Source organism: Cibotium barometz, chromosome 18 (assembly GCF_041138505.1).
Source record: "Cibotium barometz isolate CiBa-2024 chromosome 18, ASM4113850v1, whole genome shotgun sequence".
Taxonomy (NCBI): Eukaryota; Viridiplantae; Streptophyta; class Polypodiopsida; order Cyatheales; family Cibotiaceae; genus Cibotium; species Cibotium barometz.
This window is the reverse complement of record NC_141063.1, coordinates 25,078,163-25,150,251: the sequence shown is the minus strand read 5'-3', so window position 1 is coordinate 25,150,251 and position 72,089 is coordinate 25,078,163. Positions and strand designations below refer to the sequence as shown.

Below are 72,089 nucleotides of genomic sequence, written 5' to 3'. Positions count from 1 at the left end.
ACTCTATCTTGTCAAGCCATTATGCTATGGGAAGGATCACCCTCTTAATCCTGCTAGAGTTTGAATTCATAGTGGGCACTGTAGAAAGGCTCATAGTATGAGCATGCATGATGTGTATTCCACACATGGAAAGCCACTAGAAGGAGTAGGCTATGCTAATCTTCACTCTATCTTGTCAAGTGGCTTGCCCGAAGAGAGACCCCGAAATCAAGAAGGTATCCCCCTACTATAAAAAGATGGGCAATTTGTAAGATTCCTCCCTCTAGCTTTTGAGATGTAAAGGTGTAAGAACCTCCCCTTTCAGTCTCTATAATCATCCCCTATTTCAAAATGCAAGAAAACATTGTTTTCCTTTGTTTTTGGTCTAGAGAGAGAAAATATTCTTGAGAGAGAATACAGTTTTGAAATATTTTTGGATAAGAACTTTCTCCCAATCAATAGAAAGAGATCCCGCGAAACAGAATCTTAAAAAAAGTTTTCGAATGTGCATTATAAATTAATTGAAAATGACCAAGCTGGGCAAGGACGCTAAGCTCCACACAACATAGATTCATCTCTCTAAGCTTAAAGAGGACGTGACTAAGGTCGACAAGGAACTCAAGGATACACTCCAATCCAAGCAAACACACATCCATAGCTATGTCCTCAAGGAAAAAGATAATGAGCTTGCCTGTTTGTTGTAGAGAGCTAGCTTAGAAAGGGAAGGATCAATGAGGGCCAACAAGAAACCTAGTGAGTATCTCACAGAGAAGCTTGACGTCCTAGTGGAGGCAACAACTAAGCTCCTTGACCTTATGCATCCTCCCCACAATCCATTAGTGTAGCATTAATGGAGCTCCAAAAAAGAAGAAGGCCCCTCACCTGTTCGATGCTTCCCTTGCCAACAATTTATGTTTTTAGAATCCTGAACAAGGTGCTTGACTCCATATTACCCACCATCGCTAGGGGGAGTTGGAACTTCTTATTCTAACGAATATCTATAACTTGTCTGCTCACCTCATAGTGTTGAACGCGAAATTCATGCCACCACATGGTAGAGTCACATTTATCTCTACCAAAAATGACCTACTGCGCACATGATTAGCAACTAGGATTGGGAATCCGACCTAAAAGCTAAACTTGAAGAAGAACGCCTTGGTGGGGCAACCTAACTTCCAAGGAAGAAACACATCATTTTCTTTTCGAAGAGCTAACTTATAATTACTTGGACTCTAGCATGTTTCCCTTGGCATGTGTGTAGGCTATCAGAGTTCACTTCAAACTGAGTTGGTTTGCAGGCTCTCACCACCTCGATGAATGAATGGGCATGTATATCTTGTATGAGTCACCTAGATTGGAGAGCACACATGATATCCATATTATTCGCTGGGGTAAGAAGCTTGTTAGTAAATTCCAGATTGGGGTCTACAAGTGTCTTCAGCAGGGATTTGTTTCCCACTAAGGTACTATTCATGAGCATCAAGCCACCAAACCTTGGAGAGGTTAGACTTGCCAAATATGGTACCATTTTTTTTTCTACATTTGATTAAATAAAAACAGCGCATGGAGCCAAAAACTATGCTGCATAGCTTTTTTTTTGGAAATTCTTATTGAGTAATCGAAAAAAGGCACCCTACATTACTTTCTTTTTTTTTTTGGCACATGATTTCTTTTTTTTTTTTTTGTGGGCTAATGGCGAAAGTAAGCTCGCTCTCTCTCCTCTCTGTCGCTTGCTTTCTCTCAGATGTTGCCTCCCTCTCTCACACAAGCATCACCCTCTGCTTGTCTCTCCCGTCTTCACCCGGTGCCTCCGTTTTCGTGTGTGCCCCTGCCTTCGCCCAACAACCTTGCCCCGCGTGTGCGCCTTGCCTTCGCCCTCCTTCGTAGCGTTGCTCCCTTACCAAGGTAGAGGGATGGCAATAAACAAAATCAATGCATTATGGAAGTGCATGATCTTTCCTATACATACCACTTACAATGACATTAAGGAGATTTTTGTAATGAGAGAGGGTGTAGGAGACTCACAACCAAGACTGGATTAGTTCAATCAGCGTTGGAAGGATTCAAATCAAATTGATGAAGTCTCAAAAGAAGTTTATTAAAATTTATTTTGATTTAACTTTCAATTAAAAACTAAAAAAATACAAATGGTTTCAGGAAAGGAAAGGAAAAGAAAAGATTAATTTTGATTCCAGCACTTCAAAGAATAAAGATAACTACATCATCATAGATGATGATGAGGAGATTATGATTGAAGATAGCGAGGATGGCATTCCTCGGCGCCCAATTTGGAGATGACTTTATCCCCCTATTTGAAAGACAAAACTCAGAATTCATTCATTAATTAATGTAGTAGAAGTTAGTCATGATTCAAGATGAATTTAAAAATTGTAAAACCACTGGATTTTTCGTTGTCAGAAATAAAAAATATTTGTGGTTCTTGTTTGCTCAAATTCTTTTTCTTAGATTTTTTTAAAAGTTTTAGGAGCCATTAATATCTTATACAAAATCCCAGAAAAAAATGTTTACGGAGGCACACAAGCACACAATTGAATTTCGGATAGGGCTAGTTCTCTATTGCCACTTGGCTTGACAGGTCAGATTTTTTCACGCAACGTTGCGCGGAAGTCTACTATCTGCAAAGCAGTTGTATTTGTGTGGTTTGGCCAGTGAAGGCGACTGTGACGAGACAAAGCCAGGTAAGTTTGATTGCTTCCTGCATGTAGCGGTTCCAGTTGTGTTGATGATGCATCAAGATGTCGACCTTGCCTCATACGCCATCATACGATCGTTTTTTAGCTGTTGATCCATCCAAGGATACCATGCACATGATAAGACGCCCAGCTCTTGCCATGGGTTTTGAGGGCGAAGAGTGACAGTGTCCTCTAGGGCATGAACGCTCTCAAAGTGGATCATCTGGTAGGTCCACTTAGCTGATGCCCGTAGCTTGGTGGAGGCGCACTACGTGCAGAAAGTTCTCTCCACATTCAGGTCTGTGGAGAAGAAAGTGGTCCTTCTCCTCGTTGCATGTGGGAGTACGATCAAACTCCACCCCCTAGGATTTTCGGCTTCTTATTATTCATGGATTAATAGGAAAGAAGATCACCTGATGGTTATTAGAGTGTGGTTGAGCTGAGGAAGACTCGCTTACAGATTTGGATGTGTGTGGAAGGTGCAGTTGCATTGAGCAAATATGTCAGACAACCCAGTACAGATTGTGGGTGAGAAGTTGGATAGGAAGAACTTCCAGGCATGAAAGTACAGGATTAAAAGCTTTCTGAAAGAAAAAGAATTTTGGAACCTTGTTACAGGTGCAGAGCCAGAGCCGGAACTACCCCGATAACCTACACAACAACAGGTTGTAGCTCATAAGCACATTGCTAGTGTTTGCTTACACTATTTGTGCTTTTATAGCCTTGATCACGTGCGCTAGCACGTGTAGGCTTGTGTCACATTTGGGGATTTTTTGAGTTTGTTTACACACCTTAGGCCTTATTGGTGGGTGTTCACACGCCTCACACTTTGGGCATTTTGGGTGTTTGTATGGTGCCGGGGTGTAACATTGTGTATATATGCCTTGCAAGTGAGCTATATGCATATCATGATTATCAGAGGTTTAGTTCGGATGAGCAAGCAACATCATCATACTATTCTGATGAGCTGAAGGCTATGGTCATCCTTACATCCTTTTATATGGGAGCTCTTTTTCTAATGTCTTACTTCAACTTTACAACTTGCTCCTTCCATCTTCTATATTTTATAACCTAATTTTCTATCTTCTTTACTTAGATTTCATTAACCAATTTGGGACCCTTTGCACGTACTAGCACTTCTGGGAGGAGTGGTGTGCGTGCAAGTATGGGTATGATCCATATAATTCCGTCGAGGATGATGATGATGTTCGTGATGTGGCTTTGGATGATTATATGGGTAATGATGGAGTGATACCCTGTTATACAAAGAAGCCAAATGTTGCTAAATCCCTCTGGCCCAGCGTCATATGCTTTATATGATTAATCACTTGTGGTGTGCAATTAAGGAAGATGAAAGAACGCACACGGGCATTGATGTGATCCCACAACTATGCCTGAGCCTCCCGTTCTTTCCGAGTAGAGGGTAACAACTCCCCGTCCTCCAACTTTGGCTGTGGAACACCAACCACAATGAAATTAGCCAAGTCATAAGACTCCAAGACAGACTCCATCATTACCTTCCATATGCCGTAGTTGCTCTCGTCCAACTGTTGATCCACCGGGAACGTGGGGAGTGTAGGGATCTTCATGTGTTTCTCAGGCATCTTAAGCAAGTCTGCCATCTCAAGGGTTCACAAGGTCTTGTGAAGGGAGGGTTGGTGGGAAAAAAAAATGAAGAAGAGGCTGCAAATAGTATGCAAGATGCCTGTCCAACGGTGATGGTTGACGGCCGCCTTCTACCCGATCTCCAACTCCTGAACAGCCCAAGCAATCTCCAATCAGCACCACAAATCCGCAAACCCTCGAGGTCCCACTGTTTCCAAGCTTTAAGCCACCTGTGGCTCTGGTTCCATGTCAGAATGCACAGCAGAAATGAAGACAATTGCTGTAGAGAGCAAAACGCAGATGAGAGAGGGAGAGAGATGCTGTGTAACTCTGCTCTATTTACTCAAGAAAATCCTGAATATGATACAATGGAAGTGTGGGGGGCGAGGGCCATTTTATATGGCCCCAGGCTACTGGTCGGCCAGGCTGCCAGCCCATAAACAGCCGACAGCAGCAATAAATGCACACGACCAGCAAAAGACCAGTTGGCCAGCACTGAGGCACAAGTCGGGTAGCATAGAATCAGTCGGCCAGCATCTGATATACAGCCGATAGCCAGAAACAGTCTTCCCACACCTAGCAAAAATGGGAAAATACCACGGAGAATGAGGAAAATTGGGAGAACACCGACCAGCAGCCCTTCACTCATATAAAAGGATTCCAACGTTTTCTTCAACGCATCATCTCGAGTTTTGCTGCTGCTGGTGCAGGCCGCCTACATCAGGTTCATCTTCAGCGTTTACTGCTGCTGGACTGGCCACCTACATCAGGCTCACATCAGTGTTTACATTGCCTACATCAGGGCTGACTTCATCGCCTACACCAGGGCTGACTTCATTGTTTACATCAAGCTGTCTTCAGCTTTTACCTCAGGCTGACATCAGTGTTTTTCAGCAGCCTTACTTCAGGCTCACATCAGCCTTACATCAAGCTTATATCGGCGCTTTCATCAGGCTCACTTCAGCACTGTTATATGTGTTTTATTGGACAGCAGCCCTCTCTGCTCCTTTGACCTCGACATCGGGATGGCAGCCCTCTCTGCTCACTTCTTCAGGATGGCAGCCTACCATCTGCCTCGGATCGTGGCCTTCACCACCCTCTGCATTATCACGGGACAGCAGCCCTCTCTGCTCCTTCGGAGTCTCACACAGAGCTCCTGTACTGGATTTTATTATATATATATATATATATACACCCATTGCATGCTATGTGATTTGCTCTGATCTCTCATATATTAGGTCCTTTGGTCTTTTTTGCCCTCACATCTGTGACGTGAGGTTGTTTTGTGCTAATTCTAATGTAAAAGGCCATAACAATTCCATTACAGGGTGGCACAAAGATTTTGGCCCTACTCATATCCCACATTTAGAGGTGGGGCGGGGGGATCTTAGCCAACACTTTGTTGTGGGGGCAGCTAAATCTGCCTCCATCACTGAAGGCATTACTTTGTCAAACATCCCACCTGGTGGCAAGCAAAACATTGCTTCATCAAATGTCACATCCAATGACAAGCAAAACATTGCTTGGGGTGGTGTGGGAACTCCACCTGCTTGCAGCCAACAATAAGATAACATCTCTACTGTGGTGGATTGAATGAACAAGGTGATCCATTTCATTTCAGTAAGAATTAGTTTCACTCCTTCAAAGGTGACTGAGCAATTTATGGAGGAAATTTCTCAAGACATTGTGAATTATAACGATGCGCACACTGCGGAACACAGATTTCCAATTTTGGGTGCCCAAAATAAAAAACAGGACACCAACCCATTTTCAATATAAGGTGCCCATGAATAGTTCCATGGTACTTGCATCAATATATCAAATGAAATTAATCAACCTTCATGTAATTACACCCGATAGAAGCCTGATAGTCAATCAATCTCATGGATTGAAAAGCGAGTACAGTGGTCGGAATAGCAGTTATGTCACCTCAAATAGCAAGTACAATAGGTACATATCTTCAATCAGCATGTGCAAGCCATGAAACATTAGGTACATGACATAACCAGCAAGTACAACAGGTTCTCAGGCAAGAACAACAGGTGCAGCAGCCCAGGAATCAAGTACAAAAGTCGGGGTAGCAATAATTGCTTCCACTCAGGATGTACAGTCATATGTACAGCAGCCAGTGATGCCTCAAAGTTGGCTCCTTGTTTTTTTTTCCTGGGAGACAAGATCCTTCTATTGTCCACGGAGGGTATGAATGATATCGAGCCAGATGCTCCAGATTGACTCCGCTAGCGGGGTGAGGGTGCCTTCGATGGCTTTGCTGCAGCGAGCTCTCCAGATATGCCATGCAACAATACTGCTGCAAATCTCCCATCTCTGGCTAGAACCTGGAGTCCAGTGGGAGTAGATGGAGTTGGAACTGGCACTAGCACTACTACGGAGATATGAAGGTGAGAGACTTGAAGCGCTCCCTTCTCCTTATATGGCATGACGGCCTCGGCCTCAGTGGCCCAAGCAACTGTGCCTCACGTAACTGCGGGAGGAGGCCCGGTCCATCGTGAAGATGCAGAGAATCCGCTGCCAAACTTGTTTAGCCTTTGGGCAATCACAAAGACAATGATGCTGCTGGGACTCTTGGGGATGGCCACATCTGGAGCATACTGCTAGCCTACCTCCAATGGCCAGTCAAGTGCCAACCGCCAAGCTCCGATGTGCTAGCTGCCATAGAAAGAGAGTGATCTTTCGCGGCCAAAAACTATCCCACATCTCTTCCAAAAAATTGATAGAAAATGAGGCCTGGGGCTGCCAGTGTTGTGCTGCTGCTAGAGTGCCCTCAACCTCTAGCATCTGGATCCTATGGTCGAGCCATGCGGTGTAGGCAAAAAAGGGGGTACCAAGAGTCTCCTCCCTGTTATCCGGATCATGCCATGTCCACTCCCCCATGTTCCACTCGAGGCGTGTGAGAGGATGGCTCTCCCAAATCCACGAATGCCAGAATCTTTCTCTAGCCACCTTGTCCGGTGGAGGGTGTATGTGCCACTCATGTGCATGGAAACCAATCACCTGCATCCTATCCAAGGCTGAAGTCCTCCTTGGGGAGCTCTACTGTCTCAAGTTTGCCATGAGGTCCAATAGAGAAGGTGAGTAGGGTGGAGCTCTCATCCGTGCCATGGACTGCCAAAGGTATATCATGCCTGGTGAACACTCCCAACGAATGCGCGGTTGGGTGTTGGGGGGGGGGGGATCGGGGGCAGCCACTCCATAGGGATGGAAGAGTCGACGTCGAGGCTAAGTCTGTCCCTACCCCGAATCCGAGTGAGGCTCCTCTCCTTGGCTTCTGGGGGCAGTTGTTTGTGTAAACAGAAGGGTAACTGTGCACAGAAAATCTTATCAATCATGAAATCTGAAAATACACATAAGCATGCTAGATAAAACAAGATGACAAATCTGCACAGTACACCACACTAGGGGCCAGAAGATGGGTTGACCCCCCCCCCCCCCCCTCCCCCCCCCCCCCCTTTTTGGTTAGATTACCAAAAAGGAGTCTGCTTCCAATACAACTTTGTGGATGCCTAGGGTTCACCACTGGCTGCACCTGTTTCTACCAAATACAATATGAAAACAAGGAAACATAACATAAATTGAATTTGCTGATAATTCTCAGCACAAGTGAGCATTCCTGGCATCAAGCACATGCAGGACAACTATGGACAGCCCATAGCACTCCCACATCAGCCCGGGACAACTCAACATCATCGTCTTCTTCCTGTCTGGCTCATAGAGCAAGTCGACCAGCCCTCAAAGGCTGTTTTCAGCAGTCAACCAACCCTCAGTAGCCTTAGAAGAAAACGACCAGCAGTGGTACACAAGCCCGCAAGCCCCCGATCCGAAGAAAAACTGTCTAGATGACTCGACAAGCTCTTTCTCTCTGTTTTTATGGTCTGTCCAGCCTCTGTTCAAGCTGTAAATCAGCCGGCCAGCAGTGGAGAACATGCAGAAAGGGTTGGGCAGCACCTCCCATGCACCTGTTAGGTTTTGTCGCGGTAGAAGGCTATAAACAGCATGTAGAAGCAGTTGACCAGCTCCCATGCACCTGGTAGGTTTTGTCGCGGTAGAAGGCTATAAACAGCATGTAGAAGCAGTTGACCAGCTCCCATGCACCCAGAAAAGCAGGCGCCTATCCCAGAACTGGAGTTTTCTCCCATAATGGGGCATCCGTGCTAAGTCTTGCTCAATGTGTACTCACTCATAAGTTGTCCGGTCACTTATAAGTGGGTGTGAACCTGCACCAATAATTATTACCATGTGAACTCATAAAGCTGTAAATTGAGTTTTTGGAGATACTTACCACCTGCAAAACACATGTAGACCACTTGTCAGTCCCAAACAAGTGTGCACATACATGTCCACACGGTGCCCAGGCGTCCCCGGTCCCATGGACAACGCAAGTAGAAATCTAAGGCATTGTCCAGGCAAACAAGACAAGTCATCCAAAGATAAAATCAAAGTCATGAACACACGAGTGCAGCTAGATTGGAAGAAACACCCATCTGCTCAGTTGTATCTGACAAAATGTCTAGGGCTCATGATCCTTTCGGAACCTTCCCAGAACATAAACAAAAGATCTCCAAGAAAGCTCGTCCTAGAGAATTTCATCATGTCAGGCTCCATGGGCCATACATGTACACCATGGCAGGCCCCACAAAACACACATGTACTATCATGTTAGGCTACAATTACCTTCTGCAAAACACACGTAGACCACCTGTCAGTCCCAAACAGGTGTGCACATACATGTCCATAGGGTGCCCAGGCGTCCTCGGGCCCATGAACAACGCAAGCAAAAATCTCACGCATTGTCCAAGCAAACAATACAGGTCATCCAAAGATAAAATCAAAGTCATGCATACACATGAGTGCAGCTAGATTGGAAGAAACACCCATCTACTCAGTTGTATCTAATAAAATGTCCCGGACTCATGATCCTTCTAGAATCTTTCTAGAACATAAATACAAAAGATCTCCAGGATAGCTTGTTCCAGGGAATTACATCATGTCAGACTCCATGAGCCATACATGTACACCATGTCAGGCCCCACCAGCCACACACGTACTATCATGTCAGGCTACACCAACCATACATGTACTGTCATGTCAGGCTCCATATGCCACACAAACACACCATGTCAGGCTACACCAGCCATAATTCTATTGAAAGTGGTGGGAGCATTTGTAAGTCGAAATGGCAAAACCAAATACTCATATAATCCAAATGATGTTCAAAAAGCCGTTTTGTGCACATCTTGAGGTACCACTCGAATCTGATGGTAGCCACTCTTAAGATCAATACGACTCAAACAAGCAGCTCCCTCAAGTTTATCAAGAATATCATCGATTCGAGGAATCGGAAACCTGCTCTTGATAGTAATCTTGTTAAGGGTCCTATAATCAACACATATTCTGTATGTCCCATCCTTTTTTTGCACAAGTAAAACTGGAGAACAATAAGGCGAAGAACTTGGCCTTATCAACCCCTTCTCAAGCAAATCATTTACTTAAGTTATGATTTCCTCCTGTTGGGCAGTACTCACCCTATAAGGAGGTCGGTTAGGAGGAGAGCTCCCAGGGATTATGTCAATACAATGATCAACTGGCCTCTTTGGGGGTAACTCTCCTGGTAGTGAATCAGCAGAGCAATCAGCATATCCACTTAAGAAATCAATCTTATCTTGATCTACGAGAGTTACAGCATCATGCTCAACATTATCACGTACAAAGACCAAGTAAGAACAAGTTGATTTCTTTATTACCTTTGAAATAGATATATGGCTTACAATGGGTATGGTACTCCTAGTAGTACCCGCATCAATACAAACTTCCCTACCCTTATGAGTAAACATAACTTTCTTTTCTTTGTGCAAAATTATGGGATACAAATGATAATGCTAGGGCATCCCAAGTATCACATCACATCTCATAAGTGGAGCCACGAGGAAGTCTTCATGATCCAAATATTCCTGTATCTGTATGCGAAGCTTCCCAATGATGGGAGTGACCTTAACTTTTTTGCCTTCAAAGGCAATATCTGCATGAAAGTCCATGTCCAATTCCTCGAGCTTTAACCCAAGAGCAGTAACCATCTGTATGGATATGAAGTTATCTATTGAGGCATTATCAAAAAGGAATAAAGTTGTTTGGTCCTTTAACTTGTCCCAAGCTTTGCATAAGATTCTGCTCTTTGGTTCATGTGCAGTGTTACCCTGAACATTGGGTATAACATTCACACTCGGTTTGGCATCTTGCACATTATTCTTTTTGAGATTCTGGGGGCATTGAGCTTTCATGTGATCTTTGCTCCCACATGTGAAGCACTTCCCTCTCTCATGCAATAAAAAATATGCTATCTAGACAGCTTAGGATCATCCTTTTTACCCCTCGGCTTCTTTTCTGAGTCCCCTTTTGCATCCTTGGACTCATTAGGCATAAACTTAGGTGGCTGTCCACCCTTTTTTTTCTCATTTTCAGCTCTGAATTTTCCCTTGTATGAGCTGAATTCTTGTCTTTTTGACGCTCCCTTACCATGCAACTCCTCAGAAATAGTGGCCGAGTATATGAGCTCCTGTAAGGTGTTGTGGGGATACATTGCAAGGCTCTTTTGAATGATTCGTTGTAGCCCTAACTCAAACTTTCTTTTCTTCTCTTCCTCACACTAATCATCATCAAAGGTGTGACTTTGAGAAGAATCTACCAAAACTTTGAAACATAAGAGGAAACGGATTCGCCTTCATCCTGTGTTAGCCAATCCCATTCCTTTCGTACATCCTTATCGAAGTGAGGAGGAAGGAACTGATCATAAAATTGCTCTTTGCCCACTTACATCATTGGTGTGGGTTGCATGCCCTCTCACATCACTGGTGTGGGCTGTATTCCCTCTCACAACATCATTAGAGTTCCCTTCACGGGATAGCCTGCGAGGCTGCCGTGTGAAGACCCACTTGTCTTCATCATCGGAAACAACATCGCCATGGCTTTTTAAATAAGCAACAACCAACTCTCGAGGTTTGTCGATTCCCATCTGTTGGGCAATTGCATCAAAAGTGACCACATCAGCCTTGACATGAGACTTTGATTCAATGACCCTCTGTACATCAGGATCTCTTTGCAAAGCACGGAGCTCTTCAAGCTCATTCATCAAGGCATCAATATCCTATTGATCCTCAGCCCTGGTAGACAATGGTAGATCGTTATCCACCAAAGCCCCAACATGATCCCTGTCTCTATCTTCCTCCCGCATACTGCGAGTACGGGTGATAGAGTCCTTCACAGAATGATTTGACTGCATAATATATCTTCCAGACCCGGAGTCGCTCTCTACTAGTTCCCCAAGTATGATACCGAATAGACTGCAAGGGTGCAACAGTGCCCCTACACAGACAGGAGGGCAACAAAGTCTTTCCACACGCTCACTGCCGCTTAAACCAAAAGTAGCCTCTTTGGAGGCACGACAATAAGATGAGAGCTACCTCAGAATCCCAACCTTCTCTCATGGATAATGACTCCTTACAGCCATATCCAACATCATATTAGGCACAATTGTGTAGAAAGCCAGGCTCTGATACCAATGTAAACGGAAGGGCAACTGTACATGGAAAATCTTATCAATCATGAAATCTGAAAATACACATAAGCATGCCAGATAAAACACGATGACAAATCTGCACAATACACCACACTAGGGGCTAGAAGATGGGCTGACCCCCCTCCCCCCCCTTCCCTTTATGGTTAGATTACCAAAAAGGAGTTTGCTTCCAATACAACTTTGCAAGTGCCCAGGGTTCACCAGTGGCTGCACCTATTTCTTCCAAATACAATATGAAAACAAGAAAATATAACATAAACTGAATTTTGCTGATAATTCTCAGTGAGCATTTCCGGCATCAAGCACATGCAGGACAACTATGGACAACCCATAGCACTCCCACATCAGCACGGGACAACTCAACATCATTGTCTTCTGCCTGTTTGGCTTATAGAGCAAGTCAACCAGCCCTCAAAGGCTGTTTTCAGCAGTCAACCAGCCCTCAATAGCCTCAAAAGAAAACGACCAGCAGCAGTACACAAGCCCGCAAGCCCCTGATCCGAAGAAAAACTGTCTAGATGTCTCGACCAGCTCTTTCTCTCTGTTTTTATGGTTTGTCCAGCCTTTGTTCAAGCTGTAAATCAGCCGGCTAGCAGTGGAGAACATGCAGAAAGGGTCGGGCAGCACCTCCCATGCACTTGTTAGGTTTTTGTCGCGGCGGTAGAAGGCTGTAAACAGCCTGTAGAAGCAGTCGATTAGCTCCCATGCACCTGGAAAAGCAGGCACCTACCCCAGAACTGGAGTTTTCTCCCATAATAGGGCTTCCATGCTGAAAATAGCCCACACGTGTGCTTTTCTGGTCCAAAAAGGGGGCGCCTACTTGAAGGAGGTCCAAATATTGTCTAGTGCCCAGCTTTTGGCCGCCACATGTATTAAATAAGTCCTGCTCAACGTGTACTCACTTATAAGTTGTGTGGTCACTTATAAGTGAGTGTGAACCTCCCACATAGCACTCCGCACTCCCACATCAGCTCAGGACAACTAAACATCATTGTCTTCTGCCTGTTTGGCTTATAGAGCAAGTCAAGCAACCCTCAATATCCTCAGAAGAAAACGACCAGCACCAGTACACAAGCCCGCAAGCCCCTGATCCGAAGAAAAACTGTCTAGATGCCTCGACCAGCTCTTTCTCTCTGTTTTTATGGTTTGTCTAGCCTTTGTTCAAGCTGTAAATCAGCCGGCTAGCAGTGGAGAACATGCAGAAACGGTTGGGCAGCACCTCAAATGCACTTATTAGGTTTTTGTCGCGGTAGAAGGCTGTAAACAGCCTGTAGAAGCAGTCGACTAGTTCCCATGCACCCGAAAAAGCAGGCACCTACCCCATAACTGGAGTTTTCTCCCATAATAGGGCTTCTATGCTGAAAATAGCCCACGTGTGTGCTTTTCTGGTCCAAAAAGGGGGCGCCTACTTGAAGGAGGTCCAAATATTGTCTAGTGTCCAGCTTTTGGCCGCCACGTGTATTAAATAAGTCCTGCTCAACGTGTACTCACTTATAAGTTGTACGGTCACTTATAAGTGAGTGTGAACCTCCACCAATAATTTTTAGCATGTGAACTCATAAAGTTGTAAACTGAGTTTTTGGGGATACTTACAACCTTCCAAAGATCATGTAGACCACTTGTCAGTCCCAAAGAGGTGTGCACTTACATGTCCACAGGGTGCCCAAGTGTCCCCGGTCCCATGGACAACGTAGGCTGAAATCTCAGGCATTGTCCAGGCAAACAAGACAAGTTATCCAAAGATAAAATCAAAGTCATGCACGCACATGAGTGCAACTAGATTGGAAGAAACACCCATTTGCTTAGTTGTATCTGATATAATGTCCAGGGCTCATGATCCTTCCGGAACCTTGCCAGAACATAAATACAAAAGATCTCGAAGATAGCTAGTCCCAAAGAATTTCATCATGTCAAGCATGTATACCATGTCAAGCCCCACAAGCCACACATGTACTATCATGTCAGGCTACACCAGCCATACATGTACTATCATGTCAGGCTCCATATGCCACACAGACACACCATGTCAGGCTACACCAGCCATACATGTATGTCACGTCAGGCTCCACATGCCATACATGAACATGAGAAAAATAGAAGCTGTAAGGAATTTTGTGACAGTTTGAACATAAGTCAATCTCCAAGTGACCTAGCGAGACCCATGCTCAAAGCTCCCCACGATACATGCGGGGGAGCCCCTAGCATGAGACCATTGGGCAAACAAACCAGGGGGTTCCAGATTAGAGGCTATTGGAGAGGCTCCTTAGATGCAACAGGAGCAGACTGTCGAAGGGCCGGGTTGAGATGATTCCAAGTGCGCAAGAGACTGGCTGCAAATCTGTCCTCAAATGTAGGGCTAAAGCCATGAGCCCGCATCTCCATGAAGATCCATCTTGTACTCTAGGACCAAGGCCTCCCAAAATCGGGGTGCGGACAGATATCCTTGCTAGGAGGAAGTCCTTCCAAGGCTCGCCGCCTAGAAGAAGGCCATGAACTATCAAGTTGCCCAAAAGGGCATGGCTTTGAATGGAGGGGTCGATGATGCCCAAGCCCCCCTTGTGTTGGGGTTGAATGATCACTCTCTAGTCCACCTTGGCTTGGGAAGGCCTTAAATTGCTGCCAGCCCATAGAAAGTTGCAGATCAATCGTTGAACGACCAATGCGAGCACATGAGAAGGCCCCAACAGGAGGTGATGTTCCACATGGTGGCGAGAAGAACGTGGTTTGCTACCACGACCTGGCTAGCTTGGCTGAACTCGAGTAAGGCACAACTGGAGGGGGATCACCACTTCTCATAGTGATAGAAGTGTCAAATGATTGTACTCCTTGGCCAAACCTTTCAATGTAACATCATCATCCATTGGTGCATTGATAGGTGCCAATGCATGTGCACATGCTTTGATCCCTTGCACATAATCATGCACACTCCTATTGTTCCGTGTTACACTGTGTATCTTTGGTTTCAACTGGATATTCCTTGCCTTTGTGTTCGTGTCATACATCTTTTGATTGCATCCTGGATATGACATAACATACCATTTGTCACACAAATCGAGAAGTAATGCAACACCTTAAAAGCTCTTTCCGACCAATTCCTATGTGCTGCAAGTTGTGTTGGAGTTGCATTAACTGCGGGAACCCTTGGCTCTATCTCTTCACCTGTCACCAAATTCCAAAGCCCTTTGCCTTTCAGAAACTTTGTCATGCGGTACTTCCAAATTTGGAAGTTGTTCTTGTCAAGCTTTTCATCAACAATCTTATCTGGACTATCACTCATCTTGACCAAACACAATGCTTCAATAAACACACTTAACTCATCAATGTAACCAATGTGGTACAATGTCAACCGCGAATACATATACATGCATAAATCCTATCATTGTAGTGTTAACACTACTTGTACGTTCACTTTCTCAATGCAAAAGCATTCCGGAAATCATTGTCAAACCATGTACATGTGCACATTGCACTCCCATATGCTCATTTGCTCCATACATACACATATAGTTACATTAGGCATCAAGTAGAAACCTAAAAATTGTCGTGCTAAATTCTATAAGCTCCAAATCAATCCCCTCTTGCAACAACTGTAAATTAGCTTCTCAAGAGCTTTCCACTACTATGTAGTAATAGCAAATGCTTTTACCAATCACAATTCATACATTCTAGTTTGTCAAGTTTAGCCTGCAACATCAAGCTTCGACCAAGCTTGTGGGCAAACTTCACATACATCAACACTTCAACTAAATGTTGTAGGAGGGATCCCAAATCTGCACCCTTATCTTGTTCCAATCCATCTCACACATTGTAGAGAAGCTCCATATCTAGCTTCATTCTCATTCACCAAAATCAACACATTTTGCAAGTGATAAGTTCACACATAACATAACCTAGTACTAATGTCCACACACACTTGGCCAGTAGGGCATGGCCATTATTGTCCACACTGCTAGACTACTATCCACACATCTAATGCTATCCTCATCAGTTGTTGATGAGTTTGCATTCTCAACAACTTTGGAGTGAGAGCTCTAATCTTAGATGTAGCAATAGTCATCTCTACTGGCTTTGTGAAACGGTGTACTAAACTAGCCTGCTGCCTTTGCTCTGGGTCGGGCCCGGGTGGAGAAGAAAGAGGAAGGAGGGCGAGGAAGTACAAAGGAGGAGACTGGGGCGGCACACAACCTAGCAGATTGCTTAGGGGGGTGAAGGATTGCTGGCAGCAAGGAGGACAGAAGCGTAGCAATGACGGGGGCTGAGGTGAGGGAGGGAGGTGAAACGAAAGGGGAAAGTGGGGACTGAGACGGGTGCATGCGGGCCACTGGGGCAACATCACGATGGAGGGAGTAAGCAAGAGATGAGAGTGGGAGAGGAAAGGTGCGTGTTTGGGGGGGGGGGGGGGGGGGGGGGGGGGGAAGCTCGAGTAGCTCAATCCAATAAACTTTGCCCGTGGATGAACTTTAATGCTTATGGCTCGTTGTTTTTTTAGCTAATGGACCCATAAAAACTTGGGAGATCTACATGCTTTGATCCACGAGGTGAGGTCTTTTGAGACATGGGAGCACCATAGGCAGTGGATATATTGAGTGCCACCCCTATTGGCTAGATAGAGGGCTTGAACGAGATGCTGAGTCCTCTTTTTTTTTTGGTCTCATAGGCCCTTTGTGTTGGACATGTCATCTCCAACATTTAATCTCCATTTTACTCCATTTTATGCCACTCTTTATCCAAATATTTATTTGATGTAATTAGGGATTTTTTCCATATTTTTCAGCTATTTTAGGCATTTTTATCAGTCGTGGACATTTGTCCTCCAGTCCTGCAGGCCGACTGGCTCTACAGATGTGTATGAGCATAGACATTGTTCATTCATAATTCAATCAATACTTTTCAGTTTCTGGCTCAAGTGTTGGATCTCTCTTGGCTGTCTACTCTCTCTTGTGTGATCTCTATTTACTTCCGCTTCATATTCACATATTCTCACATGGTATTAGAGATCTTGTCCTTCCACAGATCAGCAAGAAGAGTTTTCAGCCTGCGTTTTTCCTCCTCTACTCGCTGGGTGGTTGCGTTTTGGAGATCTCCTTCAAGCACACATCAATGCTTGTACTGGCACTGATTCTAGGTTGTTTTCAATCTCTTTCCTTCATCTCTTTACTCTTGGTTCCGGTCTTATTTTGTGGAGATCCAAGAAGCAGAATACATTTTCATTATCTTCCATTGAGGTTGAGTACCATGCTTATTTGGATACCTGCTGTGAGCTATTATGGTTGTTCCATATGTTGAGCAATCTTCATGTACTTTTGGATTCTCCAATCCGTATTCTTATGGACAGCGAAAGTGCCTTGGCGTTGGCTCGAACTTCATCCTTCCATGGCAAGACCAAACATATTGAGGTCCACTTTCACTTCGTTCATGAGCTGGTCGCCGACGACATCATTACACTGGAGTATGTCCTTCTCAGGACAACTTTGCTGATCTCTTCACCCAACCTCTTCCTCGAGATACTATCGATCAGCTCCTTACCCGTATGGGAGCCGGACCCCCATGCTGGAGCTAAGAGGAGGTGTTGGACATGTCATCTCGAGCATTTAATCTCCATTTTACTCCATTTTCCGCCACTCTTTATCCAGATATTCATCTGATGTTATTAGGGATTTTCCCCATATTTTTCAGCTTTTTTAGGCATTTTATCAATCGTGGACATTTGTCCTCTAGTCCTACAGGCTGACTGGCTCTATAGATATGTATATAAGCATAGACATCGTTCATTCATAATTCAATCAATACTTTTCAGTTTTTGGCCTAAGTGTTTGATCTCTCTTGGCTGTCTCCTCTCTCTTGTGTGATCTCTATTTGCTTCCGCTTCATATTCACATATTCTCACACTTTGGTCGCTTATAGACGTTAATATAATTTTCATTCTTTCTTCTCTTACAAGAGCACACAAGTTGAAGAAAAATTCCCAACAATATGACTTCTTAAAATCAAATCATACAAAACCCGTTACAATAGTTTTGGCCTGTCTTATATAGGTTTTAGGGCCTGATTTCTTTGCCAAGATCACACTAGTAATAATCATATAACTTTAAGGTTACTTAATCTTAGTGAGCGGAAGAACCTCAAACATTAAAAACCCTAAGGGCTCACGAATCTGGGAATTTGTATCAAATGAATGGCGCACACCTTATTTGTCCAATGTCTGGAAGGGCACAGATTTCCCACATGTGCCAAGGTGTGGATTGATTACGTGATAGATAAATGAAGCAAAAACTTAAATCAAATATAAAAAAAGGGCATTAGTGAAATATTATTGTGGTGGTTGTCCTCCTTTTTGAATGGCTTCTTGTTCTTGCAAGTTTTGTTTTACTTACTAAAATTCTGTATCTGGAAAGAAAGTTTGTGCTGTACAAATTTGGGTAAGAGGTAAGATAGTGACAAGCCTCTCAAATAGTGATCAAATTTACAGAATGCATGTGCTTTACAATTGAAGTTTGCAACTTGTGTACCTATGTTCATATCTATGTCAATAATCCTAAATGCATTTGCTTTTGCTCCATATTTATGTCTATAATCAAGCAAGTAAAGTAATCTATTCTTTGTGAGACTTCTTTTGTTTTTCAGTCAGTTTTAAGCATGGGAGCCTACACCTTTTGTCAGCATGAAGCTGCTACATCTTATTGCAGAAATATTCTCTCGAACTCTTGGTCACCATTATTGAGCATATGGATGACATCTTCACAAAGGAGCAAGCTTGGGATCATGCATACAGTGAATGTAACTACAGCGCGGAGAGGTGAAGTTTGGAACCCTTTCTCTTGCTTTACATATAGATTTTCATTTCTTTTGTTCTAACCATGTGCTTGAATTGAGAGGGTAATAGCTTTTGAAGGATAACCTCTTGCATTATGTCTACCAGTAAGTAGTCCTGTGAATGCTTGGTGCCCATTAGCAGCACACCTGCTGATGCACACTTCAACCAACAATGTCAAAGTTGGACAGTCCTAAGGTAAATGGTGCCACTGCTCTATGATGCTGTGAAGGTTCTCAAGTGTACCATGGAGCTACAGTTACACTGATGCGGTAGGTTTCTTTCTGGCATCTGCTGAAGTGAAGTTGAAGTTGAAATGACCCTTGCTGGGTGTGTGTTCTAGCCAGGAGTATGAGACTGGAGCCCTTGACCACAGTGCTGTATGACTATTGTGGAGTGGGTTATCTTTGTATAGACTTCACGGGTGACACGTAGAACCATGCCCAGTTGTTATGCACAAAGGCCATGCTTCCCTAAGCCCAAATTCCTTTCAATAAGGTTTCACAGGGTTGGCATTTACTAAAAGACTTGGCCTTGTTAGCCTAGCGTGTCTTTATATCAGCAAAGGATGCATCCGGCATTTAGAAAGGTGATTGGTGCTTCTATGCAAAGTGCATGTCCAAGGTTGATTTTCCTCACATGGTCTGAGCATAGATTGTCTCCCTCCCCACAAGTACAGCTTGGAAGCACCCACAGTTTGTCTCACCACTCAAGGGGCTTACTAGAGTCATCATTCATGACCCGTAGGAAGTCACATGGACAATACATTGATACACCCACTGTAGCCACTGGATAACAGCATCCATATTCTGGGAGGCTCATATCTTTTATCTGATGGATGATAAGCTTAATCAGGCACCAACATGCTTATATATCCATATGTCTCATATACTCTTATGATTTGAGGACCCCAGAGGTGTAAAAGGGCACCTTTTCCTTTCATTGCATTCGTGAACCTTTCTTTGGTAGACTGCCTCTATAACTTATTGTGAATTTTAATTTTTAGTTTCTATTTGCATGTAACTTTCTGCCAGCATTTCTTGTTGCATTTTTCTGTAGATGTTACATCTGTCACCACTTGTTCAGGGGGGAGAATGCAGATACTTGGGAGGGCTAATTTTATGGAGCCAAAGTGGTTGTTGCCAGTTCAAGAGGAAGGCTTAGTGTCAAAAAAGGATGCCATACCCAGCAGCTTGAGGGATTGTATCGATGCAGGTTCAAGCAGATCATACTTCCAGGTTGTTATGACAACCAGCAAAGACTATAGCTCAGGCATTTCTGATTTCAATGCTGGTGTTTTGTTGGCAATCATTGGAGAACATGGAAGATGCTTTGTCCACAGAATATCTCCTTTGGTTTCTAGTGAGGTAGCCTTCACCTGTGATCAAACCAAGGAATTGTGGCCGGGGGTACCAACTCATCATCGTTTCCAGAGAGGTTCAAAGGATGTAGTCACATTTTCTGGACCAGATTTGGGGAGGCTAGAAGCTGTATGGGTTGCTCCCGAGGGAGGTTAGTAATCCATTAACTTGTGTCATCACAATATTGCACCTTATTTCTGAATTCTCTAGTGTTAGACATTCAGCTTATGGGTATGTCATGAAGTTTCTAAAATCACAATGATGCATGGAAATTTCAGCACTTGCGTTTGGTGCTGTCCAAGGAGATTTTATTTCCCTTCTGCATGTCAGGTCTTATATTTGTAAATTGAGAAGAGTCTGTTATTTGTTTCTTTGCCTACCTTTGGTAGCCTCAAGTGTAATCGTGTTTTTTGGCTGTCAAAATAGTGTGACTCAAGAAGTAAGTAGTGGATTTTAAGAAATAGGTGACTAGTGTTTTTTTTCCCCATGAAAGATCCCTCTATTAATTGAAATAAAGATGTCCGCTTGTAAGCGAACTACAGCTCTCCAAGGAGGTCAAGAGTACAATGCTAAAAAGGGAGAAGAGGAGGAGGGGGGGATGAGCCTTTCTTGGGGCAGAAAACAAAAGGTGCCACCGCCCCTGCACATGGGAGAGGGCCTAGGAAGAGGCTATGGTACATGTGCCAACTAGGCAGCGAATGGTCCACCTGTGGATCATCATGCCTAGGCGAAGAGGCTGCTGGCTCTGCTTGAGTCCCCCTTGGTTCGTGAGGTTTTTGGATCTGGTTTGGAAGGGGAGTAGTGACAGTCTGTCTGGAATGGAGGCGCTCCAGGTGGAAGCAGATGTGCGTTTCCAAGAAAGACCACTCGACGCTGACATTGGCCTGACTCCGGGCAATTGCAGAATGATTGCCCGTGCAATGTATGTACTTGAAATCCCCCCAAAGATAACGTAGAGGAAGATGAAGGGGTGTGTCGCCTGCGTCTTCATTATCATACAAGCCATCTGGCTCCTTTAACTGGAGCAATTGAGCTCCACTCTTGTTGCTCAGGCTTGGTTGATGCCGTTCGTGAGGCATAGGTCACAGACTTGGAGAATTGTCCTGGATAGTGGTATCCATTGACACACTCCCAGGGAAACACTTAGTAGGAAGGCCTCAACATCGCAGTGGGGTGAGAGTGATGAATGACCACACAGACACAAAGAGGTGCTATCACCTCAACGTAGGAGCTCGTCTTGACCAGGAGGCACTTGAAGAAGGGTCTCTAGGGGCCTCAGGGAGAGAGCTGGAGGTGATGATTGTCTTCATGGAGTCGAAGAAGCGGTGGATTGATCGGTGTCTGCTAGGTTTGCTGTGTTGGGAGCTGTTGGTGGCCAAAAGGTGTGAGGAGCCAAGCTGGCTGGTCAGGAATCTGGGGGAGCTTTTGTGTGTGTGTGTGTGTGTGTGTGTGTGTGTGGGGGGGGGGGGGGGGGGGGGGGGGGGGTTGGGGGCCGGGGGAACTCCCCTACCGGGAAGCCAATTGAGGGAGGCTGGGGCAGAGGGCAGTGTGGTAGGCCCTTTTATGGTGACTTTACACATGTGTCCTATGATAAATGTGAGTAACGGTTTTTTTTCTTGGGGGGTGGGGGGGGGCTCTTGCTCTATGCGTGGTGTGTTGCATTTCTCTGTATTATGTACAAGAAAGAAGTAATACAAATGAATCTCTAATAACATGTCTGTCTAAACAAGATCTCCTAAACATAGTTCAAACAAAATTAGAGAAAACCAAAATAAAAGAGGTGCAGGCAAGCTCACCACCCAATTGTAGATCAATATTTCGATCCACCCCCGAGCCAAGGGCTAAGGTCATTGCCTGTCCATAGGGTCCCTCGGCAAGACTATCTACAATCTACCATGTCCACGTTAGGAATAGAAACTCTGGACCAGACACAGACCCATCAAAAGTGCACCGCACGACTGAGTGGAAACGTATAAGGAGGGGAAGTATGTTATGTACCTAGAGCTAATCCTTAGATTAGCGGGCCTCATCCAATTGGGTTAGGGGACCTTGGGATTAGGAGATAGCAGGCAGATACAATTGGCTTGCTATCTATAGCAGGTTAGCTAGTTATAGCCGCAATTATCACTATATAGTGATGCCTTAGGGTTTTTATCGTGTAGTCAACAAAATTTAAAAATTTTGTCTAGGCAAGAAAACCGGAGAACTTGTGCTGTAAACTAGGCTCTAGCAAGTGTCTCCAAAGTCGAGTTCTCCTCTGCCCCTATTTTTCCACTTAATTTTATACTTAGGGATCAACTTATTTTTGTCTTTCCCTGAAATTCATCACTGCCTTCGGTTCATGTGGAACATAGGACAAGTCCTCAACCTCAACAAGCTCCCAAGGAGTCACAATGCTATCCTCAGCTCCTAGCATCTCTTTCAGTCTACCGACATGAAAGATTGGATAAACTTTCACATTTTGCGGCAGTTCTAGCTTATAGGCTGCCTCTATTACGATGTTTTTAAGGATCCAAAAAGATCCACAGTATCTAGGGGATAACTTCCCAATCTTCCCCATCGGTAGTGTCTTTGAACCCTTAGGTATTCACAAATACACCAGCATTCCTTTGGATAACTCCCTCGGTGAACGCTGTCTATCAGCATAAAACCATGCTCTATTTTGAGCACTCCTCATAGAGTCTGTAATTTTGGCTAGCATCTGATGCATTTTTGCTAAGAAATCCCTAGCCACAGCATTCTGAATACCCTTAAGTCCCATAGCCATTGAAGTTCTAGGTTAATGTCACGAGCTTGGACATCTTCCATTGTGCAAAGGGGTCAAATGGCAAGGTTGTGGACGTCCAATTTTACATGATTGTACAAGTTTTGAGAATGGGGGTGTTGGAGAATGCACAAGCGGATGCATAAACAAAATTAGAGAGGGAGCAGAGAGAGCTTGTGGACAAGATCACCTTTTATAATAGCTTGAAGCTTTACAATGGCAATAGCCAGCAAGAGAATGTTGAACTTGTGCAAGGGAATGGATAAAATACAAGTGAATATGAGAGGCCCTTATATAGTGAGGCTAGAAGCTGGCCGACTTCATGATGAAGGTGGCCGACTGGCCCAAGACAAATAATCCATGTGAAAATAGATAAAATGCCCAATAAATAGGCAGAGTCCCATAACACTGAGATAACATTCCCTCTATAGCTCAGAGTGGGCAAGAGTCTGAAGAAGATAAGTTGATGAAGATGCAACCATGGACCCCCTAGCACCGCGAATATTGGAATCACCTCGGAGAGAGCACCCACCAACCTGTTTCCTCGAAACAAGATGCCACCACGAACAGCAAGGAACTTTGCTTGGCTACGAATTCCCACACAAGTGTGCAGTGAACTCCAAAAATAGATGATGAGCTGCTTGACACACCGGGCCCATAATCCCCAACAGTGGACGGAAAACATATTACGTCCCAAAAGCCTCGAACAATGAACTCGGAACAAATCCAGCCCATAGTCTTTGCTACACCAAAGATAACCATGTCTTGCCAGATGTCTAATGCTTGGAACTCCGAATCACGGTCCTCATGCACCAGTAAGTGGAGCTGTAATCAGCCCCCTCTCCCGCCCACAAGCCTCCTCTGGTTGGAAGCACATGGGGGAAACTGCATGTATACTAGAGAAGTACACCATCTAGGTCCCCCTAAAACGGGAGCGCTCTGGGAGTCCTAGAAATGGTACTAGAAGAATCTGTATCACTGTCGTGTGTCGTGTCTTTGCCCTTTCTCTGAGATGAAGTCTTTCCCTTGGTCTTGTCCTTCTTCTTGGATAAACAATCCTTGGATAGATACAGTGACTCCGACCTTTCTTCTGAATTGAGGAAAGTGCCTAGTCAGAACTGTTGACTAACACCTTCAACTTACCCTATGAGACGAGGATGGACTCTTCCTCTAATAGTAGGGAGCTAAGATCATCAAAATCCAACTGAGTGGATGTGACCTGGCACCACAAAGATTGAGAAATCACATCATAGTCCGGGGGAAGCTTGGTGAGGATAAGTGCAAATAGCTGAGCAGAGGAAAAAGCAACACCCACAGCCAGTAACTGGTCATGGATAACCTTGGCCTTCATGAGGAATGACTGCATGGAACTGCCTTTAGGGAATAACAAATTGTAGAGCTGCCCTTGCAAGGTAACTGTCCTCATCGACGAATCTCGAGCAAAGAGATCCTCCAATTTAGACCATACCTGTGAGAGTTTGAACGGCCGGCGAGACCTCCTCTATGGTCTGCACAAGCACTGAATGCACCTTCGAGGCCCGATTCTCCCAGTCTTGATCCTAAGTCCACCTCCTAGAGTTCTAAGGATGCTCGGGCTTCCTCTTAGTGCCCTGAACAATATCCCACAAACCCTCGTGGATGAACCAGATCCGCATTTGAAGCTTCCAATGGGCATAGTTGGGTCCTTTCAACTTGTCATCCTTGTTCATACAGGGGGAGCCATATCCACCGCAACAAGAAACACAAAACTCAGCTCTCCAAGACTTCTCTCAAGTGCTTTCCAACGAAGCAAGGCTCCAGAACCAGTCAGCCCCCTCTCAAATCTGAGAGAGATAGAGGCTGGACAGCAAAAAAATAGTCCAAGAAACCATCGGGAACCTCCTACCGGAAGGGTAGGGACTCGTGGAGGAAGAAGATGTACATCCACTTGTCTAGCAACTCCACATGTAAGAAACTCACCACAAATGATGTTGAAAGCAGACAATGCAGCCAATAATTCCAACGCTTGCGCCTAAAGAGAAAACACAGCCTGTAGGGTTGGCCGACACCAGCAAGAGGGCTGGCTGGACCAGAAAACGCAGCAAGGCAGCAAATGCAGCAACTGAATATGCTGATCTGCCAGCCGGAGAAGCTATGGAAGCAAAACGCACAGCAAAATAGAAGTCGGGGAGCAGTTTGCAGAAGGATGGAGCAGCCTGAACCCAAGCGAATGATACCATGTTGGAGAATGCACGGGCAGAAGCATAAACAAAACGAGAGAGAGAGTAGAGAGAGCTTGTGGACAAGATTACCTTTTATAATAGCTTGAAGCTTTACAATGGTAATAGCCAACAAGAGAATGTTGAACTTGTGCAAGGGAATGGATGAAATACAAGTGAATATGAGAGGCCCTTATATAGTGAGGCTAGAAGCTGGCCGACTACGTGATGAAGCTGGCCGACTGGCCCAAGACAAATAATCCATGTGAAAATAGATAAAATGCCCAATAAATAGGCAGAGTCCCATAACACTGAGATGCACAATTCTAATAGGGGGATCATCCAATACTTTGATGCACATGAAAGATGGATTCCTAGAATCTAGGAGAGTTGCTATTTTTGGTAGACCCTGTGTCGATTCCGTTTGCGACAAAACCTTCATATTTTTACAAAGATTGAGACTTACTAAAGCACCTTTGTCAAATTCTTTACCAGTTGAGATATTTTTAGCATAGAAGGTTATGGAAGAATCACCTCACAAATAAGGACACGTGGCATCTAGAATGGGACACGTGGCATCTAGAATAGGACAAGTGTCTCTACACTTGTCATTTCACCTTACACTTGTCATTTGGAGCTTACTCTTTCCATTCTAGAGCATTGAAACCTCAAAACTAGAAATTGGAGCACTCTCTTTTCATTTTGGGAGGCTTCTTTTGTGTTCCATAGCTGCATACTAGCTTTCCATGGTACTTGCTTCTCTCATTCTTGTTTATGGAGACTCTTACCTCATGAACACCATGTTGCCATGTGTAGCTACCTTGCTACTACTCTCTAGCACACTTCTACAAGCTATTTTTATGAAAGCGAGCCCTCAATCAGGGTTAGGGTTTGCTGTTTTTACCTACATATCCTCTCCAAAATGCATTAGAAATGGACAGCTTGAAGACCTTGGCATGGGGATGGTGTTTGATGCATCTCTTCTTCGTATGGCGTGACAAAATCTCTTATTTTCAGAGCTAAAATGTTTTGGACTGGTTATTGGCTATTGGAAAGGTATAATCTTTTCATTTTATGCATGATGGTTCAAGCCTGCATCCATGGAGCTCTAGCTCTGTGAATCTAGTCTCTGCAAAAAATGTGAGAGAGAAGAAGAAGAACTCAAAAATAGCTAAAATAAACCTAGCTTGGCATACCATGTTTAACCACCCAACCATTATATATACCACTGACCCTGGGCATCCAGTGTGTACCTTACCAGCCACACACCATACTCATGCGCCCCCTGTGTCCCCACTGGTAATCCATGATACTGTCAGGTATGAAAAGTTCGATTCGGTACGGTATGTTCAAATATGGTCTTGGAATGCACCGCTAAATTTTGAAAATAAAAATACGATGGAGGTACGGTCCATTTAAAGAAATGACGAGAAAAATGGTCAAAAAACGATAAAAAAAAACAGCCACAAAAACGAGAAAAAATGATTAAAAAAACGGATACTTGGATTTGACCGAACCGAAACCGAACTGCCTGAATCGAACGAAACCGTTCGTATCGAACTGGACCGCCGGCCGCGAACCGGCGGGTGCCACTGTCTTTGGTCTACAACTGTCACCCATGAACGTTACCCGTTCACACGTATTATTATAAGCGATGATGTGCAAAAGTATGACGCCGTTGGTTTTCCCACGCAACGTCCGTGTGTCCCATGCATTACTAGCGTGTAAACCCCGCGTATCAGTGTGTACGCGTCCCAAGTGTAAGGGGTCATAACATTTTTTCCCCCTTTTAGGAATCATCATCCTCGATGACAAATTGAGGATAACGCTTTTTACGAAACTAAAACTCCATTACCCAAACTGCATCTGTTAAGGGATGTCCTTTCCATTTTACAAGGAACTCCCGAGGAATACGATTATCCAATCATCTTACTCTTCGTTCCAAGATCTGTTTTGATCTTCTTGATTAGGTTCTTGTAAAGCAATCATACCATCAACTAAATCATCTCTGTTGTGAAGATGACGCTTCAATCGACTCACATGAAATACTGGGTGGACACAACAGTCTTGTTGTAAGTCTAACTTATAAGCCACATCTCCGACTTGTTTCAAAATCGTCCATGGTCCACAATATCTAGGTGACAACTAAGTAGATTTACCCGCACGAAGTGTCTCGCTCCTTTGAGGAACAAGTAGAAACACTTTCTCCTCCTCTTGAAAAGAACGAGCTATCGGCTTGGGATTAGTACACCTAACCGCTCTATCCGTAGCCCGATGGATATAATCACGAGCACTATCTAATTTTTTTTTCAGAAAGAGACTTCTATTAAGTATGAGAAAAACATACAACAATCACAGCTATAAGCTTGAAGAGAATAGAATCACCCCAATATGTAAGGTGATTTCAACCACTGAGGAGCATCATGATGCCATGTAAGACCTGTGGTACTAGAGGAAAAGAAGATGCCATGGTCCCATTCCCGCATAAATATCACATGCTTCGCCTGCGCAGAACGAGAGGGCCCCTGAATGCGAGCCCAAGTAGCCATAAGAAAGTGGATGATATCACCCCATATAGTACTAATGCACTGAGACCCAAAAATCTGGACACCCTCAATAGCCTCCGTGCATCTAGCTCTCCAGATCTGCCATGCTGTAATACTGGCAATAATCTCCCAACTGGTGTCAATCCTCTGTCTAGGGGGTGTATAATCAGAGTGAGGAACATCCTGCAATAAACCATGCTGGGCAATATCTCTACGAATGAAAAAAACAGAATCTGTACCTCTGCCCTCATAAAAAAGTTGCGGACTGGACGGGAGAGCCAAGCAACTGCCCCCCAAGTCACATGCATGGCTCGGCCACTCAATTTGCCCATAAGTTGGGCTACAGGACCCCAAATCTGCTGTGCAATGTTGCACCCCCATAGACAATGTTGTACGGACTCAGAATTTGCCGCTTATCTAGGACAGGAAGGCGCTACACCGAAAACTGATCTCCACTGATTGGTGGGGAGACCACCATGTAAGAATAACCAAAAGAAATGAGAGATCTGGCTCCTTCTGTATGAGTGCCAAAGTCTATGCCAATATCTGCGCTGTATCACTGGAGAAATATCATAGCTCTCCCAATGAGGCCTGAGAGTAGGGATCCTATGCATCTGTCGAGTGAGGAGAAGCCTGGCATTCCGAACAGTGAAACTAAAAAAAGGAAGGCTTTTCAAAGGATCGAAGGCATCAATCCACTCCCACTCTCCTGGATCCTACTGAAGATATCTGATGGGACTGCCACCATATAGCCACAAACACCAAGAGCCATGAGTCACTATCTGAGGAGAAGGGTCAATGAACCAGTGCTTCCCCGAGCGACCAACAATCCTCACTGGACTAAGCCTAGTGTTTGGTATGATCTCCTTCATACTACATCTCCTCAATCTCCCACCAGGCATGATAGAATACATGAGGAAATTTGTATCCCCCTGGCCTGGTAGAGCAATAACCTACAGAGGTATGCCTATCCTCGAAAAAACTCCCAGCCAACTCGGATGATAGTCTCTGTGAAAGGTCCCAGAAAGCCACTCATGTGGAATAGCTGCATCAATCTGATCAATACGAATGCGAGAGTCCCTAAAATGCTGAGCGGATGCAACTCTCCGATCCTCCGGAAGACTCTTAAAGGTCTTCCAAGCAAGATCTGTGTATGCGCATCTCTCCCATCTTGACCATTGCATATAACGAGATGCACCAAGTGGCCGACCAGCCTCATCCCTAATGAACTCGTTCCACATAATAGGTTGTCGGTCAGCCTCGTCCAAAGACCTAGGAAGCCTTTGTCGCAAAAAATATCTCATGCTTCTCCATGCTTAGACAGTGGTTGCAATAAGAGGGGAAGATGGTGCCCTAATATCAGCCTCTGTGAACAAAAAAATTGTGTTGGGCATCCAGTCTCTCCCGACCCTAGGTGTACATCTGGAAATCTGAGGCAAGAAAAAATCCTTCCAAGGCGGCTCAATACTTGGTAGGAAACCTGTGACCACAAGTTTGCAAAGCAACGCCCTGCATTGAACATCCGGATCGATAATATTCAAGCCCCCTCCTCTTTTGGGCTGAATAATTGTGAGCCAAGCAACCCTGGTACGAGTGTCTGAGGTGCCATCCAAGCCCGACCAGAGAAAATTGCAGATCAATCTCCGCAATTGGCCAATGCACGCACGAGAGAAGCACCAACAAGAGGCAATAAACCAAGTTGAGGCAAGCAAAACCTGATTAGCCACCAAAGCTCTGGAGGCTAAATCTAATCTCCTAGAGCTCCAATGGAGGAGCTTCTTCCGGATACTCATAAGTACCGGAGCAAACTGCTGTGCAGGAGAAATATCAATCCCAACTTGGCATCCCAAATATCTAGCAGTACATCCCAATCAACTCTCGGTGAATCACTAACCCAAAAACCAATAGATTTGTGCCAATTAATGAGTGCTCCTGCTGCCAAACAGAACTCCTCTAGTGCTACCGGAAGGAGCATAAGCATATATGTGAAGCCTCCAAAAACAGGGCTGCGTCATCAGCTAACTTAGAGTCAACCAACTCCTCATGACTACGAAGAGGCAACCTCAATCTTGAAATACCAGCAGTGGAGCGGAGAAAGATGCTCATGGCCTCTGCAACTATGATATATAATAAAGGGGCTAATGGGCAGCCCTGTTGTACTAAGCGAGAAATCTGAAACTGCTCTCCTCTATCACCGCAAGCAAGAACTCTATTGTGGGCAACACGATACATGCATGAAACTCCCTTGATCCATGTCGGAGAGAAGCCCATATGACTAAGAGTACCCTCAAGAAAGTCCCAATCCACTCTATCATATGCCTTCTCAAAATCCAAGAGCAGAATGGCTAAGGGCTGATTGCTCACTTTAGCCCATTCGACGGCCTCCCAAAACGAGAAAATGTTATCAAAGATGCTCCTGCTGTGTAAGAATCCATTCTGGGTATCATGAATAACATCCTGCAAAATTGGCTGCAATCTGATGCTCACTGCTTAGCAAGAATCTTATAGGCAGTCCCAAGTAAGGTGATAGGTCTCCACTGGCCAATCAATGTCTTATCCCCGCTCTTACGAATAAGATAAATAAGCCCCTCAGTGAGAGAAGAAGGTATAGAACCTGTGTCCCACATCTCCTGCAAAGCCGATGTGGCCATCCTCCCTAGACACTTACCATGAGGTAAGGCATGAAGAGCATGACTGAACTCCTGCATAGAAAAAGGGGCATCCAGAGTGGCACACATCTCCTCGGTGATCAAATGTGGCAATGCATTTCCAAACCTGCCCTATGTCTCAGATCAGAATACGGCTCAGCACTAAGAAGCTGGCAGTAGAAATCGGTGGCAATCTGTCTAACCATGAAAGGATCTGAGTGAAGAGTGCCATGTGAATCCTGCAACTGTCTGACACTATCTCTAGCATGAGATGGGCCGTGAGAAGCAAAGAAATGTTTGAAGAATCTGCAACCCGTTGAGCATGAGGATGTTTCTCGTGCTCTTTCTGCAAGGCAGCCAATCTACGTCTAATAGCCCTTTCTAAGTCCAAGGCCTCTTGCCTCTTAGACAGGGCACATGTGTGATAAAAGTATGTCCACCTCTTTTATCCGTTGGCATCTCAACCATGTTAAAATCCCCACCAATAATCCAATGGTCGGCAAGAGGCATCAATGTAGTGAGAGATTTCCAAAAGGCAATCCTCTCACCTCTATGGTTAGGAGCATAGAGGTTGAGAATACCAATGCGTGTAGAACCCTGCATAAGAAGGATCCACTTCGCTCTCGCAGGCAAAATGACACCATGTCCAATGATGCAAGGCAAGATCAAAGCTGAAACAGAGATACAAACACCACCCTTGGTACCAACAGCCGGTGACCAAAAGGTGTGTCCTGAGAGAAGCTTGCCTGATCTACCACACTGACTAGCATCCAGTTTATGCTCTTGCAAGAGCAATATATCCATAGGTCCACCTGTGACTGCACAATGAAGCTGGGTTTTTACAATTTGTTTCCGTCGATGCGGAAAAAAACCCCCAAGACCGTGAATGTTCCAAGAGACAATCCTCATAAAGACTCAGAGTAGGAACGACTAGATCTCGTGGTTGACAAAGGACCCCCTTTAGAGGCGGAAGTACGTCTCGCATAGGTAAGGGAGGGAAAATCTGATGATGTAAACCTTACCTCTCTCTCCTACTCCGGGGAAAAGCCAGGGCTAGTCCTCAGAACTGGAGAGGTACCATGACAATGCGAATGTGCAACATCATCCTCAAGGGTGCAATCATCCTGTAACTGTAATGCAGCATCCTCTTGTGAGGGATCCAGATCATGTGCCTGCAAGGCCTCATCCTCCAAAAAAGGATCAACATCCTGTGAGGCAAGAGCTGCATAGGGGTTAGGGTGCTCCACAGGGAGTGTGGGTGAAGGGGCAGGTACGGGGGTCCGAGGGTGCCTGCCATCCCTAACCACAACCCAACGCTGTGTGGTTTGTTGTGGCAAAAGAGCAGCTGGAGTCTCGGCATCTGTAGAAGGCCTCTGATGGGCAGGACCACGCCGCCTCCTAGCATGGCCCCTCGATCTCGGACAATCTCTAGCAATGTGACCCTGTTTTGACGACAAATCCGACACTGGTCAGGTCTGCCTACAATCTCCATCCTCTGGCGGAAATGAGATCCGTCAAGTCTCTGAAGCATAACATGATCATCAGTAATCGATGGATCAGGAACAAGCACAAGGACCCGGGGTACACCATCAAGAGTGGCGGTAACGGCTGCGGAAGGTGAGGCGGGAGAGCTCGGGAGGATTGTTACCTCTAGAACTTGGCCAAAGGATGCCCCTATGGAAGCTAAAAGCTTCCAATAGGACACCGAGGAAGAGCAGGGAACTGTAATGAGACCGGGGTAAGGCGCTGATCCTCCACCACTGGATCAAAGCCCACCTAGTACTGAAAGAAGAAAATCTTCCTAGGACCAAGAGGAAAGGGGCTGCTAGCCAGATGGATCGTCCACAGATTGATGGTCAGACCGAGAGAGTCAACCAAGTCTTGGAGGATATGTTGAGAGCTTATGTCGAGGAACGACAGAGCGATTGGGAAAAGTATTTACCTTTATTGGATTGGGAAAAGTATTTACCTTTATTGGAGTTTGCGTATAATTCACACATGCATTCCTCTACAAAATTTTCTCCATTTGAATAGCATCAATGGATATAATCCATTGATGCTAGGTACAATTCGATCAGAAGACACCCAGTGAAGCTGAATTTAACTCCCATCTGGATGGGAGTTAAATTCAACTTCACTGGGTGTCTTCTGAGGTAATCGAATTGTACCTAGCATCAATGGATTATATCCATAATTTAATTCAAATGGAGAAAAGTTTGTAGAGGAATGCATGTGTGAACTATACGCAAACTCCAATGAAGGTAAATACTTTTCCCAATCGCTCTGTCGTTCCTCGACATAAGCTCTCAACGTATCCTCCAAGACTTGGTTGACTCTCTCGGTCTGACCATCAGTCTGTGGATGATCACCGCTACTCAAACTAAAAACACGTTGCCAAAAACTACCTGTAGACCGTGGATCTTTTTTTTTTTTTTTTTCCGAGAAAAGATCCTTTCATTAGTTATAAAAAAAACCCACTAGGCTACAAAACCCCCTCTCCTCCTCATAAGAAGGCAGAGCAGAGATCCAATCAAGGCAGCTAGAGAGACTCTCCCTAGGTGCAGAAAAATACAAATAAAAATACAAATTACTGAGAGGCTATATCATACAATAGGAGGGGGAAAAATCCAAACAGGTGGCCTGTAGTGCCAGCAGGGGGTATCCGTGTGTAGAGTATAGAAAGGGCCGCTGCGCCAAGTGGTGTGGAAGGCCTGGCGCCGCAAGATCGCTCGATCCGAGTCGCCCCGGATGCAGTCATACTGTCCTCGCAGGGTGTGAATCAACTCCTGCCAGATAGCCCGAACAGTCTCTGGTGGTGGCTCCAGTCTCCCCTTAAAGGCCCTGAAACAACGGGCTCTCCAGGTGAACCATATGGTGAGGTTGCTGAGGAGCTCCCATCGTATATCCCTCTCCTATGTCCAGCCGGCTGTTGAGAAATCCGGTGAAGGAACAAGGCGAGACTGGCCCCCAATGAATCTGATGGCCTGGCTGTCCTGCTCCGTCTCGTATCCCAGAGCTGGCCTGGACGAAGTCGACCAAGCAGCGGCTCCCCACGTATACATGCCCTGTGGAGAGAGGGGGGCCAAAATGCGCAGCATCCTCAGCCAAATATGCTGCCGGCCTGTGGACACTCCCATAGGCAATGTCTCTGTGTCTCCAATGGGTGGCCATATCCGATGCAGGCCGGCGGAAGGCCACTGTAGACAAGCCAGGTGCCAACTGCAGAGCCCTTGTGGGCAACCAGCCACTGGAAAGCCAAGATCCTGCGTGCGTGTCTGCTAGCCCAGAGCCTGGTCCAAAAATCCTCCAGGAACTCCTGTGAGAGTCCCTGAAGCCGCCAGTGCTCCGATGCAGCTGGAAAGACCGTCCTCCTCGTAGTCAAAATATGCCTCCCCAAACGAACAGTGTACTGGAAAAAGGTGATCTCTGTGGCCTTGTGGGACGCATAAGGATCATGCCACTCGTACTTGCCAGGGTCCCACTGGAGCCAGGCCAAGTGGCACGCAGCATATGCCCATATGCGCCAATCAGAGTCCACATCTGCAGGGTTTGGATCAATATGCCACTTCCGAGAAGCGGCGGTGGCCACTACCCGTATCCTCTGAAAGATGCACTCTGCAACCAAAGGCGACTCCGCCTCCACTCTCTAAAGTCTAGCCTCATCCTGTATCTCATAGTAGAGGCATCTACCATCCTCAATGCAAGCTCTGACAGCAATCAGGATCTCCAATTGTGTAAAGGCTCCCATCCACCGTGGGGCCGCTGGCTCGAAAGGCGTGAACCACTCCTCAGTGAGTGCCTCCTGAATGTCATCCCGCATAATCAGCCCCCCTCTGAAGTGACTCAGCCTCTCCGCCTGGATCTCCTCCGGGAGAGTGCAAAAGGCCTGCCAATCTCCAAAACTGCGAGCTGGGCCTGCCGCCAATGGTCCCCAAGCTAGACGAGGCCGAGAACCCAGCATATGACCCTGCTCTGTGCATACCGCGGGGCTCCAGATGAGCGGCTGTCTAGCCCGCTCCTCATCACAAGTGGGAGGTCTCTGAGAAAGCCCCGGTCTCAGCAACTCCCAAGCTCGCAGGATACTCAAGGCAAATCTGTCCTCCCATCCTCTACTGAGGCCTGTCCTCCTCATCTCTGTGAAGATCCACTAAATCTCTGGTGCCCAAGTGTCCCCTGCTGGGGGAGCTCTAGCCAACAGCCGCTGAAAAAGAAGCTCCTTCCAAGGCTCATCGCCTGGAAGCAGTCCCTGAACAATAAGCTTCCCCAACAAGGCTCTACTCTGATCAGTTGGATCTATAATGCCCAAGCCCCCCTGGGCCAGCGGAAGAGTAATAACTGCCCAAGCAACCTTAGCCCGGGCTGGCTGACCATCTCGCCCAGACCAAAGAAAGTTCCTGATCAGCCTTTGTACTTTGCTGATGCAAGAGCTCAAGAAAATCCAGCAAGACGTGATATACCACATAGTCGCTAAAAGCACCTGATTTGTCACCACCACCCTCCCAGCCAAGGATAGCCGAGCTGTACTCCAATATAAAAGCTTCTTCCGAATGCTCAGAAGAAGCGGGGTGATCTGCTGCTCAGGTGACAAATCAAGTCCAATCTGGCATCCCAGATACCGCACTGCTGTGCCAGGAGGAATCCATCTAAAACCCGGGTCTGGGCTCCATGCTGGAGCGGGAGCGCTACTGATCCAAAAAGCCAGTGTCTTGCACCAATTGATCAATGCTCCCGAAGCCACACCAAAAACCTGTAGCGACTGCTCTGCCCTCTGTAGATTGGCCTCTTGGCCATGCAGAAACAATCCCGTGTCATCAGCAAACTCAAAATCGAGCAGGTCCTCTCCCTTGACTGGAAGCTGGAGTCCTCTCAAACCAACCTCCTCTGCTGTCAGATACATGCTCATAGCCTCTGCAAAGAAAAGAAAAAGGAACAGGGCGAGAGGGCATCCTTGACGAACTGATCTGGTCAACTCAAAACTCGGCCCCCGTCCTCCTGCCATCAACACCTGGCTACGAGCTGTGGAATATAGAGCCACCACTCCTCGAATCCAGTCTGGCTCAAAACCCAGGCGAAGCATAGTGCCCTCTAGAAAACCCAATCGACTCTATCGTATGCCTTCTCAAAATCGAGAAGCATAATGACCAAGTCCTCACCGAGAAATCTAGCTCGGGCCGTCGCCTCCCAGAAGGTGAAAATGTTGTCAAGGATACTACGCTCCTTGACGAATCCTGTCTGAGTAGCATGAAAACGGAGCCACCACGCTCCCCGAACCTATCGCCCACATAGAAGCGATCAATCCGTGATAGATTAGTCCCTCCGTGCCGGCGATCGGACCGAGAAAAACTAAGACTGTCCTAAGAACGGGAGAGAGCCTCATGCTGCCATGCATCAGTGATCCACAATGTACAAAATCGCTCCCAAGCTGCAAGCTCCGTGCCGTGCACTGTAACATGACTGCCTCCCACCCTATCGGTCGGGTCCTCAAGCATGTTGAAGTCTCCCCCGACACACCAATGTGCGGCCTCGGGCAATGCATCTGTAACAAGGGTCCAGAACTCTGCTTTGGCTCTAGCATGATTGGGCGCATAGACATCGAGCACACCAAAGTGCTCATCGTGCATCCTCAGAATAACATATTGCGCTCTACCAGGCACAATGACCCCGCGATCCACAATGGCCTGCCGCCATACATCCGCAATGACCATACATACTCCTCCCTGCCCACCCAAGGGGCCAAAACCTGCAGACCAAAATGTATTCCATCTACCAAGCATCACCGAACCATATCTCCGAATCCTGCTTTCACTCAAATGGTGCTCCTGCACCATCAGAATATCAATACTGCCCCCAACCAGGCATCTCTGAAGCTCCTGCCTCAAACAACCACGATAACGTACATAGTGTGCGCCGCGCCAAGGCCTTGTACATTCCATGAGATGATCCTCATGGATGACCTGCTGAGGTGGAGGCTGTCTCAGCCATATGACGGGCCTTTGCAAGCGGCTTGGATGGAGAGTAATCCCCATCCGAGCGGCTACGAATCTGCCCACCCGGTGTGCTGCAAGAGTCTCGGACCAGGCGCCAGTGGCTGTGTCCCATAGTGACTGCCTCCCGCTCGGAGAGAGAAACCTCATGTATGCATACATAGCCAGGGTCTCGCGCTAGGTCTGCCACTATGCGAACCACCAAGTGTGGATTCCCGAAGGCATTCGCACTCCCTGTATCAAAGAAATGTGCCAACTCCCAGAGTCGGCCTATCACGTCTGTCATCTCCAAATTGCTCACATGGTGAGAAAACTCAACTGCTTGTGTCCTCAAAATACTAAGAGCGAGATCCAGAGTCCACACTCCCAGTCACTAGTGCCGCAAAGAGGGAAGGAGAAGGCCACTGCTGAATCAAGTGCCTCCTCCCCTCGAGCCGGAGGTATCACCACATGAACTCTGATGGGTGCTGGCTCATGGGGGCCCTCCGCTCCAAAAAGGCGTGTAAAGGAGTAGTCAAAAGCCTCCGAGCGCTGTCTAGTGTCGAGACTACTCAGCCGACTGCGGATAGAGGATATCCGTGAAGCATGAATCGGCATGGTAGGTCTCCTCTGCGGTGCCCGAGCAAGGTCGGTGCTTAGTGCCCGCCGGACTGCAGGTGAGCGCCAGGGTACTGCCAGTGCCTCCCGGGGAGCTGAGGCGAGTGGAGGGGGAGGAGGGGGGGTAGAGGGGAGTGGGGAAGGAGACGCTGAAAATGCGGGAGCGGGAACGGGAGGAGGCGAGGGTGGAAGCGAGGCGGGAGGGGGGGTGGAGGAGAAGGGGAGGGTGCTGGCATCTCCTGATTCTCAGTCTACGTTGGGGTCGCCTCCTGGAGGGGAGCAAAGCTGTTCCTCACTGGAACCCAATGATGCTGAGGCTGTGTCTACTGCTGCGTCGGTCTCTGGGCATGCTGCTGTGGCTGTCTCCCTCTATGGCGCCCCTGTCCAAGCTGCCAATTAGAGGTCTCTGTGGGCTGAGCAGGTGTCCCGTAGGCTGCCTGCCGCCGCATCTGTGGGCGGCGGGCCATCGGAGGTCTGCTGCTGCGGTGAAGGTCGGGGTCTCCTGCGAGGGCAGGCCTTGGCCAGGTGGCCGACCTGCCTGCATATAAAACACTGGTTCGGGAGCCCCGAAAACTCCACTCTCTGATCGATCCATCCCCCCCCCTATCCTAGGTAACTGAACGACCTTCAGAAGGGAGGAGATGTCAAGAACCAAAACTCTGACCGAAGGAAGGCCAGCTGCTCTAGCCACCATTGAAGCTGCTGTGGGGCCAGTCTCAAGCACTGAGCCCACCAATGATCCTATCCTAGAAAGGAGCATAAGGTACTCGCGGGCGAAGTCCAGGAAAGCAAACTGTGACATGGAATAGGCGCTCTCCCTGCTCGGCCGTTGCTGGGTTGAAACCATGCTGCCAATGTCTGAAGAAGGCCCGAGCGCCCTTGATGTCGAGGGGACTCATGGCTAGGACCTGGGCCACGCTTTGGGCTGTCTCGAACTCAATCTGGTAGTGTCCGCGGCCTAGTAACTGAACGTCCAGGATCTTGCCCACATTTGCAAGAAGGCGGACCTGGAGAAGATCCCGGATCTCCCCTCTGCTAGGGCGAGTGCCAACTATACGGCAAATGGTGGAATGTGCCTGGAGGCGTTCCACCTCTGCGGCGAGGCTCGCTTCCTCTTCTGGCGAAAGAGAAAGCCTGATGGGGGTATCCTCAGGGGTGGGCGAGGGGGCTGCGGAAGAGTCCCTCTGAGGTGGGGCGGGAGGAACCTCCATCAGAGTCTGAAGCTGAGTTGAGGGCGAAGCGAAGACGGAGGGTCCTGCAAGAACCAAGCTGCACGAAAAAGCGGAGCAGGGAGGGAAAGAGGGGGAAGGGCGGAAGACAAAGGGGGAGGGGCGGAAGACAGAGGCGGGAAACGGGCAGTGGGGAGCGAGAGGGGGCAAGAAAAAGCGCGAAAGGGGGGGTGGGGGCAGGCAGGGGGCGGGACGCGGAGGAAGGGGGGAGCGGGGGGCGTGAAGGAGATGGGGGCAGGCGGGTAGGGGCGATGGGCGCAAAAGGGGGGGCGGGGGGCGCGAAGAGCACAGGGGTGCGGAGGGGGGGGTGCGAGCAGGCGGGGAGAGGCGAAGGCTCGAAGGCGGGGTGCGAGCAGGCGAGGAAGGGCAAATCAGCTCGAGGGGGGGGGGGGGGGGGGGGGGGGGCTTCAGCGAGCGGGTCTAGATGCCATCTCAACCTGAGCGTAGGAACTTTGTAGACCGTGGATCTCTTTCCGACACAATGGATTTTGGCAAGCCATGTAATCTAAACACATTGGCAATAAATAATTCCGGTACGTGCGGAGCTTCAACTACTTTCGTACGGGACTGATTCCTCATCTATTTGGCTAGCCTTATTCCATAATGATTGAACGTACGGATCCATCTTTTGAGCTTTACATATTCTATGAATGATCTCATTCTTGACTATATTGAAACTCATCTGATACATTATACGAGATAATGCATCGGCAACAACATTCTCTTTTCCTCGTCGATACAAGATCTCCATGTGAAACTCTTGCATCGATTCGGCCCATCTTGCTTGACGGCCTCTTAAATCCGGCTGGTTACAAAAATACGTAAGTGTATCATAATCCATGTATACCTTAAACTCAACTTCATACAAGTAATGCCTCCACACCTTGAGTGCATGTATAACTGCGTACAATTCAAACTCATGTGTGGGCCACTTGTGTTGCCAACTACTGAGTTTCTTACTCTCAAAAGCAACTTGTCGGCCTTCTTGGCACAACAGAGCTCCTATGGCAATGCTACTAGCATTTGTCTCAACGACAAAATTAATGACGGATCCATGATCTTCAACATAGGTGCAGTTGCAACTGTGTGCTTTAATTTATCAAACTTTGCTGTTGAATGTCGGTCTAGACAGACATAAACAACGGTAACTTGCAACAGGTCAATCAACGGCGCTGCTATTTCAGAATAGAAGATAATAAACTTTCTATAAAAACCAAAAAGTCCTGAGAAAGATCTGAGTGCAGTAATGTCTCGTGGAACAGGCCAAGCCAAGATCAGTGCTACTTTCTTCGGATCCATCTTTACGCCTAGGGCTCATATATTGTGTCCTAAATATTCAACTTCCTCTTGACATAGGAGAGTTTTGTTTATTGGCATACAACACATTTTCCCTGAGTACGCCAAATACTGTAAACAAGTGTGGTTCGTGCTCTAGTAAAGATTTACTATAAACCAAAATATCATCAATAAAATCCACCACAAATTTATCCATGAATGGCCTAAAGACATCATTCATTAATATCATAAATGTGGCTGGTGCATTAGTAAGCCCAAATGGCATTACAAAATATTCATAATGATCCAAACGAGTATGAAAAGCAGTCTTAGATACATCTTTGTCTTTAATACAAATCTGATGATATCCACTTTTTAAATCTATCTTATTGAAGACTTTAGCTCCACCTAGAGCATCTATCAAATCATCGATCCTTGGCATTGGACATCAATGTTTTACAATAAGTGTATTTAAGGCTTTATAATCTATACACATTCGATAAGAACCATCTTTCTTCTTAACTAGCAAAGCTGGAGAAGCGAACGGTGAGAAATTGGGGCGAATGAGCCCTTTCGTAGGTACTCCTCCATCACCTTCGACACGTCGTTCTCCTCGAGTAAACTCATCCGGTATGGAGGTATATTGACCGTGGTGTTGCACTAGACACAAGCTCTATTCGATGCTCCACATTTCTGTGTGGAGGCAAAGAAGAGGGCAGGTAAGATTTGAAAACGTCAGAAAATTCCATCAAAATTTTCTCTTGCAAAGATTTTGTGGCATTACAAGTTTGAGTTCTACTTTCATGCGTGTCTACAACACTTGAAAGTTTTTGAACCCAACCTAAAAAGAGAGACTTACAAGATATTTTAAGCATTTGTGTAGTAGTAATTAATGCATTCTTGGGTAGATGTGGCTCACCTTTCATGTGATGCATCCTTCCCTCATGCATGAATTGATAGACATGCGTTGCGGAGTCGATTAGAGGCTTCTTCTGTGCATGCTATTTGTCATCATTTTGGGCATCTCCACAATTTATGTGTGTGGATGGGCTTTGGATGCCCAAAAGATCAAGAATGTACAAGCTTTGGGAATGGGAGATTATCCAGTATAGAGGACCAAGTGTTCGTAGCATGGTCTAGGCACTCCAGATGTCATGGCCCTGTGAAAATGGAACAGCAAAAGTGTGGGCATGGTGGTTGCTGAGTCAAAATATTAAATGATTCACATGTGGGGTGCCCGGACAGAGTTAATGATGTGTGGACATCCCTAGGTGTGAAGGGGGGAACTAGAACATTAAAATTTCAATGTTTTATTGAAGGTTGCCCCTAGGCCTTAGTGGCCCCTAGGGAACTTTAATATTTATTAAAGTTGGGGCCCTAGGATTAATATGGGGAGGGGGCAACTCCACTTTTGGAGTGTATGCCTCTCTCTCTTCTCTCTCTCTCTTCTTTTTGGAAAACGTGACGCATACGTGCAAGAAGGAAGCGTGGAAAGCAAGAGGGAAGAAGTCGACTGCTGAATAGTGTGTGCTGCTGCTGTTTTTCTGTGCAAATCCAGTCGTACAGTCCACGTGTGCAGTCCGTACAGCCCTGTACGACTGCAAGTACAGTACGGCTGCTGTACTCTGCTGTAGTTTCCTCTGTGGGTACAGGCGGCGCTGACAGCCTGAGGAGGTACAGAAGCTGTGGGCTATGACAGAAGCCGTACAGCAGGTACAGTCACACGTACGACTGCTGTCTGCTGGTGGCTGTACTGCAGGTACAAAACTGTACAACAGGTACAGAACTGTATAGCAGGTACAGTCGGGTACAGCTGGGAGCAGGCGCACCTGTTCACTCAGACGATAGCAGAACTAGCCGTATAGTTCTGTACGGACAGATTCTGACACGTGTGCAGGGGCAGTACGGACTGGTTGTTCTGTGCAGCTTCTATGTGCTGAACAGTCAGGTACAACATTGAAGTGGATGCAAAGAGGAAGGTACAAACAAGTACACTCACACGTGTGAAGCAGGGTTGTTGAAACAAGTGCTTGCAAGTACAGATTGGTACCGTTACTTCCTCTGGTGCAGATCCACGAGCTGATTTTGGTAAGCTCCGCATTTGTTCATCTATCTCTCTTTCTATTGCCTTATGTCTGTTGAAGATTTAAGCTATCTGGCCCCTTGTGAGAGGAGGGGTATGGCAGATTGAAAAGGGTGGAGACAGAGGTTGAACAGTGAATGTATGTATGAGCTGAGATGTAGAGGGAAGAAGTCGACTGCTGAATAGTGTGTGCTGCTGCTGTTTTTCTGTGCAAATCCAGTCGTACAGTCCACGTGTGCAGTCCATACAGCCCTGTACGACTGCAAGTACAGTACGACTGCTGTACTCTGCTGCAGTTTCCTCTGTGGGTATAGGCGGCGCTGAGAGCTTGAGGAGGTACAGAAGCTGTGGGCTCTGACAGAAGCCGTACAGCAGGTACAGTCACACGTACTTGAGGAGGTACAGAAGTTGTGGGCTCTGACAGAAGCCGCACAGCAGGTACAGTCACACGTACGAGTGCTGTCTGGTGGCTGTACTGTAGGTACAGAACTGTACAGCAGGTACAGTCGGATACAGCTGGGAGCAGGCGCACCAGTTCACTCAGGCGATAGCAGAACTGGCCGTACAGTTCTGTACGGACAGATTCTGACACGTGTACAGAGAGGCAGTACGGACTGGTTCTGTGCAGCTTCTATGTGCTGAATAGTCAGGTACAACATTGAAGTGGATGGAAAGAGGAAGGTACAGACAAGTACACTCACACGTGTGAAGCAGGGTTGTTGAAACAAGTGCCTGCAAGTATAGATTGGTACCGTTACTTCCTCCAGTGCAGATCCACGAGCTGATTTTGGTAAGCTCCGCATTTGTTCATCTATCTCTCTTTCTATTGCCTTATGTCTGTTGAAGATTTAAGCTATGTGGCCCCTTGTGAGAGGAGGGGTATGGCAGATTGAAAAGGGTGGAGACAGAGGTTGAACAGTGAATGTATGTATGAGCTGAGATGTTGAATCATGTGCTTGAGATATGCCAGATGTATGCTCATGGCTGCCCTGCTTAATGTACTCATGGATGAGCCACATGTGCTCGTTTACAGGTTTATGAGCTCGTGAAGGAGCCACATGGGCTGGTTTACAGGTTTATGTGCTTGTGAAAGAGCCATATGGGCTATCATACAAGTTTATGTGCATATGGAAGAGTCATGTGGGCTGCTATACATGTGTGTGCGCCTATGGAAGGACATGTTGGATAGCCATATTGGATGAAGCATAGGTTTACTGTTGTATATGGATAATCTGGCATCTCCCATGGGGAGAGTAAGGCCCTCAAAGCTTGTACATGTTATTTTTCTCCTTGGATATTAAAATACTCCATTGGGGGAGGGGGGAGGTCGGTCCATTCAAGCCTCAATGTGGTCTTATATGTGCAACTTTTATATTTCGCTTTGTGGATTAATGACTTTGACTAATTGCCGAAATGTTTAATTGTGCTAATGGTCAAGCGATGCGCACCCACTCCCACGCTTTCCGGGCGAGTTACATTGGTATCAGAGCATAAGGCTTTCTCTCATTGTGAGAACGATCTTATTAAGGTGCATACTATGGCCATAGGTAGGATTATACATAGCAGTACCAAGCATAATGGGAAGTGAAGATTATGATTTCTTGGAGTCTGTGAGGAGGCATCTATCTTCTATCTTTGTATTATGGAAGCTGCTTCTCAAGCTCAAAGAAAGCTATCACGGAGTTCTTTTTGTCTCCTGGCTTCATGATGTTTTCGGCAAAGAAGAAGAGCTAAGTATTCTTTGAGGTTACAAAGCCATTACTTTTTTGATTCTTCATGGTTTATGTGTTTTGAACACCTAACCCTTGTGTGTAAATGCAAGGAGAAGTGTTGTATGTTTTTTTTTCTTCAGAAAGAGACTTCTATTAAGTATTAAAAAGACATACAACAATCACAGCTATAAACCGGAAAAGAAGAGAATCACCTCAATCTGTAAGGTGATTTTAACCACTGAGGAGCATCATGATGCCATAAAAGACCTGTGGGACTAGAGGAAAAGAAAATGCCATGGTCCCACTCTCGCATAAATATAACGCGCTTTGCTTGCGTAGAACGAGAGGACCACTGAATACGAGCCCAAGTAGCCATAAGAGTATGGATGATATCACCCCATATAGTACTAATGCATTGAGATCCAAAAATTTGGACACCCTCGATAGCCTCCGTACATCTAGCTCTCCAGATCTGCCATGCTATAATACTGGCAACAATCTCCCAACTAGTGTCAATCCTTTGTCTGGGGGGTGTATAATGAGAGTGAGGGCACCCTACAATAAACCATGCTGGGCAATACCTCTATGAATGAAAATAGCAGAGTCTATACCACTGCCCTCATAAAAAAGCTGCGGACCGGACTGGGAGAGCCAAGCAACTGCCCCCTAAGTCACATGCATGGCTCGGTCACTCAATTTGCCCATAAGTTGGGCTACAGAACTCCAAATTTGCTGTGCAATGCTGCATCCCCATAAGCAATGTTGTACAGTCTCATAATTTGCCGCACACCTAGGGCAGGAAGGTGCTACACCGAAAACTGATCTCCAGTAATTGGTGGGGAGACCACCATGTAAGAATAACCAAAAGAAATGAGAGATCTGGCTCCTTTTGTATGAGTGCCAAAGTCTATGCCAATATCTGCGCTGTATCACCGAAGAAATATCATAGCTCTCCCAATGAGGCCTGAGAGTAGGGATCCTATGCATCTATCGAGTGAGGAGAAGCCTAGAATTCCGGACGGTGAAACTGAAAAAAGGAAGGCTTTTCAAAGGATCGAAGGCATCAATCCACTCCCACTCTCCTGGATCCCACTGAAGATATCTGATAGGACTGCCACCATATAACACAAACACCAAGAGCCATGAGTCACTATCTGAGGAGAAGGGTCAATGAACCAATGCTTCCTCGAATGACCAACAATCCTTATTGGACTAAGCGTAGTATCTGGGATGATCTCCTCCATGCTACATCTCCTCAATCTCCCTCCAGGCATGATAGAGTAAATGATGCAATCTGTAGCCTTCTGGCCGAGGAGGGCAATGACTTGCAGAGGTATGCCTATCCTCGAAAAGACTCCCAGCCAACTCGGATGATAGTCTCCATGAAAGGTCCCAGAGAGCCACTCATGCGGAATAGCTACATCAATTTGATCAATACGAATGCGAGAGTCCCTAAGATGCTGAATGGATGCAGCTATCCGATCCTTTGGAAGACACTTAAAGGTCTTCCAAGCAAGAACTCGTTTCACATAATAGGTTGTCGGTCACCCTCATCCAAAGACCTAGGAAGCCTTTGTCGCAAAAAAGGTCTCATTGATTTGGTTACTGTTTAAGCACCCGCCTGCTGTCCTTGTACTCGCTTGTTGTCCTTGTACCTAGCTGCAGCATCAGTACCCGGCTGCCAGCACTGTACCCGGCACAAGCCTCTTGAGAGAGTCTATGACAGTGCTTTGCTGGGACAGCCATCCCATGGAAAAGAGCCTATGCATGAGGATAAGCCCAATGCATTGAGGGTTGAATTGGAGCACATGAAGAAGCTTTTGCAGATTTGCATTGCCTCAATGTGGAGAAGGACACCAAGAAGTCCAACTCCCATCATTGGACATGCCGATATTGCAGCAAGTCGTACACCAGTGGAACAACAAGGCTTCTCTAGCACCTTTCAAAGATTGGGGGACAAGTTGCCCCATGCAAGGAGATTCCGCAAAGCATTGCCGATGACATTTCGTGGAAGATGAGCGGCGGCTCAAATTCAAGTAGAGGAGCATCATCAACACACGCACTGGCACCACCACCAGCACCACCATTGGCACATGATGAAGCGGCCACCGGCTCTTTCATTGGTGTATCCTCCACTGCCACTTCAACGGATGCACGGTCCGCCTCCGCACCGGGCAAAAGGCAAAGGGCGGTGGAGCGTGAAGGGGTGCAACCCTCTCTCCACCAAGTCATGGGTAGTGTGAGAGGTTCGGTTGCATTCCTTAAGGAGCGGCAACGCCTTGTGGAGATAGAGATTGCTCGCACCATTATTGAATGCAATCTTGCCTTCAATGTACTCCAAAAGGAGCAATGGAAGAAGATGGTGACGGCGATTGCGAATGTGGGCCCATGTGAGGGGTGGACGGGTGTCTCTTACACGGCTATGCGCACGAGGAAGATTGATGAAGAGAAGGAGAGAATTGATCGAGCCCTTGACCCGATTCGAGCCGCATGGACGAAGTATGGATGTTCTATTCTCATAGATGGATGGAGTGATCAAAGGAAGCGTGGCATTATCAACATCCTTGTGTCTTGCCCGCTTGGCACATACTTCTTGCGTGCAGTTGACACCGGGAGAAGGGGGAGAAAGACTACCAGGAGTTTCATCTACCGCCATATTAGGCAAGCGATCATAGAGGTAAGCATTATTTTACTTAAGTGTGGCTGATTTTGTCATATGATTTATCTACCATGTAGGTTGGGGCTCAAAACGTGGTGCAAGTCATCACCGACAATGCATCAAATTGTCGACGCATGGGCCGCTTGCTTGAGAAGGAATTCCCCACCATTGTGTGGACTCCATGTGCGAGTCATTGCATTGACTTACTCATGGAGGATGTGGCGAAGCTCGGGTGGGTGAAGATGATTGTGCAACAAGCTACATCTATTGTCAACTTCTTCATGCTAAAGGTGAAGGTGCTTGCTATGTTTCGTGAAGTGATTTTTTCCATGATTGCCCTGACCGCGCTCTCACTATTAGAGGAGCCAGTGAAGGTCATGTGGTATGAGGAAAAACTGGGAGCCGAGCTGACTTGGGAGCACCAGGTATTTCTCCCTCCGCGGTGCTTCACCTTGCCAGGCGTTAGTACGGGCGTGCCTGTTGGTCCACGGTCCTGGAAGACCAGTGATGGTAGGTGTTCACCCAATGAAGGTGGGAGACTGCCTGTGATTTAGTCTACTCCGACTGCTGATTCTTCATCGACAAAATCTTATTGTATTTCAGTTGTTCTCACTCCATGTTATGGAGGAATTTGGCCATGAGGCATGTGAACACTTGTACATATAAATACTCCAAGAAATACAAACTATATTGGGGGGGGGGGGGGGGGGGGGGGGGGGCTGCTTAATGGTGTCAAGTGTTCTTGGCCATTTTCAGTTTTTAATGTTGCTAATAATGTCCATTGTTGGTATTAGTTAAGTGATCTAAAAATGTGTATTTTGTCTTCCGATTTGTAGGCCTCCTGTAGGGAGCGGTTACAACTACCCAAGTGATGGGTATGCAAAGTCGGCTGAGGTACTGTAGGTGTTAACATAGTGTGGCTATCTTTCATAAATGAGTTCATTTGCTTCCGCAAATCATGCATTTGTTGCCAAAGAGAGATAGATTCTGGTGATTGTGGGGCAGAGTGATCGGATTCCATTTTTAACCAATAATACGCAAGAACACCAAACGACGAGAAATAGAAACCGAAGGGATAAGTGAGCCCCTTGGTCATAAGGATGTTGAAGCTAATGTAGGCTGAAGCAGTGTAGAGCTACAACTTTGTGGAATGTGCCACCAATAGAAAACTTGCTAGAAACAATGCAGATCGGTACATATATATAGGTGCTACATGCAATGGCCCACTGGAAGGAGAGATTTTTCCCGAGATGCACCGTGCATGAAGTGCCTCTTAGAACCTTGGAGTAGAGAACGTAGGCTTTTGTTTTTTTTAGTAAGCTTTTTGTAAAAGAAAACGTGGCCTTTTTTTTTCTCTCTGTTGAGAATTGATGGCCAACGGCGGCAATGGCTTGCATGCGCAGCAGAGTCGAAAGAGAAGAAGACCTGGCTAGCTGTGTAAGAAAGCACAAGCACCACACCTTGGTGCTTGTGGCTTAGCCACCACCTTCAGGCAACAGTTGGCAGCAATAATGACAGCGACAACTGTGATTGTGACAGCGTCGATTGAAACGGCTAGAGTCGACGCAGCAACGGACCGACGAATAGACCAACGCAAATTGGAGAGCACCAACGGAAAAACATGGATGGACGTCTGCAACGATGAACAAACCTCCACGCCCTTAGCTCTCTAAATCTAGCCTCATGCAAAAAACGTGAGAGAGAAGAAGAAGAATTCAAAAATAGCTAAAATAAACCTAGCTTGGCATACCATGCCTCTGTGTGGGTATTGATTCTTCCCCAAAAACCACAGGTCTTCATGGAGTAGAGCTAGTACAACAGGTTCAGCTCTCCATTCAGCCGGTACAACAAGTACAGTGGGTAGTACAATAGGTATAGTGGCTGGTATAGTAGGTACAGTGGCTGGTACAATAGGTACAGTGGTTGGTACAGCAAGTACAAGGGCTGGTACAGCTGGTACAGTGGCTAGTATAGTAGGTACAAAGGCTGGAAATCATAATAAATTGATTAAATACCTTGTCTTCAGTATTTCTTCGCGATGGAATCCTCCAAAATAGTCCCCAACAGCCGGTATACTTCATGGGCAGAGAGAGAGAGAGAGAGAGAGAGAGAGAGAGAGAGAGAGAGAGTTATATTAACGTCTACGGAAGACCCCAAGGGCCTATGAGACCAAATGTAATACAATGGTGCATGGATATACTGAGCCATGGAAAACTGAATGAAAAAGTAATATGAAAACATCTGACAGTACATGTGATCAACAGATGATCCTGTGTAGAGTGAGATATGCTGTGATCAACTAATGTCGATACCCGCCTCGGCCAGAACCGATCTGATGGTGGAGTGAATGTCAAGCCTTTGTGATGGGAGCGTGACATGTCGGCGGAGAACCTTACGAATCCGTATGTGTGGTGCTCTGGGTCGGGGACGTTTGGCTCGCAGAATGGATCGAGCTCTCACACTAAGAACTCCTTTGGGGCGTGGAGCTGGAGCGTGGGTACGGGTGGGGGGCTCTGATGTCTTAGTAGAGGAACTGTTGTGGGCAGTAGATTCCGATGTGGATGTATGTACCACAAAGAAATCTGTGATGGCTCTCTGTGCAGTGTGAGGTGTCTTGTCATAGCTGGGGCTGTCTCTCAGCATGCTGCCTCAACACTACATCCCTGTGTCGTCTGAACTCCATCAAGTACATGCCCAAGCACCTCTGATCCTCAAACTGTATCACCCATGTGAGTGGTCCGAATCCCTCTCGGAAGAGGCAATGGAATCTCCCCCGTATCTCATAGTAAGCCGGGCAAGTGAGCATATAATGGGCCTCATCCTCTACTGCTCCTGTGATGCATACGGTGCATGTCCTCTCCTCATGTGGGATATCCTCAGCTTTGCTAGTCTCTACTTTGAGGCGGTGGGAGGATACCTTGAGCTGGCCGATCGTGATACGCATGGCATGTGACATGTGTATTTGTATGTATCCCAGGATCTCAAAGAATCCATCCTCGGAGAGTCTCAAGAAGTGATCTCTGTAGAACTCACACTTCTTACCAATCTCTGACGGAGACACCCATGTCTGGTGTATGTGTAGCCCGAGTAGATCTAACCGAATGATCTAGTTGATCTCCTGACATGAGATATCAAGGTATGGGGAATCCAGGCTATATTGAAACGGGGGGAGACGGTCCATCTATATGCCATGTGCATGAAACCACTCGACTACCTCAGAGTACCATGCATGTGTCGGTAATGGTGGTGGCCGTCTCGTTGAGGAGGGCAGTCCAGCTCGTCTCAATCGCTCCCTCTCCCTCTCGCTGTATAATTGCATAGAGGACTCTAGTGCTAGTCGTGGGAGGCGATCTCTGTCAAGCGTTTATACATGCTGAATATAAGTGACAGTCTGAAAAAGGGCATCTGTAACCTATGGGGCCACCCCAAACTCTGCATGTAGAATGTCATGTGGTACAAATGGCTTACTCTTGATCATGCATGACATCATCACCTGTAGCCTCTCTATGCTCCTCCAGTGATCCTTCCCTAGGCCTGGCCCCCAAAGGGCTGCACCATACATAGCCGCTGGTCGTACTAGAGTATCAAAGAGCCAACACTTAGTGCGGGGTTCTTGGAAATGTTCCTGGAAACACTGTCTCTCCATACGTGCCCCCTCGCAAGTCGGTAAGTGGCAGCTATGGTCATGCAAAACAAAGGGCGTGTAAAAGTGACTCCTAGATACACATACTTTTGCACAATCGCCACTGGGGGATCTCTGTATATGAAAGAAAATCGTGAGGCGATTGCATAAGATGTGTTGAAGACCATAACCTTGGTTTTGTCCGAATTGACCGTAAGGTCTCTCTGGCTCCAATTTATAGATTTGGGCCTTCCATGAGCTAAAATGGCAAGAGAAGGTTACAATGACAAGTGGAGAGCCACACAATAGCTGAAGTGACAAGTGTGAGGCCACTTGTCTCATTTTGATCCATTTTCTAACAAGTGTCAGGCCACTTGTCTCACTTTGATCCACTTTCTTGCCACATGTCCCAATCTAAGAGATGGATTCTCCCATAATCTTTAGCTCTAAAAATATCCCAACTGGTAGACATTCTGTCATAGGCACTTTGCCAACTCTTGGTATCTGCTCAATTCCAGATGTAATGACGCGAACAGAATTTCCATCGGAGTCGGACCAAAAATAGCAACTCTCCTAAATTTTAGGAGTGTGGTCCTTTGTATTCTAGGATAATCCCCCATTCCCAAAGCTTGTACTTTCCAAATATTTAAACATCCTGGAGTCCACTAGACCCCTTTCAGACTGGGAAATGTCCAGGCTGGTGACATCCTCCCCAACTTCTTAAAAGTTATCCGCAACTTTAAGTTCAAGCCATATATTCAAGATATAATCATGTCCCATCGATTGGGCGAGACGAGACAGTCTCAAAAAATCCAATATAACTGAAGAATCCATGTCCCAAAGAAATGGGCGAGACTAAATAAGTCTCCATAATACCAATATCATAATCCATGTAGATCACCAAGGAGCTGCCTTGACGCCCGGCCCGACTTCAGTGCCCATATTCTCTACCATTGGCTCTATGTTCTACCAAGCAAGGTAGCAACATCTTGAAAAGCACTTAGGTCAAGAGCAATACTACACAGGGCGGCTAAACAAGGAGTCCTGAAAACAATCACTCGCAGGCATAAATAACCTGGTGTTCCATACGCATTTCTGCTACACATAGTTTATAGGCATTTCGGCCACCAACTCACACTACCCTCTCAAGTGCCCATGTTCCCTTCCATCTGCTCTCTATTATTCCACCCACACATGGTAGAAACAATCTTCAAGAGAGCACGCAGGACAAGAACACTACACAGGGTATGTTGTGCTTGTCACTACCCTTTGAAGTGCCCATGTTCCCTTCCATCTGCTCTCTATTGTTCCACCCTCACATGGTAGAAACAATCTTCAAGAGAGCACGTAGGACAAGAGAACACTACACAAGGTAAGTGAACCATGAGTTCCATAAGTCCAATGCATCCCAAATAAAGGGAGCCAAAAAGAATAATCCATCCCAGTAAAAGGGAGCCATAAACATAATCCATAAACCTAAGGATGGATCCAAATTCCTAGAAAAGAAGTCCAGGAATCCATAGACCTGTATACCATAATCCTTGTATACCATAACTCTTACCACATACTCCGTGCAAACCACACACCTTGGAGTAGAGGTGGACTTTATCCATAAAAGTATCATATCCATGAGATATCCAAAGATTTCTTCTCTATAAAAATAATCCATCCCAATAAAGGGAGCCATGAAAAGAATTCATCCCATTAAAGGGAGCCATAAACAATGTTTCCCTGAAACCATCTCAAGGCAAACAACAACACCTTTCTCCTTGCATAGCTATACAAGGGTTAGTGAACATCAAAAACACTTCATAGCAAAAGCACTAACTTTGCAAACTCAAAGTATACTTAGCTTTTCTTTTCCAGGTTGGTCATGAAGCCTAAAGAAATATCTCGTCACCATATCCTTAAGATATCCTGAGATATATCTCCATATAGCTTGCCTATAAGCTTGATAATATAATCCACAATATCCATATGGAAAGAGTGCTAAACATGTGCACATAAAGTCAACTTCACCCTTCCACAATAAAATTCTGTGAATTCATAAATCCTTAGATCAACAAGCTGTCTACTGCTCATGCTCTTGCTTCATAAGCTATGAAGCGGCTGGTCATGCTTAACAGCAATGATGGTAAGTGTGGTCCCCACTTGAGATCTTTTCTCTTCCTTATTGATAGAAGGAAGCCTCCGCTTCCAAGGAAGTCTATGCTCTGATACCAATGTAACTCGTAGCAGCGGTGCCCGGGGGACTAGGGCCTTTGACACACTTGTTGATACCATCAATGCATATTAAAACATTTAAACATGGCCACAGCCTTAACACATATCCATCATCACTTTGCATAAAACATGAAGCTGGACAAAACATCCACAAATGCTGAAAATGGAGCTTGCACGTGTGACACCGCATAGAGGCCGGAATGGGCTGACCCCCCCCCCCCCTTGGAGTATTTTATTACCCAAGGAGAATAATATGGTACAAGCTTTGAGGGCCTTACTCTCCCCACGGGAGATGCCGGATTATCCCTATACAAATGCCATAGCACAGCCCAACACAAGGCTACCAAGCCGGAACATAGGCTGTAGAAATGCCGAGCCATCAATGTAATCCATATACCTCCGTGTGGGTACTGATTCTTCCCCAAAAACCATGGGTCTTCATGCAATAGAGCTAGTACAGCAAGTACAACTCTCCATTCAGCCGGTACAGCAGGTACAATGGCTGGTACAGCAAGTACAATGGCTGGTACAGCAGGTACAGTGGCTGGTACAGCCGGTACGGTGGCTGGTACAGCAGGTACAGCAAGTACAGAAGCTGGTACAGCAAGTACAATGGCTGGTACAGCAGGTACAGTGGCTGGTACAGCAAGTACAGCAAGTACAAATGCTGGTACAACACATACAATGGCTAGAAATCATAATAAATGATTGAATACCCTTGCCTTCAGTATTTCTTCGCGATGGAAGCCTCCAAAACAGGCCCCAACAGCCGGTATTCTTCTTGGGCAGCCTTCAAGAGAGAGAGAAAGAGAGTAGCCATCATTAGAGAAGCCTTCAACGGTGGTAGAGGCTAGTGTGCAGCAAGAGAGCCTCCATTAATGAAGAGAGAGGGCTCCAATTTATAGATTTGGGCCTTCCATGAGCTAAAATGGCAAGAGAAGGCTACAATGACAAGTGGAGAGCCACACAATAGCTGAAGTGACAAGTGTGAGGCCACTTGTCTCATTTTGATCCATTTTCTAACAAGTGTCAGGCCACTTGTCTCACTTTGATCCACTTTCTTGCCACATGTCCCAATCTAAGAGATGGATTCTCCCATAATCTTTAGCTCTAAAAATATCCCAACTGGTAGACATTCTGTCATAGGCACTTTGCCAACTCTTGGTATCTGCTCAATTCCAGATGTAATGTCGCGAACAGAATTTCCATCGGAGTCGGGCCAAAAATAGCAACTCTCCTAAATTTTAGGAGTGTGGTCCTTCGTATTCTAGGATAATCCCCCATTCCCAAAGCTTGTACTTTCCAAATATTTAAACATCCTGGAGTCCACCAGACCCCTTTCAGACTGGGAAATGTCCAGGCTGGTGACACTCCTCCTGCCCCGCCTCAGAGGGACTCTTCCGCAGCCCCCTCGCTCGCCCCTGAGGACACCCCCATCAGGCTTTCTCTTTCGCCGGAAGAGGAAGCGAGCCTCACCGCAGAGGTGGAACGCCTCCAGGCTCATTCCACCATCTGCCGTATAGTCGGCACTCGCCAAGGTCGTTGCCAAGGTCCTTGCCTTGAGTCCCCTTGACATCAGGGGTGCTCGGGCTTTCTTCAGACCTTGGCAGTATGGATTTGACCCAGCAGCGGCGGAGCAGGGAGAGCGCCTCTTCCATGTTACAGTTTGCTTCCCTGGACTCCGCCGGTAGTATCTTCCGCTTCTCTCCAGGCTCAGAGCATTGGTGGGCTCGGTACTAGAGACTGGCCCCTCAGCAGCTTCAATGGTGGCCAGAGCAGCTGGGCTACCTTCGGTCAGAGTGTTGGTGTCTGACATCTCCTCCCTTCCTAAGGTCATTCAGCTACCTAGGATAGGGGGGGGATGGATAGATCAGAGAGTGGAGTTCTCGGGGCTCCCGAATCAGTGCTTCATTTGCAGGCAGGTCGGTCATCTGGCCAAGGCCTGCCCTCGCAGGAGACCCCGACCCACACCACAGCAGCAGGCTGCTGATGGCCCGCCTACAGATTCGGCTCGGCAGGCTGCCTCCGGGACACCTGCTCAGGCCACAGAGACCTCGGAGTGGTAGCCTGGACAGGGGCGCCGCCGAGGGAGACAGCCACAGCGGCACGCCCAGAGACCGCTGCAGCAGCAGCCACAGTCTCAGCCTCACTGGGTTCCCGTGAGGAACAGCTTTTCTCCCCTCCAGGAGGAGACCCCTGCGGCGACGACTGAGGACCAGGAGATGCCAGCACCCCCTCCTTCACCCCCCCCACCCCCGTCCCCTCCCACCGCCTCGCTTCCACCATCGCCTCCTCCCGTCTCCGCTACGGTTTCGGCAGCGGCTCCCTCTCCACCCCCCTCGCCTCCCCCTCCTCCCCCTCCGCCCGCCTCACCTTCCCAGGAGGCCCTGGCAGTTCCTTGGCGTTCACCTGCAGTCCGGAGAGCGCTGAGCACTGACCTCGCTCGAGCATCACAGAGGAGACCTATGCCGATTAGGGCTTCACGGATTTCATCTATCCGCAGTCGGCTGAGTCACCTTGGCATTAGATAGCGCTCGGAGGCTTTTGATTATACCTTCACACGGCTTTTTGGAGCAGAGGGCCCCCATGAGCCAGCACCCATCCGAGTTCATGTAGTGATACCTCCGGCCCGCAGGGAGGAGGCACTAGACTCAGCGGTGGCCTTCTCGTTCCCTCTATGTGGCCCTTGCGACCGGGAGTGGACTCTAGAGCTCGCTCTCAGCACTTTGAAGACTCAGGCAGTTGAGTTTTCTCATCACATGAGCGATCTGGAGGTGACAGATGTGATAGGCCGACTTTGGGAGTTGGCTCATTTTTTCTTGGATCCCGGGAGTGGATACCTCAGGGATTCGGCATTTGGTCGTGCGCATAGTGGCAGACTTAGCACGCGACCCTGGATATGTGTGTATACACGAGGTTGCTCTGTCAGAGCGGGAGGTAGTCGCCATGGGCCACAGCCACTGGCGCCTGATCCGGGATTCTTGCAGTACACCGGGTGGGCAGATTCGCAGCCGCTCGGATGGGGACTACTCTCCATCCAAGCCGCTTGCGAAGGCCCGCCGTACGGCTGAGACAGCATCCACCTCAGCAGGGCATCCATGAGGATCATCTCATGGAATGTACAGGGCCTTGGCGGAGCACACTTTATACGCTATCATGGTTGCTTGAGGCAGGAGCTTCAGAGATGCCTGGTTGGTGGCAGCATTGATATTTTGATGATGCAGAAGCACCACTTGGGTGAGAGCAAGATCCGGAGATACGGTTCGGTGATGCCTGGTAGATGGGACACTTTTTGGTCTGCAGGGTTTGGTCCTTTGGGTGGACAGGGAGGAGTATGCATGGTCATTGCAGATGTATGGCGGCAGGCCATTGTGGATAGAGGGATCATTGTGCCTGGTAGAGCACAGTATGTCATTCTGAGGATGCATGATGAGCTATTGGGTGTGCTCAACGTCTATGCGCCCAATCATGCTAGTGCCAGAGCAGAGTTCTGGACCCAGGTTACGGATGCATTGCCAGAGGCCGCACATTGGTGTGTCGGGGGAGACTTCAACATGCTTGAAGACCCGGCAGATTTGGTGGGAGGCAGTCATGTTACAGTGCACGGCACGGAGCTTGCAGCTTGGGACCGATTTTGCATGTCACTGAGGATCACTGATGCATGGTAGCATGGGGTTTTCTCCCGGTCTCAGGACAGTCTTATTTTCTCTCGATCGGATCGCCGGCAGGGAGGGACTAATCTATCACGGATTGATTGCTTTTATGTGGGCGACTGGTTAGGGGAGCGAGGGGGCTCCGTCGCAGCATTCTCGCTGGCACCTCATTTTCAGATCATGCGCCAGTTATATTGACATTGGAGGAGGGGACACGGGAGCCTAGCTTGCAGTTGAGGATCCCAGAGAGGGTACTTACAGATCCCAGTCTCGCTGAGGACATTGAGAGGATCTGGCATGATAGTCAGTGCTCTGACCAAGATGCAGCGGGCCAATGTGCCCAGGGACTCACCGATCTTAGCTCTTTTCTACACGCTGCAGCTTTGACACGGCTGGGAGAGATTCGCGAGCGGGAGCATCGGCTGAGACGCAGCCTTGCTTCGCTACAGCACCTTCAGGAGCAGCAGCCTGCATGTGAGTGGGTGGCGTCCCAGCTGAGCCAGGCACGCCAGGAGGTTAGAGAGGTAGAGGATCAGAGACATGAGTTTTACTATCGTCCTCAGGCCTCTCAGTGGACGCAGCTTGGTGATAGAATTTAAGCCAGGATGGATCAGAGGGGTGGCGGCTCTGTATTCCACAGCTCGCAGCCAGGTGCTGATTGCAAGAGGACGGGGGCCGAGTTTTGAGCTGACCAGATCAGTCCGTCAGGGGTGTCCCCTCGCCCCTTTTCTTTTTCTCTTCTTTGCGGAGGCTATGAGCATGTATTTGACGGCAGAGGAGGTTGGTTTGAGAGGACTTCAGCTCCCAGTCCGGGGGGAGGACCTGCTTGATGCTGAGTTTGCAGACGACACGGGCTTATTTTTACATGGCCAAGAGGCCAATCTTCTTCGGGCGGAGCAGTCGCTCTAGGTTTTTAGTGCAGCTTCGGGAGCATTGATCAATTGGCGCAAGACAGTGGCCTTTTGGATCAGTAGTGCTCCCACTCCGGCATGGAGCCCGGACCCCGGTTTTAGATGGATTCCTCCAGGCACAGCAGTGCGGTATTTGGGATGCCAGATTGGCCTAGATTTGTCACCTGAGCAGCAGATTGCCCCGCTTCTTCTGAGCATTCGGAAGAAGCTTTTGTATTGGAGTACAGCTCGACTATCCTTGGCTGGGAGGGTGGTGGTGGCAAATCAGGTGCTGTTAGCGACCATGTGGTACATTACATCTTGCTGGATTTTCTCGAGCTCTTGCATCAGCCAGGTTCAGAGGATGATCAGGAACTTTCTGTGGTCTGGGCGGGACGGTCAACCAGCTCGGGCAAAGGTTGCATGGGCAGTTATTACACTTCCGCTGGCTCAGGGAGGTTTGGGCATTATAGATCCAGTCGATCAGAGTAGAGCCTTATTGGGGAAGCTTATTGTTCGAGGGTTGCTTCCAGGCGCTGAGCCTTGGAAAGAGCTCCTCTTGCAGACTGCGGCTCTGCAAACTCGGCGCCCCCAGCAGGGGGTACTTGGGCACCAGAGATTCGCTGGATCTTCATAGAGATGAGGAGGACAAGCCTCAGTAGAGGATGGGAGGACAGATTTGCTTTCAGTATCCTGAGAGCTTGGGAGCTGCTGAGACCGGGGCTCTCTCAGCGACCTCCTTCTTGTGTTGAGGAGCGGACCAGACAGCCGCTCATCTGGAGCCCAGCGGTTCGCACGGAGCAGGGTCATATGCTGGGTTCTCGGCCTCGTCTAGCCTGGGGACCTTTAGCGGCAGGTCCAGCTCGTAGTTTTGGAGACTGGCAGGCCTTCTGCAGTCTCTCAGAGGAGATCCAGGTGGAGAGGCTAAGTCACTTCAGAGGGGGGTTGATTATGAGGGATGATATTCAGGAGGCACTCACAGAGTAGTGGTTCATGCCTCTCGAGCCAATGGCCCCACGGTGGATGGGAACCTTTACACAGTTGAGATCCTGATTGCAGTCAGAGCTTGCACTGAGGATGGCAGTTGCCTCTACTATGAGATTCAGGATGAGGGCAGACTCCAGAGAGTGGAGGTGGAGTCGCCTTTGGTTGCAGAGTGCACCTTTCAGAGGATTCGGGTAGTGGCCGCGGCTTCTCGGAAGTGGCATATTGACCCCGACCCTGCTGATGTGCTCCCGGATTGACGCATATGGGCATATGCAGCGCGCCCCTTGGCCCGGCTACACTGGGACCCCGGGGAGTACGAGTGGCATGATCCTTATGCATCCCTTGAGGCCACAGAGATTACCTTTTTCCAGTATACTGTTCGGCTGGGGCGGCATATTTTGACGGCGAGGAGGACGGTCTCTCCAGCGGCAGCGGGGCATTGGCGGCTACAGAGACTCTCACAGGAGTTCCTGGAGGATTTTTGGGCTCGGCTCTGGACTAGTCGATAGGCCCGCAGGATCTCGACTTTTCAGTGGCTGGTTGCCCATAGGGGCTCAACAGTTGGCACTTGGCTTGTTTACAACGGTCTTCCGGCGGCCTGCGTCCGATGCGGCCACCCTATGGAGACACAGAGACATTGCCTTTGGGATTGCCCTCAGGTGCAGCAGATTTGGCTGCGGATGCTGCGTATTCTGGCTCCCCTCTCTCCAGAGGGTATGTTTACGTGGGGTGCCGCTGCTTGGTCGACCTCGTCAGGGCCTGCGATGGGCTAAGAGATGGAGCAGGGCAGTCAGGCCATCAGATTTATTAGGGGCCAGCCTCGCCTGGTTCCGGCACCGGATTTCTCGTCCACCAGCTGGACACAGGAGAGGGATTTACGATGGGAGCTCCTCAGCAGCCTCACCATCTGGTTCACCTGGAGGGCCCGGTGCTTCACAGCCTTTGAGGGGAGATTGGAGCCACCAGCAGAGACTGTACGGGGGATTTGGCAGGAGTTGATCCACACCCTGCGAGGACAGTACGACCGCATCCGGGGAGACTCGGATGAGGCGATCTTGCGGCGCCAGGCCTTTCACACCACTTGGCGCTATGGCCCCTTCTACACCTTACACACGGGATCCCCCCTGCTGTATTCACTGCTCTTTTTCTCTTATGAGCAGGAGAGATTTTTTGTAGCCCTACGGGCGTTTTTTATATAACTAATGAAAGGATCTTTTCTCGGAAAAAAAAAAAGTCTTTTCCACCACATCTATCTCCTCCTCTTCCACCACTATGGTATTGTGTCCATGAGCACCTATCATGGCTGGGTTCCCCAATATCTGCACCTATGTCATCATGTTCCCGCTCATTGATGAGATAAATCCTCAGTAAAGGAGAGGGGCTGTGGTGTCGCCTTGGATATGAGAGATTGAAGAGAGAAGAAAAGCAAGGGTGTGCAAGAAAAAGAAAGATTGATATTCGGTAGAGTCTGTGCAATGTGAAGACACCCCCAGTAACACATCCTCCCAGGGTGAAGACAAATCAAATCTGATGATGTCCTCTTGTGGTGCCTCCATGACATCCGACACTAAGGATACTCCACCCAATGCTAATGTCAGGTGAGAAGAGTCCTGTACTAGCCCCGAAATTGAAGGAACCACCAACATTGAGGCCAAAGATTCTCCACCTAGTGTAGACGGCATTGTGAAGACTCTCCTCAGAGACATGGCTGAATACTTCCTCTGTTCGTGCTTGCAATGAAGCATCCCTGGTGTGTGCTCAACTCGAGAAATGAAAAAAGTTGACACACACATGCATCTCCTTCACACCCATCCTCCGGTTCTGAAGAAGCCTCCCTCGGATTGCTCCTCCAAGGCCCTTGGACAATCCTTCACGATGTGCTTGGTGGAGTCACACTAGAACTGTTCCTGAGAGTGTCATGTCCATGACTCTCGAGTCTCCTCCACTAGTACTGTTGCTATCCTCCATGGCTTGAACACCTCCATCTAAAGGAATCTCCTTGTCTTTTTGTTGATGGACTTTTTGCAGAGTTGCAGACTTGGAACTCTCTTGTGTCTCGAGGGTCGTAGCAAGCCGAATTATGTCCGAAAGATCATGGGGCCAATGTGCACGAACATTTGCATGCAAGAACGGTTTCAAACTGTCCACAAAGCGCTCAACTTGCTATATGACCATCGGACATCCTCGGGATCATGAGCAAAAGTTTCTAGAAACGTGCGAGGTAGTTGGTTACTTGTTGACCCTACTTTTGGGCAAAGTGCTACCATGGCGGCTTTAGCTCACAGTAATAGTCCACAAGAATAAATTGCTTCAAGACCGCCTCTTGCGGTGGCAATCATCCCAGCAAGTCATGGAGAAGTTCCGAAGGTGGTCTTACCACCAAAAGAGGGAGGCACCTATCAAAGCCGTACGCACAAAATGGAGCTGAAAAACATCGAATCCACTTGCTACCACCACCGTGGCATCCATCTCGCGGGTCTAGTTGGTGACTACTCCTCCGTGAACTTAGGAGGCTTTAGAAGCTTCAATAGTTGAGTTTGTTTCTCGCAAGGCATGTAGGAAGAACTTGCAACCTGGTAGTACCTCAATGTCAAGTCGGTGAAGGCGAACGGCAACAATCCAGTGAATTTGGTGGAGAGGGACTCAACGAAGAAGACCATTGGTGATGTGAATGTTGACTCTCATGCTGACTATGCACATGTGTAGAATGATGACTGTAGGAAAACTTATAGTGGTAGTGCTAGGTGTAAACATGAGCTTATAAGGGGCACTTTTTACCTTATATATTGAAGGGGTTTTTTCATCCTGACAACCTAGTGTGAAAGGACACCATATGGACAAGGTTTTATTATTATGCCTTGTACTTGTGATTGCGTACACAAAACTTATCATTCTAACACATTCTGCATCGTGTTGCTCTCCCACCTCTCTGTGTGTGTGCGCGCGCGCGCGCGCTGTTTTTTGCTCCCATTTTCTGCACATTAGAGTTAAGCCTAACCCAACAGAGGTATCAGAGCCCAAGGTTCAACTTGCCTTGTGTGAGCCCAATTTTTATTTTTATTTTTTCCAGAAAGAGACTTCTATTTAGTATGAGAAAAACATACAACAATCACAGCTATAAGCCGGAAGAGAATAGAATCACCCCAATATGTGAGTTGATTTCAACCACTGAGGAGCATCATGATGCCATGTAAGCCATGGTCCCATTCCCGCATAAATATCACACGCTTAGCCCTGCGCAGAACGAGAGGGCCCCTGAATGCGAGCCCAAGTAGCCTTAAGAGTGTGGATGATATCACCCCATATAGTACTAATGCTTTGAGACCCAAAAATCTGGACACCCTCAATAGCGTCCGTGCATCTAGCTCTCCAGATCTACCATGCTGTAATACTGGCAATAATCTCCCAACTGGTGTCAATCCTCTGTCTAGGGGGTGTATAATCAAAGTGAGGAACATCCTGCAATAAACCATGCTGGGCAATACCTCTACGAATGAAAAAAACAGAATATGTACCAATGCCCTCATAAAAAAGTTGCGGACCGGACTGGGAGAGCCAAGCAACTGCCCCCTCAGAATCTACCGCACATCTAGGACAAGAAGGTGCTACACCGAAAAGTGGTCTCCACTGATTGGTGGGGAGACCACCATGTAAGAATAACCAAAAGAAATGAGAGATCTGGTATGAATGCCAAAGTCTATGCCAATATCTGCGTTGTATCACTGGAGAAATATCATAGCTCTCCCAATGAGGCCTGAGAGTAGGGACCCTATGCATCAGTCGAGTGAGGAGAAGCCTGGCATTCCGAACAGTGAAACTGACAAAAGGAAGGCTTTTCAAAGGATCGAAGGCATCAATCCACTCCCACTCTCCTGGATCCCAGTGAAGATATCTGATAGGACTGCCACCATATAGCCACAAACACCAAGAGCCATGAGTCATTATTTGAGGAGAAGGGTCAATGAACCAGTGCTTCCCCGAGCGACCAACAATCCTCACTGGACTAAGCCTAGTATTTGGTATGATCTCCTCCATACTACATCTCCTCAATCTCCCACCAGGCATGATAGAATAAATGAGGAAATCTGTATCCTCCTGGCCTGGGAGAGCAATGACCTGCAGAGGTATGCCCAAATTTACCCCGTACATGCTTGCAATCACATACCTTGTTGCACATGCTCGTGAGCCCATACATGTTGGTATAGTAGCCACTTCAACATTCCATACAACCGCACTGTACAATCATGCTGGCACGTCAGCTGTTGCTGCCATACAAGTCGTTTGTCACATCATTATTACGTACAGCCTATACAATACCGGTTTGTATTGCCATGTCATCACTACCTGCTTTTGTACCGGCAACTATACCTACAGGTGATCCTTGGTACCCGCACGTTTACGTACAGCCTATACAATACCGGTTTGTATTGCCATGTCATCACTACCTGCTTTTGTACCGGCAACTATACCTACAGGTGATCCTTGGTACCCGCACTTTTACCTGCAGCTGTACCCTTTGTACCGCCTGTACTTGCCCGTACCTGCTACACCAGTTGTACTTGCTGAACCTGGACATTTCAGCATTTGGGGATTTTTGCAAAATCAAAGCAAACTCATCAAATTCATAACATATAACTGATCGCCCTACTCCATTTGGTTATTTGCAAGGTGATTTGTAGGTATTTTGGCAAAGGTGTGTGTTACAAGCCAAGGTGATTTGTAGGTATTTTGGCAAAGGTGTGTGTTACAAGCCAAGTATTTGCCTTTCTATCAGCGAGCACACACACATTAGAGGCGTGATTGCAGATTTGTAGTGATTTTTTTATTTGGACATTTGCAAATAGATTAGAATGCAGGGGATGTATTTGGGGTTTTGGCACAGGAGGACCTCCTCAACGGGAGAAGTTACTCCTTGTGGAGCATCATGATTAAGAATCTGATGCTAGTGGCCAAGGCCCTATGGAGTATTGTGTGCCAGGATGACACTCGTCTAGACATTATGCTTGCCCATGTGATAGATCCTAGAGGCTAGCATCCCATACCACTAGAACATTAGCCCATATATGTCTTACAAATTCCATCACTCCTCAGCTTGCTATCTTCCGAAAGATTACCAAAGGTTGCCAGTAATCTCTTCCGGTGTACAAACTAAACCCTCTCGGGGGAATAAATCTATCTGAGAAACCAGTGATCTCAATATCAGCAAAATCTGCTCTAAATCTGGATCTCTGCAGAATATATGTGTGCACGCCAAGATCCTTCAAAACCGTCTCTATGAAGCAAAGAATCTTCACCTAGCATCTGGCAAAGCATAACTGTGCTTCACCCAAAACATAGACCCAATCATAATTGCAAATACCCAGCAACTACATAACACTTTCTGCGATTATCTGCAATCCACAATCTCATTCTTTATTCCTTCTTGTGATTGATTCCTCAAATCAACTCCCGCTTTCCCTCGGTCCAAAAATCCACCAAATTGGATTTTAGATGTATCGAGAAACCTTGTATGTAGTAGATCCTAGCGTCCCATACCACCAGATATACTCCATACAAGACACCCTTTAGACATAAGATTAAGTCAGAGTGATCAATTCCTTCCCAATCATCCTGCCGCCTTGGCACAACTAGACTCCCACCACAGAAGGACATTGACTTTTTTAGGTTAGCCCACCACATCCATCTCCCCTATATAATATTCCCTCTTGCTTCCTCCCATAATCTTGGGGCTACCATAAGTGTAGAATAGTCGTCTATGGCAATCTTGCTCCCAAATAAGATCATGAGGCTGTAAGTGCAGAACACTCATTCACGAAAATCCTACTTTAAGGAATATTGTGTCTGTAGCAACTCATTGGCACATAAGGCAATCACACCTACATAAGGCTGACCAAATTGTGAATATGGGTACCACATGTAAACCTTGTGAACTTCGTGGTACATACCAAATAGGAATATAGATGTATCGAGTCACTGTGCATGTAGCAGATCCTAGCATCCCATACCACCATGACATACTCCAGAGAAGACCCCCTTTAGACATAAGATCAAGTTGGAGTGATCAATTCTTTTCCAAATCCCGCCTTGACACATCTAGACTCCCACATGAAGAACTTGACTTTCAGGTTAGCCCACCACATCAATCTACCCTATATAATATTCCCTCTTACTTCCTCCCATAACCTTGGGGGCCGGGGGTGCTGTAAGTGTAGAACACTCGCCGTTTATGGCAATCGTGTTGCAAATAAGATCATGAGGCTATCGTAATAAATGTAGTACACTCAAGTAATTCTATGCCTGTAGCAACTCACTGGCGCATAAGGCAATCACACCTACATAATGTTGGCTAGATCCTGAGTAATGCTACCACATGTAAACCCTATAAACTTCAATTCAAAACTTGTGAGAATAGTCCGAGGGAACCTAGAACAGTACCATTTCTTTCAGTGTCTCGAAAGAAACCATAAATCCCATACGAAGTTGTTGAACTCTCCTAAGGAACCAACCATAACACCCACTTCCACCTTTGTATTTGCGTACTTAAAAGAAACTCAAGCCCCATCCAGTAGGTAAAATCCCTAGATAATCAAGTTCTATCTAGGAACCCCATCTCACATGCGGTAAGTGATAGCCTCTCTCATCTCGAAATCCGAGATGAAACAAAGGTACATCTAAAATGCACCCCAAGGAAACCCCCTACCATTATAGCATGCAAAAAATCCATAGCAAATGCCATTCAACGTTTGCTATGATCTTGGGCTAGAGTACATATGTGAGCCAAAGGCATCTAGAAATCAAGTATAGGTCATACCATCAATGTTGTGTATATCACACATCTGCATATCATGTCTCCCTCAAGTAACATCTTTGGTACTAAAACCTAATATTGATCGAGCTCTATAAGATAAAATTGAATCTAGGTCTGTCCTCTGCTATCCAATTTCGGAAAGATAAAATTGAATCTAGGTCTATCCTCCGTCATCCAATTTCGGAAAGAGATCGCTACTCTACGGAACCCCAAATCTGTACATTCCAAAAGTACTAGTATAATCACCAATAAACTTAGTGCACCTCAAGGAAAAATTCCTAGCACAATGGCCCATCCTCACCATGCTAAAAACGTCATAAAGTTATCCATGGTCATAGAGAAACCTCATCGATGTCATCTTCTCGACAAAAGTCAAGAGATGCTCCCCTTGTGAGTCAAACTCATCAGTCTCCCAAAAAACAGCTACCCACATGAAGTATAGTGAATCCTAGGGTAAAGCTGGAAACTCTCTATTTGAAGATGATAGAATAAACCATCCTTGAGATCGTGTGCACTACATCCAAGAAATGTGCTACATGATCTAAGGCTACTTTTGGTAACTAAAAATAGGCAAGATCAACGATCGTACAGGAACGCAATAAGAAACTACAAGTAGTCACAAATGTGGTCACTAGCACTCGGCTGTGACACACCGAAGCAACTGCTCGATGAAATTCCTTCGTTGAGGCTTCCGATTAGCATCTATCTATCTAGGACTAACCAATGTTATACCTAGATGCACGAAGGAACTATTGATTATGTCAACTCTTCCGGAAAAATAAAATTAGGAAAGGGCATTGCAATGTCCAAGTCATGCTATCGATCCTTCGCAACCTCTCTGAGTATACAAGAGGCAGCATGTAATCACTAAAATACCCTCAAAAGACGTGGGTTCCTAATCTGCAACACACAGGTCACATAATAAATACCAAAGTGCATTCCACTCTCAAGAGTTCATCTAATAAACTCAAGATCACCTCAGCAAAACCAACCAAAAGAGGCTCTCTGGTCTTCCAAGTCAACGGTCTCTACAGTAAATTCTCTTGGGTTGTTCTCTTTAAGGAAAACACCCATCTATATGTTGGCTATGCATAGTGGGGAGTGGTATTGTTGGCAGATAGTGAGGTGAATGAGATGCGAGAGAAAGAGAAAGAAAGGAAGGAAGAAAGAAAGTTATATTATCATCTTGAGAAGACCCAAAGGGTCTATGAGACCAAAATGATGTGTACATAGTGTTCATGAAATCTCATCATGGATGAAATAAGAGAAAACAACAGCAAACATGACTTGCATTATGGCGATTGCAGAGTAAACACGATGAGAAGAAAGAGAGCATATGTGGCATGACTCAATGAGATACTTGATTGATGATTATCTTGCACCATGTACATGCCTTTTTGTAGGTTTATAACCATATCTTTTGACCCAAACAAAACACACTAACAAACACACACATGACACATCTCACACCTATCTTATCTAGATATAAAGGGATGTTCACACCTAAGCAGATGTTCACACACACTTGCACATGAATAAGTTTACACATACACACATAACCCTTTTAGGGGTGGTTCACACATTAGGCTCAGAATCCTAACAAACCGTCCTTTGGAGAGAGAAAAGGTGGAGATATCTGAAAAACCTTCAATAGTCATTGTGGTTTGGACTCTAGACTGCACCATGTGCTCTCATGTTAGGCCTGATATAAAAGCTTGACTACAAATGACAGCCTACATCAATTTGTCAGGATAACTCTCCCTTGATCTAAACAGGGGTATGCAAAAGAAATGAAGCCTTTTATAAGGTTGAGGGCTTGTTACACACATAGAAGGAAAGATTGACACACACAACATTTATTAGTAATTACAATCAATTTTGGGGGACCACCCGGTTAGAGAACCCACGACCCACACATATTGGCTTTTAGAAAGCCCAATCATAATCTTCTTCTTCTAGAGAAAGATTATCCATGACAATAGCTGCATGTTCTATTGTTGAAGCTTATGCTTCTTGGACTTCTTCTCCATCTTGTGCCATCAGGTTTGCATGTACCTTCTCTTACTCTTTGGCCATCTTCTTGAGGCATATGTCCTCTGTGTCTCCGAGCTTTTTGCAGAAGTTACATCTGATAGTTCTTTTCCCTTTCCCTTTGTGAACATGGCCCTGTCTGAAGGAAATCTCAGATTGCTCTTTGCGGCAGTCTTCATCTATGAGAACTGCAATCATCTCATCTTAGGGTATTTCCCGAGCCACCTCTTCTATGCTTGATAGAAGCACAAATTTCCTATCATCCTCATCCATAGCAACTCCCAAGCCAAAGAGGAGTTGTATTATGGAGCCTAGATTGCTCAAATGTTCTCCGAAAGTTTCTCTTTCATTTATTTTTAAGAGGAAGAATTTTTTGTTTAAGGAAGACTTTGGAGTTAATAATTTTATTACCAAACAAGTTTTCCAACTTGTTCCATACCTCGAGCTTTTGGTGAAATCCACGTGGTGAATTAGGCTGTCGTACTGATCTGTAGTCCGGAATATCACATGCATCATATGTGATCGAAGTTGGCTATCTTATCTATGACAACCGTCTATGTGGTTAAGAATTTGAGAGGGAAAGTGATAAATGAATGCCATGCACCTCCTTGTGACAGTTATCGTGGTTCATGAATCATGAATACAAGCTTGTTTTGAAAAACTCTTTTTGACAATATGGGAACTAAGCTGAAATTTTCCTTTGCTTATCATCCTCAAATGGATGGGCGAGGTGAAGCTAATGATGCAAAAATTACAGCATGGTACATGTGAAGAATTGCCTCATTTTTGTATGAGAAATGGTCTCATATACTTCACGAGGACGTCAATCTAATAGAAGGGGGAGATAATGTTGCATTCCTAACCCGAGTGTTAATTGGGGGTTAGAATAACTAAGGTTAAGGGGATGTGCTAACTCAGGGTTAGGGCTCATCGGTGCATAGGGCCTCATAAGACCTGCCTAGGAGGCTAAGGGCTAGCAAGGATGAGGTTTGGATTGGCCTTGGGTCAATCAAAATCTAACTAGAGGCTAATAATGGCTTAAAATTAAGAATAAAAGCAACTGGCTAATAATAGCCTGGTTATATGGCTCTCAGTTATGATTTTAATGAGGGATCCTCGTAATGGAGGCATCTACCAAGGCAAGAAACCTCAGGGCCAAGGGTAGTTTCAGACAAGTAAGCGATCTGGTGCTATGGAACACTTGAGCGTGCTGTTGGGGCCTTGTTGCCTCACGGCAATATGGACCTTAGGCTTGGGGGTGGCTCTGGAATGGGACCTATGGCTGGGAGGAGAGTCACTAGCTGAATTCTATTGTGGTCATCAACATTGAATGTGACAAGAGATTTTCTAACCCTGATAGGGTTTCCAGCTATGTGGGTCTAATAGTTGAGGTATTTTTTGGAAAGTTGGGAAGCACATTGGGATGGGGACTGTGTAGGATTTATGGCCTCTTCCTCGGCCAAATGATGCTCCCAGTTTACAAAATACCGTAGTTGACAATACGACTCTAGGGCATTAACACAGTGGTGATGAAATTTTGTCAAACTCAAAATAGGCAGTAGCATAAGCGGCTGTGATATGCCCTTGTTTGCCCACCAACCTAGCATAGAGGCTGTTGTGAATGAAGCCTTGGGCTGGGCACCACGGTCTCCAACATAATAAGTGTTGGAGGGGGGGTACATATGTCATGAGCAAATGGAGTGCCTTTTGTAAAAAGGCGCATTCAAATAACTCAGTTAGCTAGGGTAGAGCGCTTGCAGGTAGAATCATTCTTTTCATACCAAAGGGATGCTTTGAATGTGAATGGAAAACATAACCCAGGGGTTGAAGAGGTGGCGGCGATGGACTGGCTGCTGGGAGAGGCAAAGAGGATTTCTTACAAGGAAGAGGGATGCCCAAGGAGGAAATTAATGTGCGCATGATTCAGGCCTGGAAAAAGGGTGTTAACACAATTGCTCAGCCTGAAGATACGAACCACTAAATGACTTTTTTTCTTCTGAAGACATTAGTTTTGATGTGTGCATGTGTATGTGGCCCTGGAAGGGGCCAAGGTTCTGTGTTGTCATGGAATGTATGTATGTGTGTTTCATAACTTTCTTGTGTCTTCTTTGATCCATGCCTTTTGTGGACAACAGATACTGCCCCTGTTGTACTTGGAAATGGATAAAGAACTTCTCAATGCTGCATACTTCTGGAGATTTGACTCTTGATTGATCTCAACACAAAGAAATGTATATATGCAGGTACATGGAGTATGGAGGACATGAGCATAACAGTGTTTCCTCAACAAGCGATCAAAAATGGAGTCGAAGATACTGACTGCAGAATATTGCAGTACAATTTCCTGCACGAAGGGATCCTTATTGGAGATGGTGATGGCATTCCAGCAGCAGAGCTTAAAGCATCTACCTCCTCTCAGTTATTCTATGCGGACTATCTCCTTCTGGGCTCAAACAGGAAATTCACTGGAACACAGATGTCCATGGAGAAGGTAAGAGATGAGGGGATGAAAGAGTACGAAGCATTGAAGTTTTCTTTACTGAGCTATAATGCGTTGCTTGTCACATTAGGCAGTGCAGTGTCAGCTGGTACAGGTCACAGTGAAATTGCAGAAGGGTTTTGTGTGGGCGGACTTTTGGGCTTTCTCTATTTGTTCATATTACAAAGAGCAGTAGATCAACTCCCGGCACCATCATCCTCTCCATTGTCAGTTGCAAATGAGTCACAATCCTCTGCAATAAACAGCACAGATGGAGTCAAAGGGAGGAGCAGGACATCAGGTGATGTGGATGGTGTGGGTGCAATCCAGAGGGAGAAATCTCAGCTAGTAGGAAGTCTTGCCGGCTTCAGGGCTCCCTTGACAAAAATTTCTGGGATCATTGCAGTTTCTGCTGTGATAGCGAAGGTTGTCAACACTGCAAACAATCAGACAATATCAAAAGAGATGCTCTTTGCAGGAGCAGCAGGCTTCTTGATGTCTAAAATTGCAACAGTCCTGGCTTCCAATAAGCCATTGTCAATAAGTATCCAAAAATAGGTTCAGACTTTCATGTGCAACTGTACAAAACTGTGCAGGATCATACCCACCTGACCAAAAGGCAATGAGTTTGAACCCTGGTACCTCTGGTACTCGCCCACGTGTTCACACAAAAAAGATGTGCAAACAAAGTGCTTAAAAGAGACTGATGATCCACATTTAGAAGCTACCAAGTTGTCAAATTAAGCTAGTCAATGGATATGGAATTGTGGGGTACATAACCTACACAAAAGAGTTATATTGTATACACATTCTGCATGTTGTATATAGACATCCCTGTATAAAACCCATATGCTTATGTTTTTATAGATACCCATATGCTTTTACATTGTGTGTAGATGTCCATACCTTTTGGTAGACTTACTCTACATGGTGTGTAAAACCTTTATGATATGTGGGCCATATGCGTTAGTATCTTTGCTCAAAACAACCAAGAGCCATGATAGTGTTGATTATAAGTAACAATTACAGTGCCAACTAAGAAAAACAAGATTGATCAATTTCTCCCCGAAAATGAACCAGAAGCCTCCTTTTTTTTTCCTTTGCTTTGCGCAGAAGAACCAAGCTTAGGTGCATTCTTTTTGTGTATTTTCGCCTCCTACCACAGCAGCAGTGGCCCAACCACGCCTCAACCATTGCATTCTTTTTGTGTATTTTCTTGAGCCTCATCACCTTTTTCTTCAGCAGCTTCAAGCAAACAAGAGGCATAGCAAGCGCCCTCGAATTCGTACTTTCTACAGCTCACCGCATCCTGCTGGGTTGGCCATGGCGTTCTCACCTGGAAGCTGCAGTTTCTGCACGTTTTGGTTGAAAAATTCAGCGTTCTTTTGTAGCATTCCCCACTGCCCCACCATTGCAGACAATCATGCTTTAATCTGAGTATGCAGGTAAGCTCTCTCTCTCTCTCTCTCTCTCTCTCTCTCTCTCTCTCTCCCGCGCGCCCTGATGGTGGGAACACCTTTGTGCCCCTCCCTTCTGTTCGTGCTGCGCACTGGTGGCTGTTCACGCTGTCCGCACCCCATCCGCCCTGCTGTCTGCCCCCCGTCCCCTCCCTGTTGTCCGCCTTGCACGCCCCTTGCTACGCGTGTGCCTTTTTTCTCCCTTATCCCACCCACCCTGCTCAAGCCTCTGTTACGTACCTAGCACTAACCCTTGGGGATAGGGACTAATCCAACAAGATTAGGGAAGGATTAGGAAAAGCACGCGGATTCAAGCAGCTAGGGTTCAGATTTAATAAATCCAAGGTTCTTGGCTATTTATGACTAGACTGTTATTTATAGCAGCAATAAGCACTATTTAAGTGAGTCTTTGGGTTAATGTTGATTCATTGTGCCATTGTGGTTTGGATCTCTCTTGCCACGGACATGGCGAATCACGGGTAGTCTTGCGGAGGGCCCCTATCGGTAGGCATTGGTGGTATGGGACGCTAGGGCTGACTAGCATGGAAACGTGGGAGGTGAACCTTAGCCCTTGGCTTGGGGGAGGTTTGCAGACACGAACCTACGGGTTGGGTGGTGAGCTTTCTTGCACCCCTTTTATTTGGTTTCTTTAATCTTGTTGATGCTTGTGTATTAGGTGATCCTTGGGAGGAGTCCCTCATAGTTGGTATCAGAGCTAACCTAATCATAGAGGCAGGAAAAAGCAAGGTTTGCATGTCGTTTGTGTTTTTCAAGGTCGCCTAATTGAGGTATTTGTCAGTTATCTGCATTTTGAATGTGTACGTAGGTGCCTTTTTTAGGTTTTGCTGGCAGAATAGGGTTAGTGTGGATTCTGAGAGAAGGGGATATTTGTATGCATGCGTGCGGATGAAATTGTGGGGGGAGACCCCCTATTTTTTGAAAGAAACCCTAGGTTCTCTCTCTGAATTGTTAGCACTGCAAATTGGTTGTGTTTTCTCATGGTGTATGTGGTCGCTTTGCATGGGCCGTAGGGTTTGCAGCCAAGCATGCAAAGATGAGGCGACTATGTGCAGTCTCCATGGGATATGCAGCAGGTGGCTGGTTATGCTCTGAGCTGGGCACCAATAGTAGCCGGGCAGAAGGTGCGCAGGTGTGCAACCAGGAGAAGGTTGCGCAGAGAGCTGTACAGCCTTGCAACAGGCCGTACAAAGTCTGTATAGCAGGTTGACCGTTGTACAAGCCTGCATAGGCCGTAAACAAGCCATGTTGCATGCTAGCGCAGAGATGGGCAGGAAGGCGGATAGTGGGCAGCAAACAAAGAGAAGAAAGTAGATGGCAGGTTGTTTTTTTTCTGGAAAAGCAGCAGGCTGCAGCCAACTATAAAGGGGTTGCATTTTTGTAAAAAGAAAGCTAATGCTATTTTTGCTATAAAAAGCATAGGGGCTGTTTTTTATAAAATGCAAGAAGACTTAATCCACAAAATTGTAAAAGAGAGACGTGCAAAGCTAACAATGCATAGAGGCCGGAATGGCCCCTAGAGTATTTTATTACCCAAGGAGAAAGAGAGATGTGCAAAGCTAACAATGCATAGAGGCCGGAATGGCCCGTGAGTATTTTATTACCCAAGGAGAAAATACCATTTACAAGCTTTGAGCGCCTTACTCCCATGGGAGATGCCGGATTATCCGTATACAAGCCATAACGCAACTCAACATGAGGCAACCATAAAATTCATCTGGTACATAGGTTGTAGAAATGTTGAGCCAACAATATAATCCATATATCTTTGTGTGGGTACTAATTCTTTCCCAAAACCACGGGTCTTCATGCAATAGAGCTGGTACAGTAGGTACAACTCTGCATTCAACCGGTACAACAATAGCATGGGCTAGTACAACAGGTACATAATCTGACATAGTAGGTATAACCCTCCATTCAGTCGGTACATCAAATACGTGGGTTGGTACAACAGATACATCTCTCCATTCAGCCGAGACAACACCGATACAAGTAAATGGGTTGGTACAATAGGTACATAATCTGAAATAGGTGCAAACCTCCATTCAAATGGTACAAGAAGTACATGGGCTGGTATAGCCGGTATAGCCCTCCATTCAGCTGATACAAGTACATAGGTTGGTACAGTCGCCATTCAGCCGGTACAGCAAGTACATGGGCTAGTATAGCAGATACAACCCTCAATACTA

At 46.6% G+C, this 72,089-nt stretch overlaps 1 protein-coding gene across 4 annotated transcripts; it reads left to right on the top strand.

Annotated features, from left to right (window-relative positions):
• The first annotated feature begins 18,615 nt into the window (after positions 1–18,615).
• Positions 18,616–69,314, top strand: LOC147629116 (Lipase/lipooxygenase, PLAT/LH2 family protein). 4 transcript variants are annotated; one of them, XM_086812367.1, is made up of 4 exons: positions 18,616–18,661; positions 18,785–18,948; positions 19,763–20,188; positions 68,190–69,314. In XM_086812367.1, the coding sequence occupies exons 3-4, from the start codon at positions 19,771–19,773 to the stop codon at positions 68,981–68,983; spliced, it is 1,212 nt and encodes a 403-aa protein (XP_086668493.1). In that variant the 5' UTR covers positions 18,616–18,661; positions 18,785–18,948; positions 19,763–19,770; the 3' UTR covers positions 68,984–69,314. The 4 variants fall into 4 exon arrangements, with proteins under 4 accessions (XP_086668493.1, XP_086668494.1, XP_086668492.1 ...); XM_086812368.1 differs by lacking the exon at positions 18,785–18,948 and having other exon boundaries at positions 19,736–20,188; positions 68,190–68,437; positions 68,517–68,767; XM_086812366.1 differs by lacking the exon at positions 18,785–18,948.
• The last annotated feature ends 2,775 nt before the right edge of the window (positions 69,315–72,089 follow it).

Excerpts from the sequence above, each read along its gene's own strand:
- LOC147629116 (XM_086812365.1), top strand. The coding sequence starts at position 18,628 with ATGCATACAGTGAATGTAACTACAGCGCGGAGAG. Across the intron at positions 18,662-19,735 it reads TGTAACTACAGCGCGGAGAG|ATGTTACATCTGTCACCACT; the intron begins GTGAAGTTTGGA and ends ATTTTTCTGTAG. Across the intron at positions 20,189-68,189 it reads ATGGGTTGCTCCCGAGGGAG|GTACATGGAGTATGGAGGAC; the intron begins GTTAGTAATCCA and ends GTATATATGCAG.